Source organism: Orcinus orca, chromosome 1, assembly GCF_937001465.1.
Source record: "Orcinus orca chromosome 1, mOrcOrc1.1, whole genome shotgun sequence".
Taxonomy (NCBI): Eukaryota; Metazoa; Chordata; class Mammalia; order Artiodactyla; family Delphinidae; genus Orcinus; species Orcinus orca.
This window is the reverse complement of record NC_064559.1, coordinates 194,289,207-194,356,844: the sequence shown is the minus strand read 5'-3', so window position 1 is coordinate 194,356,844 and position 67,638 is coordinate 194,289,207. Positions and strand designations below refer to the sequence as shown.

The 67,638-nt window shown below is 48.9% G+C and overlaps 5 protein-coding genes across 20 annotated transcripts; 3 read left to right on the top strand and 2 right to left on the bottom strand.

Annotated features, from left to right (window-relative positions):
* The first annotated feature begins 255 nt into the window (after positions 1–255).
* Positions 256–13,576, top strand: ELOA (elongin A). 3 transcript variants are annotated; one of them, XM_004285652.3, is made up of 11 exons: positions 256–448; positions 5,262–5,318; positions 6,099–6,205; positions 6,738–7,923; positions 8,296–8,410; positions 9,453–9,608; positions 9,713–9,810; positions 10,863–11,043; positions 11,296–11,407; positions 12,004–12,179; positions 13,162–13,576. In XM_004285652.3, the coding sequence occupies exons 1-11, from the start codon at positions 374–376 to the stop codon at positions 13,221–13,223; spliced, it is 2,325 nt and encodes a 774-aa protein (XP_004285700.1). In that variant the 5' UTR covers positions 256–373; the 3' UTR covers positions 13,224–13,576. The 3 variants fall into 3 exon arrangements, with proteins under 3 accessions (XP_004285700.1, XP_012394457.1, XP_033272235.1); XM_012539003.3 differs by having other exon boundaries at positions 293–448; positions 6,738–7,929; XM_033416344.2 differs by having other exon boundaries at positions 293–448; positions 6,738–7,929; positions 12,004–12,183.
* Positions 13,577–24,554: 10,978 nt separating this feature from the next.
* PITHD1 (PITH domain containing 1) lies at positions 24,555–31,056 on the top strand. Its single transcript, XM_004285653.3, has 6 exons — positions 24,555–24,858; positions 25,494–25,537; positions 25,904–25,981; positions 28,694–28,798; positions 29,467–29,575; positions 30,114–31,056. The coding sequence occupies exons 1-6, from the start codon at positions 24,661–24,663 to the stop codon at positions 30,213–30,215; spliced, it is 636 nt and encodes a 211-aa protein (XP_004285701.1). The 5' UTR covers positions 24,555–24,660; the 3' UTR covers positions 30,216–31,056.
* Positions 31,057–33,130: 2,074 nt separating this feature from the next.
* Positions 33,131–37,636, top strand: LYPLA2 (lysophospholipase 2). Of its 6 annotated transcripts, none has more exons than XM_004285655.3 (10): positions 33,131–33,283; positions 34,739–34,842; positions 35,109–35,140; positions 35,268–35,333; positions 35,808–35,855; positions 35,947–36,017; positions 36,158–36,231; positions 36,309–36,410; positions 36,512–36,685; positions 36,778–37,636. In XM_004285655.3, the coding sequence occupies exons 2-10, from the start codon at positions 34,765–34,767 to the stop codon at positions 36,826–36,828; spliced, it is 696 nt and encodes a 231-aa protein (XP_004285703.1). In that variant the 5' UTR covers positions 33,131–33,283; positions 34,739–34,764; the 3' UTR covers positions 36,829–37,636. The 6 variants fall into 6 exon arrangements, with proteins under 6 accessions (XP_004285703.1, XP_049571080.1, XP_049571086.1 ...); XM_049715122.1 differs by lacking the exon at positions 33,131–33,283 and adding an exon at positions 33,326–33,347; XM_049715123.1 differs by lacking the exon at positions 35,109–35,140 and having other exon boundaries at positions 33,145–33,283.
* Positions 37,637–37,695: 59 nt separating this feature from the next.
* On the bottom strand, positions 37,696–42,345 carry GALE (UDP-galactose-4-epimerase). Of its 3 annotated transcripts, XM_004285656.4 has the most exons (10): positions 40,386–40,519; positions 40,124–40,239; positions 39,922–40,035; positions 39,512–39,688; positions 39,125–39,238; positions 38,963–39,029; positions 38,773–38,858; positions 38,586–38,663; positions 38,253–38,367; positions 37,696–38,080 (listed from the first exon to the last, which is right to left on the bottom strand). In XM_004285656.4, the coding sequence occupies exons 1-10, from the start codon at positions 40,504–40,506 to the stop codon at positions 38,022–38,024; spliced, it is 1,047 nt and encodes a 348-aa protein (XP_004285704.1). In that variant the 5' UTR covers positions 40,507–40,519; the 3' UTR covers positions 37,696–38,021. The 3 variants fall into 3 exon arrangements, with proteins under 3 accessions (XP_004285704.1, XP_049571077.1, XP_049571075.1); XM_049715120.1 differs by lacking the exons at positions 38,253–38,367; positions 39,512–39,688 and adding an exon at positions 42,207–42,345 and having other exon boundaries at positions 40,386–40,606; XM_049715118.1 differs by lacking the exon at positions 38,253–38,367.
* A 1,264-nt stretch (positions 42,346–43,609) lies between these two features.
* HMGCL (3-hydroxy-3-methylglutaryl-CoA lyase) lies at positions 43,610–60,352 on the bottom strand. Of its 7 annotated transcripts, none has more exons than XM_004285657.3 (9): positions 60,209–60,352; positions 55,799–55,882; positions 53,874–53,981; positions 53,064–53,159; positions 51,201–51,349; positions 48,597–48,660; positions 46,952–47,140; positions 45,490–45,615; positions 43,610–44,286 (listed from the first exon to the last, which is right to left on the bottom strand). In XM_004285657.3, exons 1-9 carry the CDS (start codon positions 60,266–60,268, stop codon positions 44,185–44,187), a joined length of 978 nt encoding a protein of 325 aa, XP_004285705.1. In that variant the 5' UTR covers positions 60,269–60,352; the 3' UTR covers positions 43,610–44,184. The 7 variants fall into 7 exon arrangements, with proteins under 7 accessions (XP_004285705.1, XP_012394453.1, XP_033272211.1 ...); XM_012538999.2 differs by having other exon boundaries at positions 60,233–60,283; XM_033416320.2 differs by lacking the exon at positions 60,209–60,352 and adding an exon at positions 59,455–60,197.
* Between the last annotated feature and the right edge of the window lie 7,286 nt (positions 60,353–67,638).

Below are 67,638 nucleotides of genomic sequence, written 5' to 3'. Positions count from 1 at the left end.
TCTCATCCTGCCTTGGCTGGACACCGGAGTGGTTTTCCAGGCCGTGGCTCCGCACTACGAGGACCAGAAGCGAGGCTGCCCAGCGGCGACCAGTGCGAAGCCGACGCGCTCGGGCCAAGCTGCTCCAGCTCCCGGCGCACGCGGCTCCGGGAGGGCGCAGAGGACCGGACCCCAACAACCACAGGCCGTGGGGGCGGGGCCTGCAGCCGGCCGGCCCCCCCCACCCCCCGCGGCCCCTACACCCCACTTCGCCGAGGCCCGGAAGGGACCAGTCGCGCTTCCGTCCCCGGGGGGGAGGCACGGAGGGCGGAGCAGCAGCCAGAGGACGCTACGCGAGCCCAGTTCCGGCGAGGAGGCCGCGCCAGTGACAGCGATGGCGGCGGAGTCGGCGCTCCAAGTTGTGGAGAAGCTGCAGGCGCGCCTGGCCGCGAACCCGGACCCGAAGAAGGTGAGCGAGTGGGCAGCGCGGAGCGGGCCGGGTGTTGGGCGCGGCGCGGCCCCGTAACGGTCGCGGGCCCCGGTGCGGCTCCTTCCCGAGCGGCCGGGGCCGTGGGGGCTCGGACCCGGAGCGCGGCCCCGCCGGTCTGCGGCCTGCGATCGGGAAGTTAGTGGTCCTTGGCCGCTGCCCACGCGGTGGGACCCCGCACGGCGGGCGGCGCGCCTCGGCGGGCCCGGCCTCCCTGCCTCCCGGGCCGGGCGCCCGCGGGCTCCGGGCGGACACCGCGTGTCGGCGGGGCTCCCGGAGCCCTCCCCCGGCGTCCCGGGCCAGCTGTTTCCTGTCGGGAGAGCTCGCCCGGAGTTAACTCCTGCCCGCTCCATTCCTCACCCTGCGAAATGTTTCTGATTTCTTAGTGTCTTTTGATGTTTGTTGGGAGGAGGTGGTTCTGCCTGTGCTTGATGGAGTCTAGGCTCGGTGTGTGGTCCTGCGTCTTTAAGACGTTTTTATTGCTTTGGCTTGATTATTAGAGCGTGGACCTTTTCGCTTTCTCAGTAAATCTCTTTCGAAACAAAATAAACCTCACGTCACCCTAACTAAAAACTTAGGTTGTAAATGGAAAGAAAAAAAAAACAAGACTTAGAAGTTGCAGCTAGATTTCCTTCTGGCCTTGATAGAAAGGTAAGAGCTACCTTTTCTGGCTGCTACGAGTGATGGGCAACCATTTTTAATTGCACTCAGCTAGTTTTTTTCCCCCTTAACTATTCTCTTAAGTTAAATGCGTTCTTCTCTCTCTGCGACTTTTCTTCCATCCAGCTTCTTGGTGTCTGGGAGAGTGTCCCGTGGATGTTAGAATTTTTTTTTTTAATTGAAATACATTGATGAAAACACTCAAGGTGTTTGACATTCTCTGTCAGCATTATAGCTGGAGTGTACAGTGTTGTAAGAGTTGGATCTCTGAACCCCAGAGTGGCTTTTGAAGAGGAAATAATCCAGGAAGGCAGTCGAAATAAAGTGGTGAGGAGATTTGAGTTCTAATTTATTTGCCAGCCATGGACATTAGGGATGTTCCTTGCTAAGCCAGTTTCCTCACCTGCTTCTTCCCAGGACAGAACCAAAAGGCAGAAGTGCTCAGTAGATGTTAATCTCCACTCTTTACAATTTTTCTTGAAGGGCCCCTTTCTCTTCACCTCTTCTTGGCCTGTCATAGGTGAGGTTTTTTTCCCTCCGTTTCTAAAGGCTGCTCAACGCATCTCACTATCAGACCACTGTTTAACTCTTCTCATGCATACCTAGCTCAAAGATCCACTTCTTCAGGACGACATTTTAGCTTTAAGTCTGTGAAAACCGAAATGCTTTCACTTGTTTTGTGTTATATTTTCTATAATGGCTTCAGTACCTAGTGAACAGACACATTTACAAGTTTCTTTTTACAGTAACCCTTTGTGGGCATCTAATAAATGGTCATTATTTCCAAGTACTAGCTTGTTTTCCCAAACACTGTAGGTTTGTGACTGATTTTTTTTAAAACCCTAGAGCAATATGATGTAAATCGCCCCCACCTCCCCAATTTGGTCTTCCATCGGGTTAAAAACAATGCACTGTGTAGTGTCTACAGTCATTTTCCCACTAGAATTTAAATTTTGAAGTAGCTTTTCCAGTAGTTGATGTGCATGAAATTTCAAATTAAGAAAAGGTTTGTTTGACTTCACATCCTATTTGAACTATTAGTGATTGTGAGAATCTGGGCTTTCTCTTCCCAGATAGAAACTCACCCTGAGCTTCTGACTTTGCATTATGAAGATCATTTTTGCAAAGGGCACAATAGTTGGCATTCACAAATGAGCTAATGCAGAGGGAAAACTGCAAGCTGGCACACTGGCCTTCTCAACCTTCTGTTAACCCAACAAGCTCCCACAGGTTGTTCTTGAAATTGCAAGATGATTATATGGCAGTACTGAACTTACAACTAAATCTTGATTTCAAACCATTATTAGCCAAACGGTTGATTCCACACCTGTGTTCATAGATTTCCTCGTATTAAACATAGGTGTTTAACTGTAACTCTCTTTTCACTTTAAGCACATCTATGATCTAGGCTTACTTGGGGAAAAAGGTATCAGGCAAACCAGGGTCACTTGGTTCCTATTATTTAAGTAGAAACAATTTTCATGGCTGGTAAAGTTACCTGTCCTGGGTTACAGTTTGAACGTGGAAACTACGAAGAACACAGTTTGAAGCCAAGCGGAGAAGGAGGGCGACATTATGAACATCTTTAGCTCTTTGTGATGAAGTAGTGTGCAGAGGATAACTGAGATTCTTAAGCGTGGACTGTGCAAATGTTTGACATTTCTCAATGACTTGTTATCAGTTCTTGCAAACTACAACTGGTCCCTAGGTTTGATAACAGCAAGTTTCCACCTAACTGAGGATACCCAAAGTGCTTTATCATTTTAACGCTTTGTTCTTCTTTGAACCTCATTGAAAATAGAGGGGCTCTGAAGCCCTTTTTCTCTTACGTTGGGCTAAATTGGTTTGAATATCTCTAGGGATTTAGTTTCATCTGCTTTTAAGCCATCCCTCCTAACCCAAAACGAAGCAGAAAGGCAGCGCTTATACTTCCAATTAGTGCTGGGCTTTGAGATGAACACACCTTCAGTGACTTCTGGCCCCATTCTTTTTTTTTTTTTTTTTTTTTGCGGTACGCGGGCCTCTCACTGTTGTGGCCTCTCCCGTTGCGGAGCACAGGCTCCGGACGCGCAGGCTCAGCGGCCGTGGCTCACGGGCCCAGCCACTCCGCGGCATGTGGGATCTTCCCGGACCGGGGCACGAACCCGTGTCCCCTGCATCGGCAGGCGGACTCTCAACCGCTGCGCCACCAGGGAAGCCGTGGCCCCATTCTTATATGTGGCCTTTGTAGAGGTCCTGGGACTCTGTCCTGGTGGTGACCTTCTTTCCTCTGTGGACTCTAAACTGCCTGACAACGTGACACTAAGGAGGGGTTCTTCTGCTTTGTGTCGAGTGTGCTAAGAGGCACATGAACTACTGCTCCATTTCCTTTTCCGGTCTTCTAAGGACAGTGTCTTTACGTTGGTTATTTCTCCTGACTTTGTAGTACATGCTGTGGTAAACACACTTGACCTACTCGCTTGTTAGGCAAGTTACCTAACCTCACTGGGCTCAGTTTTAATATTTGTAAAATGGGGAACATAATATCCATTTTATAGAGTTGGTTAATGAGGATGAAATGAGGTAACACATGTAAGGACGTAGCATAGTAGCCAGTGCACAGTAAATAGTATATAAATGCCTTCCAGGGAATGGCATTACAGGAGACAACCTGTCTTTAACCTTTTCAATGATTCTAAATTTTCCTTTAAGAAAAGGGATTGGCATTCATCTTTGCACCCATAGCTTTGATGACAAGAAATACACATATACTTTGTCCTGAGTTGGATGGTGGTGGTGATCGAATTCGAAGTGGAGGATAATTTTCACTCAACTATGAAGGTGAAACTCCTTAGATACACCACTTGGCTTCTCATATGTTCCCAGTCAAAACAAGATTATCACATGTGATCCAGTTGCTCTGCCTAGCAACCAGGTTCAGTAATTATTGAAGTAGAATGACCAGAAAAACATACTTGCTACTCCACCTAGTAGCAATATAGCATACTAATTGTAGCCTGGGCTACACATAGGAAAAGAACAGGTCTTGTTATCAGATATTTAAATATAAAGGTAGTCACAGTTAATCTATTTTGAACTACTTGTACTTTTCAGCACTCCTCGAAAGGTAGGTATACTTATATATACATAAATATTTCCTAGAGAATGGCATAGCAGTCATGACTTTGGGTAGAAGTGGAGCAAGTAGGAATTGGCTGGGGAATATCTGGTAGAGGATCAAGGGTAGCCGTTTAAAGAATGGTCAGTTGATGAATGAAATGATTAATAAGAAGCATTTATTGAGCTTGTATAGCATTCCAGGCACTATGGCTAAAGACTGCACATGGTTTGTCTCTCTGAATCCTCACAGCTTGTGAAGTACAGACAGGATCCAGTTCCTGTTTTGCAGATGAAGTAACTGAGGTTCAGAGAGGTTAGTGACTTGCACAAGATCACCCCACAAGGAAGTGGCAGCGCCAAACTGAAGCCTGTCTCTGACTCTGGAACTCTGTCTTAACAGCTCTGCTATCTGATTTTGAGCTAGCTCAAGAGAATACAGAAAAGAATGTGACCAAACCCAGATTGCTTCTCTAATCTACCCAGACATTTTGTGTTCACCATTTGCAACGGCAAAGCTCTGATTCTAGCAACTTGAAATTGGTGTTGGCTTCCCACTTATATCGAAAAAACCCAGTTCTGTTAAACACACTTTTTCTGGAAACATGATACCCTTTTTCTGTAGAGACCTCTTCTCCTTTTTACTTTCCTCTATGCCGGGTGCATGAGTAATTTCCTAAAATTGGCTCCTTTCTCAGAAAGTGTCTCTCAAAACTGGGCAGAAAGATAGTTGTTGATTACTTTTCTTAGAGCTGATAGGTTTGATTCTCTTCTCTAAGTTTGATTTCCCCTTGGTGTAGCATAGTGGCTGAAAGCACGCAATCTAAAGCCGCAGACCTAAGTGAATCCTGCCCTACTTGCATCCTGGGGCAAGTACCTTAACTTTTTCGAGTCTGTTTTCACACTTGTAAAATAAGGATAACAGCCATACTCTATACTACAGAGCAGTGTAAGTACTTAACCACTGGATATTATTCTTATTTGTTCCAGTGAATGATTATGATTTTATAGAAATTAATGTTTATTTTATTCTCTGCAGCTATTGAAATATCTGAAGAAACTCTCCACCTTGCCTATTACAGTAGACATTCTTGCGGTAAGAACTGTGTAATTTTAGATGTTATATAGCTATATCCCCTCCCCTTCCCAACCAGAGGGATTGTACAGTAAGAGCATGGGCTTTAGAAGTGAGAGAATCCAGACATAAGGCCACATGTTGTATGGTTTTATTTATATGAAATGTCCAGAATAGGCAAATCCATAGATAGAATGTTAGCTCAGTGATTGCCAGGGGTGGGGGGAATTGGGAGGAACAGCGTTTCTTTTTAGGGTGATGAAAATCTTCTGGAATTAGTGGTGATGGTTGTGTAGTATTGTGAGTATTCTGGAAACCACTGAACTGTACACTTTAAAATGGTTAAAATAGTGAATTTTATCTCAGTTTTTTTTCTAAAAAATAACATTGGCATCTAGTCCTGGATTCAAATCCAAGTTTGTGACTTTAGGCTGTTCCTTCTTTGTAAAATGGGGCAGGTCCTAACCTCACAGAGTTATCATATGATAAGTTTTAATTCAGACACTGTATGCAGTGCTCTTAGCTCAGTGCCTAACACCTGCCATGATCACTCTTGTTATTATTGCTAAAGTTCTAGAAGTGTTTTAATTTAGTGTTTTCCTCTTCTGAATCTGGTGCACTTTGCTACTGTGTATCATTAGAGGTTTGGGGCACAGACACAAAGTAAGTTTGTACTGAGACTTGCAAGGTATGTTTTTGGAAGGAAGTATTGGTTTGTTGAAAAGTAGGAGGTCTTATTTCTTTAGAAAATTGTGAGCCTAGTTCTACAACCCTCTAACAATTCCTTTGTCAATTTTGTAGGAGACCGGGGTTGGGAAAACGGTAAATAGCTTGCGAAAACACGAGCATGTCGGAAGCTTTGCCAAGGACCTAGTGGCCCAGTGGAAGAAGCTGGTTCCTGTGGAACGGTAAGAAACGTTCCTCAATTCTGCCTCAATTATAAGAAATAATCCATGATCATTATAGAATACTAGAAAGCATTTAAAAGTAGAAATAAGAATAAAAATTTCTTAATTCAACCATCCAAAGATAAGCATTATCGACGTTTTGGAATGTTTCTTTCTAACCTGTTCTTAAAAGGCATTTTTATATAGTTGTGAATAAACTGATGTAAATGACAGCTCTTTTTTAATGTAACAAGTTAAATATTTCCCTGTGTTGAAAAGCTTTTTAAGTATTTTCACTTCCCAAGATGTTTGATCTTCTTTGTGTCCTGTAGTTAAACTCGTCATTTTCCACTTATTGAATATTTGGGCTTTCCCAGTTTTAAACCTTAGCTGAGTATCTTTGAGCAGAACCCATTTACCTTCTCCCCAAGACCTTGTTTCTAACTCCAAACTCTTCATCTCTTTCGTGAGTTCAGGTCCTGTGATGTTGTCCTCTGAACAAGGATTACCCTGAGATTTATGTCTGCTTCATCTGCTTTTTCTTTTATTTTAGAAACACTGAGCCTGATGAACAGGACTTTGAGAAGAGCAATTCTCGAAAGCGCCCCAGGGATGCCCTTAAGGAGGGGGAGGGGGAGGGGGACTACCCAGGCAGCTGGAGAGCCTCCGGCAGCCAGTCGTGCAGTCCTGATAACAGGCAGAAGAAACACAGAAAACTCCCGGAGCTTGACCGGCCTCACAAAGTATCTCACAGTCATGAGAGGAGAGACGAGAGAAAGAGGTACCACAGAGCTTCTCCAGTTTACTCTTCAGACCACGAATCTTCGGACTACGGCCATGTTCAGTCCCCACTGTCATCCGCCAGCCCTCATCAGATGTCTGTGGACCATTACAGATCCCTGGAGGAGGACCACGAGCCCTTTGTTTCACACCAGAAGCCTGGCAAAGGCCACAGTAATGCCTTTCAGGACAGACTGGGGGTCAGTCAAGAACGACACCTGGGTGAAGCCCAGGGGAAAGAGGTCGTGAGTCAGAGCAAGGAGCACAGATCTTCCCATAAAGAAAAACGTCCGGTGAATTCCAAAGGAGATGAGAAGTCGTCTTTGAGCAGAGAAAAATCACACAAGGCCATCTCCAAAGAGGAAAACCGGCGGAGGCCACCCTCAGGGGACAGTACAAAGGAGAAAGCGCCCTCTAGTGGTGTCAAGAAAGAGAAGGAAAAAGAGGGCAGCACCAAGAAGCTTTTACCCCCCTTGGAGGTGGCATCAGACAACCACCTTAAAAAGCCAAAATACAGAGACCCAGAGAAAACCAAATCAGACAAAAACAAGCAGAGTCTAGAAAGCTTAGACACAGGCAAGGGGGCAGGAGACCTGTTGCCCAAGGCAAAAGAGAAGGTTTCTAACAACCTAAAGGCTCAAGAAGGAAAAGTAAAACCTTCTCATTTAGATAGAAAGTCCGTGGGCTCCTTCCTTAAAGCTGAGGAGGCAGACGTGGATGATGAATTCGAGCAGCCCACCATGTCTTTTGAGTCATACCTCAGCTATGACCAGCCCCGGAAGAAAAAGAAAAAGATCGTGAAAACTTCAACCACGACTCCTGGAGAAAAAGGATTAAAAAAAAATGATTCAAAAAGCACTAGTAAAAACTTGGACTCAGTTCAGAAACTACCTAAGGTGAACGAAAACAAGTCAGAGAAGCTTCAGCCAGCTGGATCCCATTCAGCCAAGCTGAAAAAGGTAAAGGTAAGCCCTGTGGCCCCTCCCAGCCAGAGCGCCTGGGCTGGCAGAGCTCCCGGGACGACCCCACCGCTGTCTGGGCTGGCTTTCCTGTGGCCTGTTGAATTTCAGTGTGAAGTAATTTCCTCCCGGCCTGTCTGGCCACCAGGGTCAGTAGAACCCAAGAAAAGTATTTTCTGAGGCATCCCATTGTGCTGGGCCCATCTCTCCGTATCTCCTGACTTAGGTGGTGTCAGGCACAGCTGCCGCCCCTCCTGCAGGCTGGATGTGCCTGTGAAGTTATCTGCCACGTCAACACTGCTGGGCGTCGACTGTGGGAAAGAGCTGTGCTTGTAGAAAGAGGCTCTCCAGTCACTGGTCTCTTCTCTGCAGGTCCCCAGCGATGTGCTGCCAGTGTTACCAGACCTTCCATTACCTGTGATACAGGCCAATTACCGCCCACTTCCTTCCCTTGAATTGATATCTGCCTTCCAACCAAAGCGAAAAGGTAATTTTCTTTGTCTTTTTTTCTTTTTTTAATGGAGAAAATGGTTTTAAAAATTCATTCATGCTCTGTCATCAGATTTTGGTGCATTTCCTAAGAGCACAGGTTCTGGAGTTGGATGGCTTGGGTTTGAATCCCAGCTCTGGCTTTTACTACAAGTTACATGAACTTGGGTACAACTTAATTTCCTTGGACTTCAGTTTCATATTCTGTGAATGGGAGTAATAATGGTATCTGCCTATGAGGTGGATTGAAAGTGATAATGCTGGTAAAGCTCTGAGCTCTGGGTTTTTACACATAGTGTTTGCTAAATCTTAGCTGCTGCTATTACCAGCAGCCTTTTACTCTGTACATTCCATAGGGGCTTAAAAAAAAGGCTAGGGACTTCCCTGGTGGTGCAGTGGTTAAGAATCCGCCTGCCAATGCAGGGGTCACAGGTTCGATCCCTGGTCCGGGAAGATCCCACATGCCGCGGAGCAACTAAGCCCGTGTGCCACAACTACTGAAACCCCTGTGCCTAGAGCCCATGCTCTGCAACACGAGAAGCCACTGAAATGAGAAGCCTGTGCACCACAACAAAGAGTAGCCCCCACTTGCTGCAACTAGAGAAAGCCCCCGCGCAGCAACAGAGGCCCAAACGCAGCCAAAAAATAAATAAATAAATAAAGGCTAGTTTTAATAGCAAAAGAATTAGATGCTACATAGGTGTCCCTTAGCAAGAGACTAACAGATGGATCATGGTTCATCCACACAGTGGCATCCTATGCAGCCGTTGAAAAAAAGAAGTAGAAAATCTATGTACTGATGTGATTTCTAAAATGTAAATGACAGAATGGTTATAGTATGTTATTGATTGGTTAAAAAGGAATAAAATAAATATTAGTTTATTTTTGCATAGACTCTCTGGAAGGACACAAGAAACTGGTAGCATTGGTTGTCTTTGAGAAAGGAAACTGGGAGGCTGGGGAATGGGGTGGAAGGAGAGTTTTCACTGTATTGCTCAGTGCCTTTTATAACTTACACTCCTGTTTTTCTTGCCCTACAGCACTCTCCTCATCCCAGGAAGAGGAAGAAGCTGGATTCACCGGACGAAGAATGAATTCCAAGATGCAGGTCTATTCTGGTTCCAAGTGTGCCTATCTCCCCAAAATGATGACCTTGCACGAGCAGTGCATCCGGGTGCTTAAAAACAACATTGACTGTAAGTCACATGCTTCTCTCTTGCTCTTCAGCACGCTGTTGTGGCACTGGGACACCGGGTGACTTGGCCGCTACTCAGTGCTTTTCCCCTTTGATTCTCTGCAGCAATCTTTGAAGTGGGAGGCGTCCCATATTCTCTCCTTGAACCTGTTTTGGAGAGGTGTACACCTGATCAGTTATATCGCATAGAGGAGTACAATCACGTGAGTATCCTGTTTGGATGGGAAGAGGGCAGTGTGCTGGCTTGCATCTCCAGAAGTAGCTTTGTCTCTGAATCTGCCACGATGATGGGCAGGTGGTGGTCGGATCACTTTTCTGGGTTTGTCTATGGGCCTTTAAACAGGCAGGTTTTTAGCACCTGCTTGTGGCATCTTAAGTAGGCCTCTTGGGCTAGAATCAAGATGGGATTGAAAGGTGGGAGAGGGGGACCATTTCCCACACCTCCCTTGAGCTTGCCTAGTTACAGAGGTCAAAGGAGAATTCTAGCAGCACAACCCTTGGGATCCAGGGCAGGGACAGAGCTATGTGTTGACACTCAGGTGTCTGGTGAATATAAGATTGGCTGGGTGTCTCCTAGAGACAAACAGATCTATCCCCAAATCCTCCTAATGCTGGAGATGCTCATCTGATTGCATTAGCTGTCTCTAATTCAAAGGATCTATGACATATCCTTCTTAAGTGGCCCCTGGCCATTGCAGTTCAGTGTAGTGATGGGGAAATGCCTGGATTTGACTTCATCCCAGTTCCTACCCTGTACTGATTTTCTAAAGGAAAAGACTGATCTTAAACTAATTTTTGTGTTGCCTTCTCTCCTAGCCCCACAACCCCCAAAAGCAGCTAGTATAGTGCCTCACACTTAACATTTTTTTTTTTTTTTTTTGCGGTACGCGGGCCTCTCACTGTTGTGGCCTCTCCTGTTGCGGAGCACAGGCTCCGGACACGCAGGCTCAGCGGCCATGGCTCACAGGCCCAGCCGCTCCGCGGCATGTGGGATCTTCCCAGACCGGAGCACGAACCCGTGTCCCCTGCATCGGCAGGCGGGCTCCCAACCACTGCGCCACCAGGGAAGCCCACAATTAACATTTTTTAATTCAGTGATTAGGGTTTCTTTCCTAGAACTGTGGTATTTTAATATATTACCACTACTAAGAGGACCAAAATATCATTAGGAAGCTGGTCCCCCTGGGTGATTAAGGATGGAAAAGAGATGTGTAAGAGTACTTGCATGTAAATGATGTCCTGGTTCTGATTTTAGGTATTAATTGAAGAAACGGATCAATTATGGAAAGTTCATTGTCACCGAGACTTTAAGGATGAAAGGCCAGAGGAGTATGAGTCGTGGCGGGAGATGTACCTGCGGCTTCAGGATGCGCGAGAGCAGCGGCTGCGACTCCTCACAAAGAATATCCGATCTGCGCACGCCAATAAGCCCAAAGGTCAGGGGGCAGCATGGGTCTGGCAGAATAATGAGCCCTGTGCTCTGGTCAACAGCAGGGCCGTGGTGGGCTCAGCTACGGTATCACCTCTGGCCCCCAAATCTCTCCTGCATTTGCAGAAGAGGGCAAAGGGTGAGGTGTTTCTTCTGCCACTATGCATGCTACCCTACAGAGGGGTTTCCAGGGTTGATAATCCCCTACCTTTAACATCTCAGCTCAAGAAGGCAGGTATTAATCTCCATTTGTCCGCAGGCCGACAAGCAAAAATGGCCTTTGTCAACTCTGTGGCCAAGCCACCTCGTGATGTTCGGAGGAGGCAGGAGAAGTTTGGAACAGGAGGTGCAGCTGTGCCTGAGAAAATCAGGTAAGATCTCTGTCCCCTGTGGTTTCTGCCTGCTCAGAGCGAGAGCCCAAGAGCTTATCTTTCAGCCCTGAGAGGCAGCCCAGGGGCAAGAGCGACTCATTTTGGGGGTGAAAGCGTGGCAGTGCAGAGTGGGTTCTGCAGGCTAACCTTGACCATCTGGGCACTTGACCTCCCTGAACCTCAGTGTCCTTGACTGCACTGTGGGCGGGATAATGATTCCTGCCCTTAGGTGGGGTCGGAGGTGGGGTGGTGGTCAATACTAAATGGAGAACAGGGCCTGGCTTCTGGGACACATCCCCTAAGGCTTTCCCTTGCCCCACTTAAACAAAAAACATATTACTGTGATGACTAAATTATCTAAGTACGTTAGCATTGTCAAAATACAGATTTACACCTAAACAGTGAAAAGTTAGTTGAGATTATCATTCATTCTGAAGGCCTACCACAGTCACTTCCGAGCCATCACCAGAATCTAGGGTTCTAGGTCCACTGGTCAAAGCCGCAGAACTGAGTCCTCAGAGCAGCCAGCTTCAGGCTGTTGGTGCCGGGGGCAGATCTCTCCTGCTCTTGACTAGCGGCTTTGCTCTGTGTCGCAGGATCAAGCCGGCGCCGTACCTCTCAGGAAGCAGCCGCTTGGGCAGTGGCGGCAGCAACAGCTTTAACGCCAGCCCCGAGGAGCCGGCCTACGACGGCCCGAGTACCAGCAGTGCGCACTCGGCACCCGTGGTCAGCAGCACTGTTTCCTGTGATCCTAGGAAACCGACTGTGAAGAGTAGGTAACTTGGAGCTCCTGCTCAGCTATTTCAAAACTAGTATTTGAACCCCTCTAATGTTATTACTGCTGCATCACACTTTGTGTGTTAGATGTAGCGTATGTGATGCCTTGCACACAGCTGGTCTAAATGTCAGGGCCTCCTTCCCCTGCTTTGTTCGTAGCGCATATTTCACGTGTCATTTAAATTATGATCGTAGTGAATATTCATTTTGGTACTCTGCTTTCTTTTTCTTTTATTTTTTTCAACCTAAATGTAAACCTGTTTCTCCAGGCAATAACATGGAGTTTCCAACTGTTATTATTAACAGCTAAATAATTTTATTGAAGTTTTATAACCTTATAACCCTACCTTCCAAGTATTCTTTTTATATCTAGTTGGGTCTCTTTCGTATTTTACTAACTTTACTACTGTAGACTATCCCCAATATTCTACAGCGGTGTCCTAACTTAAGAAAAGCATTATTCTGTATTTACTTCAGGGCCCACAGGAGGGTGGGAGTCCTGACCTGCACTTTGGCTCGGTTCAGGTTAACCAGGCTAGAGGGCAGGCTAGTCGTTCTTAGGTGGTGTGTGCATTTAGCTCATCTCAGACCTGTTGCTACACTGGACAGACAGGTGCGGGAGGGGGTGCTTCTGGCTGGTTTGGATATTGGTGAGGCAGAGTTAAATTATGGCTCAGAACGGCCTTCAGAGTCTGGCAAGGCTGGAACTCCAGTTCTGCCACTTACCGTACAGGGTCCAGCCTGAGTCTTGGTGAAGTTGTGAGAATTAGAGGGGGTGATGGTCAGGGGCCTGGCAGGTGCTGGCGAAGTGTTACCTTTGGGCTGCTGCTTTTCTACGGGGTTGGCAGATAACTGCTACTTGTATCCATTTGTCTGGCTGTGTAGAGCCAAGAGTAACAAGGCTTTGTTTGATTGTAAACCGCTGGTGTCCACACTGCCGTGGATCTGAAACAACTGCCTTATTTCTCTTTTCACAGAAATTGCCCCAATGATGGCCAAGACGATTAAAGCGTTCAAGAACAGATTCTCCCGACGATAAACTGAGGACTTAGCTTGGAAATGACTTAGCTTGGAAATGAAATTTGCGGGGAGGAATACGAGGACAGGGTGGGGGGGTTGGGGAATGGAACTTCCAGAGAAGACCAGGATCTTTCGCTTCGTGGAGGCTTTTGGTCTCCAAGTCCTGCACAGTCAGCAGGCGTCGTGCCTGTGCCTGTGTCCGCAGCTGCCGCCTCCCTGCCTGGCGAGCACTTCCGAGTTCTGAAGATGTGAAGCCTCACGCTCACTGAGGATTTTAAGGTCAATTGTACCTTTGTTGCTAATTACCTTCTTTGTAAACTATAAGACATAGTTTTAATTAATAAATATTGCCCCCAGATTGTATTTATATTACCCCCAGGTTTTTTTTTGTTTTTTGGGGTTTTTTTTTGTTTTTTTCCAGTCCTATACCACACACTTAGCCTTTTATTTTTAGGGTTCTTTGTTAGACAAAAGCCTATTGAAAGCCTTTCCCCTGTCCCAGTTCATCTCTCCTGAGCAGACTTTGGCCCATAGAGAGGACTGGGTGTCCCCAGAACCTGTGTGGCACGTGCTGCACGTAGAGCGAGGAATGGGTCCTGGGCTGCCTGTCCTGGAGGGGGAGCCCCGGCGTGGTGACAGGAAGCGTTCAGGTCGGACACCCCCCACCTCTGAGACCCTCAATTGCTTTGAGGTCCTGTGCAGGTGCATCTCTTTCCTCCTCATTCAGGGAATTATTTATTAAGGGAAGTTCTAGAGTCTTTCCCCCCATCCTTTTTGCCAGGTCCCACTGTTTTTGAGGCTCACGAGAGGGCACAGAACTCCAGTATTTTTACAATTTCCAGTTTCTAATTCAAAACTTTAGGGTTTTTTTCCTCCCCTGTTTTTCCTCCTCCCCACTGGCATGGGGCAAGACCCAACCACATGGCAGGGCTTTCTGTAGGCCCCTGAATACAACTTTAGAGTTTTAAAATCCAGCACTGTAATCTCCTAGTCCCTGTGAATTGCTACTAGAAGTGAATGGTTTTAAAAGGTAATGCTGTGTTGGAAATTGGTTTTGTTTTTGCCTTTCTTTAAAAGGTAAGATCATGTGATTGAAAGAGCACAACAATTTGCTATGTTTTGTAGAGAACTTAGCAGCTTGAAACTCTCTACTTTTTGAATCTTTAAACCAGAACTTGGAGGTAAGGGCCAGTTTAAGGAAAGGGTCTGAGCTGTAGCATCAGGATGGGGGAGCCACAAGGGCATCCACCAGTCTTGGGAAGGGAGTATCTCACTTTCGAGTTGACATAGGGGGAGAAATCAGAACTAGGAGGACAGTGTCAGTGTCCTTCTTGGCCGTTGAAGGACACTCATCTAGTAGGAACCCACTTGGTTGTGACCCAGGTAGAAGTAGATAGTATAAATTTGAGAAGCCCATCCCTAAGAAACCTGAGAAGCAGATTGAGGGCGTGGTTAGTGTGATAGCCCATGGAGCTTGGCAGTTACCAGTCCCTTTGACAAGCTCACTCAAAGCCCAGAATAGGGAGCCCACTGTTTTTAACCATCCTGGAGACCTCAGTCAGGCTAACTCTGAAGACTGCAGAGCGATGCAGCAAGAAGTCTGTGCAGCGGAAGCATTGTTCAGTGTGCGTTGCTGTGCAGGGTACCTGAGGGACACAAGTATTGCTGTGTTTTAATTTGCTGTATTTTTGAATTGGGTAAAGCATTCTTTCTCTTGATTGTTTGTATTACCATTCCACCAGTCCCCCAGCCTGCTCCCCAAATGTGATATTAGAAAGCCTCTTATCTAAAACCAAATGAGCGTCTGGGTCAGGTGCCAGACACCTGTTGCCTAGAATAGCTTCCTCTAGGTGTCCACGCCTTGAATTTGTCTCTTACCTGTGTGTTCAAGTCTTTACCATTGAAACCAGTTTTTCATATTTGATACAGTTGTGTATGATTTAATTTCCTTTCTTAGGAGTCTTTGGGCAGGGAGGGAAGAAAAGACACATCCCAACATCACTGTCCATCTTTGGATCACCCCTGTTTGCATAGAGCCAGATCTTTCCCTCTCCCCCTCCAAGACTGTCTGCATCAGGGATGTGACTTGGTGAGAAGAGGGAAGAGGAAAAACTGAGTTTCTAAGCTACCGCCTCTCCTGGGTTATTGAAATGCCTGCAGAGCAGACACAGGATGATGTTGAACCTTTGGTCTCATTTGTGAAAACTTGTGCAATTTTTTTTTTTCTGTGCTACACTACATACAAATCACCGAATTGCAAATGAACTTAACCTTTGTGATCCTTGGTGTAATGAGCAGTTTCTTTGGGGCTTTTCCTTTCTTTCCGGGAAGTGGGAGGGAAAGGAGCAAGGTATTATCTTGCTCTTCATTTGTATTTTGGTCCCAAAATGTAAATACAATTTTCTATGTTACTTTTTTGTGGTAACTACCAAGATGAATATTTTAATTAGATAAGTTATATGAAAAGGAAGGAAAATTCCATGTCTAAATTAAAAAAAAAAAAAAACACCATATACTGTTGTCTTTCTTCCTTTCTCCCTTATTGTGTCAGAGAATGGAAGTCGGTCACAATGTCTGGTTTCTGGGCTGTGAGGCAGAGATCTTAATCCCTGGGCTGGGCCATAAAGGATGCTGGATTTCTGTCTGTACTGTAGCACCGCAGGTCTGGGAAAAGGGGACTCAAAGGGAGAGAACCCTATGAGCAAAGCAAGGAAACTCAGATGAAAATGAGCACTTGGTGGGGACCATGCACTGTCCCTTACTGCACTTGGAACCCTGGGACTGACCTGTTACCCCGTTTTACAGTTAGAAGCTGAGGCTCTGAGGGGTAAAATGACAGCCAAAGCCATATAGCTAGTAAGTGGCAAAGGAAAGGATTTCAAACCCAGATTCTCTGACTGCAAAGTGTGTGCCACTCTACTTTTCAGTCACTTCCAGCGGGTGTGGAGGACCCAGATAGGTCTCCTCAGTCTTACATTGGCTTCCTAATGAGGGCACAGTGAGCACACAGGCAGAAAGGTCGTGGCAGCGAGGGCTTAATAAGAACCTGCTGTGTTGGCCCTGGCTGAGCTGCCAGAGTTGCAGCATTCGTGGGTGGAGCCAAGGGCTTGGTTTCAGCCCCTACATCCATCAAGAGCCTTGGTTCTCACATCAAACCTCAACATCGCATGGCAACACGGTTTTATGATGATCCTTTCTCTCCTAAAGAGGGTATTCTTGGTGTATGGTCTGGACTTACTTTTCCCAATTCTTTACTGGATCTAATTCTCACTGTTCCAAATTACTATGCATTGAAGTTAATGATGGAATGCGGTATCCGATGGATGATTTTACCCGGTGTCTGTAGGTTAGCCCTTTGTCCCTTATTCATTAATTCAACATTTGCTGAGCCAGGACCTGTATTAGACCCTGGGATATAGAGTAACATGCCGTCAAGTCTGGCGCTCATGGTCAGGTAAGAGTAACTGAGCTCACTGGTTATATACCTACCATGTTCCAGGAACCATGGTCTCATATACATACATTATCTCGATTATCACAACGGTACTACTATAAGGTAGGTTGTCACGGCCCCCATTTAAAAACTAAACTGAGAAAGCTGAAGCACAGGGAAATTAAGAACTTGCCCAAGGTCACACAGTGGTGACCAATGGTGCTGTGTGCTTTCGGTCTGACTCCCAAGCACATGTTCTCAGTCACATTTCCCATCTCACACGCAAACACATACCCAATGTTAGGCTTCTGGAACAAAGCCAACCTCCAATGCAGAAAGATGCCCAGGCCAAGACCCTAATCATTTCTAGGAATGACTTCTCTGTGCTTCGTGTAACTGATGTCCAGAAGAATCCTCTACCTGGCTCATCACCTTAACAGATGCCCCTCTCACAGGGTTTCTCCACTAAGGTTCCACATCCACTTGAGTGTCTCCCTGGTGATTTGGCTAACCTGATTATTTGGTGACATAGGCAGTTTGTCCTCACAGGTCCGCATACTTCTGTGATGCCTACTGTCTCAACTCTTTTCAGAAACGTCTGAGGAAAGTTGAAGCCATCAAAGTTTTATATACCTATACCCATGTTTCGCAAGCAGAGAATCTCGGCTTGGGGCCCCAGAATGTGCATTAAAAAAAAAAAAAGAATCCAAGCAATTCTTCTTATAACGCACATTAAAGTTTGAGAGCTGCTCCAGAGAATTCTCCACAAGTAGTGTAAAAGCTTTTCACAGCTGGCCTGTGTGTCAGGGCCGGGAAGCTTGCATATTCAGTCACACAGCAAATACTGTGCTGTCCCCACTCTGTGTCACTGCATGAGACAGACATGGCCCTGCCTTCATGGAGCTTTCGTCTAGTAGGGGAGACAGTAATCAAGTAACTACACAAATCATTGTTTTCTTTTGGTTTTTTTGGCCACACCACGTGGCTTGTGGGATCCCAGTTCCCCAACTAGGAATCGAACCTGGCCCCTCAGCAGTGAAAGCGTGGAGTTCCAACCACTGGACTGCCAGGGAATTCCCAGAATCATTGTTTACAGATTTCTGGCCCCACTGCAGAAATCTGAATTGGTCAGAGGTAGGATGTGGAAGTAGGCACTTATTTTATAGGCCTCCCCCAGTGAGTTTGATGAGCAGCCTGGTTTGGGAATGCCTCGTGCACTGGGAAAACAGCGCATGAGCTTTGGGATAAGACAGATTCAGGTTCAAATCCTGGCTCCACCACTCTTCAGCTTTGTGACACCTCTCTGAGCCTTAGTTTCCTCATCTATGAAATGGGAATAATGACACCTCACAGGAATTCTTGTAAGGATTCAATGAGAGAAGTGGAGCTCAATAAATTTTACTGTCCTTCCTTCATTCCCTCTAAATGCAGAATGAAAGGCAAAGTTTTGTTTTCTCTTGACAGGAATTAAAGCTTTAGGATCACAAGATAAGGACCATTCTGAGGTCACTGAGTCCTTCCTAATAATTGAAATCTTAGCCCCTGCTGCCCCAGATAGGATTAGTTCAGCTTTTCTGTTTTTGGACTCCTATTTCAGGTCCCCTAAACCATAGCCCCTAACAACCACCAAAAAGGCAGACACTACCTAATTTCTTGTTATCTCAGGGGTCGCAAATACCAGGAGTTTGGTGTAGGACAGTGGGAAGTGGTGGGAACAGAAGGAAAAAGGGCTATTTACACAGCTCCACCTGATTGCTTCCAGGCAGAAGGCAGGGCCCAGTGTGGCCACATCATGGAGTTTTAAAGAAAAGACAGAAATCTAGACGTCTATATAAAATTTCCCAGTATTTAAAACCCAGAAAATCTATATAAAGTGGATAATTTTCCAGAAAAATACAACTTACCAAAATTGACCCATATAGAAATGACAAATTTAAACAGACTAATTACCATAGAAAAAAATAGAGAAAGTAGTTGTAGAGTTTGCCCTATAAAATAGCTCCAGGCCTAAGATTTCATAGGAGAATTCTTTCAACCTTAAAGATTAGATAATACCAATGCCACGTGAACTATTCCAAAGCAAAGAAAGAGAAGAGGTTAAGGAACCCTGGACTTGGTTATGGTGTAGCAACAATTCCCAAATCTCAGTGGCTCAACACAACCAAGATTTGTTTCTCACTCACACTACATGTCCAATGAGGGTCTGTTGGAGCTCTGCTTTACGTCATCCTCACGCAGGGACCCAGGCTGAGGGAGGCCTTCTAAGATTTTCAAGGCAAGTTAAGAATACTGCACTGGGGCTTCCCTGGTGGCACAGTGATTGAGAGTCCGCCTGCCGATGCAGGGGACGCGGGTTCGTGCCCCGGTCCGGGAAGATCCCACATGCCGCGGAGCGGCTGGGCCCGTGAGCCATGGCCGCTGAGCCTGCGCGTCCGGAGCCTGTGCTCCGCGACGGGAGAGGCCACAGCAGTGAGAGGCCTGCGTACCGCAAAAAGAAAAAGAAAAAAAAAAAAGAATACTGCACTGGACCCTAAGCTACGTCCAGAGGTGACATCCATCATATTTCATTGGCTGCACCTAAATTCAAGGGGACAGGGAAGTACAATCCATCCATGCACCTTGATGCAGAGAACTGGAAATATTTGCTAACTCCAAAGGCAATCACAGTAGGCTGGACTCTCAGGTACTCCACAAGGCCACCCAGCTTTGAATTCCACACTTCCAGGCTTCAGCAGGTCACTTAACCTCTCTGTGTCTCAGTGTTTTCCTCCCCAAATGAGGAAAATACACCAACCTTGTGGAGCTATCATATGATGATTTAATGAGTTAAACATGTAAAGTGCTTAAAATCGTGCCTGGAACATAAGAAGAGCTCAAGACATGTCAGCCAGGACGTCAGTGATGAATTAGGTGAAGTACCCAACATGGAATGGGCATTTAGTAAAGGGTTTTTTTAAATTTCATTTATTTATTTATTTAATTTTGGCTGTGCTGGGTCTTCTTTTCTGTGCGTGGGCTTTCTCTAGTTGTGGTGAGCGGGGGCCACTCTTCATCGCGGTGCGCGGGCCTCTCACTGTCGCAGCCTCTCCCATTGCGGAGCACAACTCCAGATGTGCAGGCTCAGTAGTTGTAGCTCACGGGCCCAGCTGCTCCGCGGCATGCGGGATCCTCCCAGACCAGGGCTCGAACCCGTGTCCCTTGCATAGGCAGGCAGACCCCCAACGACTGCGCCACCAGGGAAGCCCAGTAAAGGGTTTTTGTTATAACTGAAGCTCTGAGGAAAATGATTTGTCCAATGTAACCTACCTGGTACATGCAGCATAACATGGTGGTTAACAGCCTGAGCTCTGGGGTCTCAGCTTTGCACCAGAGTAAGTACTTAATAAATGTTAATTAATATTTGGAGGTGGTTCAATGTGGTTAGCCTCAGCACAGCCTCTGGAGGCCCACTGCCTGGCTTCAAATCCTGGTTCCACTACTAACCAGCTGTGTGTCCATGGGCAAGTTACTTAGCTTCTCTGTGCCCCAGTTTTCTCACCTATAAAATGAAAATAATAGGACACCTATAATTACGAAGATTAGAAAACAATATAAGTAAAGCTCTTGGGACAGTGTGTGGCACATTATTAGTGCCATATGGTTATTAGCTATTATTAGTACAATACTCTCAGTTTGCCACAAGGAAACATTCGAAAGTGACAGAAAAATAGTTAATTTCTCCCAGCTTAACTGAGACAGGAGAGGAGGGAAGGTGGATACAAATTCAGCAGTCCTTTTGCTACAGAAATGTTTGCAGATGAACCTGGGAGTAGGAGAAAGAAAAAATCGGAAGCTTTTCCTACCTGCCCCAGGGTAATCTTAGAAGTCGGTGAGAATTCCCATTTGTCCTCAGACATCCCTGCAACATAGGAGTGCAAGGGAAGAGACAGAGTAAGGAGAGGCAAAAGGCATTATCCGCAAATCAGAGCCAGGCTACCTTGCAAGAGCTGGTTTCTTCCAAATCCAACCCCCTTAGCAATTGCAATTTCCCACTGAACCAGACGGGGATGCTGAGCTGACACTAAGTAATGGACACTATCTACCGTTTTCCAACCCACCAGATGTTGTTCCAAACCTTTCTCATACATTATTCATATCGCCCTCATAATAAAACCCTACAGAGTAGGTACTCTTAGTATTCCCATTTTATATATGACAAGTCTGAGGCTTAGAGAGGCTAAGCAACTTGCCCAGCAGGCCATACTCCGTATTTGCGGGATTGAGGCAAGAGTACAAATGGTGGTGTACTTAAAAAGTTATAAATGGAGCTAACGAACAGTTAAATAAAATACAGCCTAGGCAATTCCCTGGTTGCCCAGTGGTTAGGACTCTGTGCTTTCACTGCTATGGGCCCGGGTTTGATCCCTGGTGGGGGAACTAAGATCCTGTAAGCTGCACAGCCTGGCCAAAAACAAACAAACAAGAAATACAGCTAGAATATTCTGCTACCTGGACAAAAGAACCTTTGCAGTGACCTGGAGGCCACCTTCAGATTTCTGAGCCTTTGGAGCTCTGCACTAGAAGGTGGTGGAATGGGAGAGAACAGGGCCCGAGCCCCACCCCTCTTCTCTTACCCCTAAAATGTGTCCCTGCAAGGGGCCTTGTGCACAGGCGTGCAGGTGTCTTAACCTGTATGCTCCCGTTCTGTTCTAGGGTCTCTAAATTGAAAAGGTCCGTCAGGTATCCAGCACAATGAATGACAAAAGAGCCACAGCACTGCATTTCAGAACACTAGGGACCAAAAGAAGATCTTAAAAGCTTCCAGAAATGGAATGAGGGAAACCCACACAAAGAATCAGGAGTCAGAATGGCATTGTATTTCTCAAAGCTAGAAGACAACAGAGCAATAGCTTCAGAATTCTGAGAGATTCTATCCTCATCCAAATTACCAATTAAATACAAGAGAAATTTAAAGACATTTTCAGTGGTCACTTAATATGTATGGCAGTGTGGTAGCCACCTCCAAGGGGGCCTCTAATGAGTTCTACCTCTTGGTATTCACACCCTTATGTTGTTCCCTCTCACACTGAATATGGCTGACCTATGGAACCGTGCAATATTTTAGAATCAACAGTATGTGATTTCTACGGCTAGGCCATAAAAGACATTGTGGTTTCTACTTTGCTCTGTTTGATCACTTGCTCTGGCGAAAGCCAGCCACCATGTCACTAGGACACTCAAGCAGTCCTACGGAGCGGTCTATATGGTGAGGCCTCGTGCCAACAGCCTGCACCAACTTGCCAGCCATACGAGAGCACCATCTTGGAAGTGGATTGTCCAGCTCCATCAAGCTTTCAGAAGACTTGAGGTTCATGAGAGAGCGAAGACAGAACCCTCCAGCCCTCCAGCAAAGCCCCTCCTAAATTCTTGACTTGCGGAAATTGTGAGATGAATGCTGACTGTTGTTTTAAGCGGATAAATTTGGGAGTAATTTGTTACACAACAAAAGGTAACCAGTATGGGTCTACTGCGGGGGGAAGAGCAGGGAGCCACAGTATTTTGTAGTTCTTCCAATTGAAAGGTGAAGTCTGTCTCTCCACCCTTGAATTTGGATTTGGCCAATGAAACTCGTTTTGGCTGACGGGACATTCACAAAAATGATAGAGGTTGATGGTTAACAGGTGCTTGTGCAATTGGGTCTTCCCTCCTGTGCTCCTGGAACTCAGCAACTGCAACAATGTGTCTGAGTTCTGGTAGTCTGCAGGAGACTTGTCGCCATCACCTCAGCTGACAGTCCATATCAACAAGACTTGTGAGTGAGGCTATTCCAAACTAATCAGCCTACCCAACTTGCCCAGAAAAGAACTGACCAGGTGATCTACAGAAGCATGAGAAATACTAAATGCTGTTGTTTAAAGATTTTAAGTTTTGGAGTGATTTGTTACATGGTATAAGCTAATCGATACAACATATTTACTTCATGTATACCTTTTTGTTTCAGGAAAACAAACTAGGCTCAAAACCTAGTAATTTCCCAAACTTATCTGATCTTGGGCAAGTTAATTTACCTCTTTCAGCCTCAATTTTCCTCACCTTCAAATTGGGGATAATATCGGGTAACACTCCCTATCTCTCAAAGATCATGTGACAAATAACTGAGATGAACTACACGAACTACGTAATGTGCTTAGCACCATGTCTGGCACACACTGCTCGATAAACCACTAAAGGATGACAATGATGCGAATGATAGGAAAGAAGCCAAAAGTGAGTAGAAGGCCTGGGTTAGTCCTGCAGTGGGATACAGTCTTCCCAAAGAAAGGCTACTGAGTGTATCATTCTATCAAACAAATATTCGCTAAGCGTTTAGCACTTGCCAGTCCCCTTCCCTGAAACTGTAACATGAAGGCAGGAATAAGTCATAACATTGAGCTAGCTGAACCAGAACCAAGCTTGCCTGCTTCACAAAGAATTGAACTAGGACATCAAAATATTTCTGAATGGAACTTGAGCAGATGTTTATTTTCGTTTGCAGCCCCCAGTCTGGTCTGGATACTTCAGAGCCAGAGTGAAGGGTAGGGGCTATCCAAAGTATCTCTTAACTCTCTCAACTTCCTATCTCTCCCCGTCTCCACCAAGAAGTAAGAACGCATTCTACCCCGAAACCAGAATCATTTCAACTCTAAATAGTGGCTTTCCACTCTTGATCGCAACCCAAAAGATGAAAAACATTTTAAATTGCACCTGAGTATACAAGAAGCTGAAACAAAAGTTCCGTAAGTGGAGACTAAAATGTGTAATACATTCTGAATTTTCTATTTTATTCTATTTAATTTTTTAATGCCGGTCACAATCCTCTAAATGGATTTTAAGACATATCAATGGGTCACAACCAGCTGTTTGAAAGAACTGCTCTGAAACATCACATGGGGAGGGGACTTAAAGGTCATCTAGTCCAATCCTTTTATTTTACAGAGGGTAAACTGAGACTCAGAGAGGTTAAATCACTTGCCCAAGGCCACAAAGCTAGTAAGTGGCAGTGCTTGGATTTCAACCAAGATCTGACTCAACTATTGAATTCTTACCATGTGTCAGCCACTACGCCGAGTTCTTGAAGAGCATTATTTCATTTAATACCCACTGTGATCCTATGAAACAGATATTACCATTCCCACTTTACAGACGAGGAACAAAAAGTCTCAGGATGGGGAACATGACTTATTCAGGGTGTCACACAGTCAATAACAGACCCAGGACTTGTCTCCAGATTCAGCTGTCCATAAATCCTGTGGTCTCGACCACTAAGCCCACTCAGAAGAAAGTGGTTATGAAAGTGGGTTTGTGAGCTCTAAGCGCCTAAGCGTGCACATGGGCGGCAGTGATAACGTTGTGCTCCCTACTCTTCAGGGCCTTATCACTGCGCCACCAGCTCCCAAAGAACGTTGGTGGTGGGCTTCCCTGGTGGCGCACTGGTTGAGAGTCCGCCTGCCGATGCAGGGGACACGGGTTCGTGCCCCGGTCCGGGAGGATCCCACATGCCGCGGAGTGGCTGGGCCCGTGAGCCATGGCCGCTGAGTCTGCGCGTCCGGAGCCTGTGCTCCGCAACGGGAGAGGCCACAACAGTGAGAGGCCCGCGTACCTCAAAAAAAAAAAAAAAAAAGTCGGTGGTAAACGAAAAGAGAACAGACTTTAGCCTAAGGAGGAGGAGGATTCGAAACGCAGCCCGGAACACCAGTTTAATCTCTGTTTAAACTCGGAACACCAGTTTAATCTCTGCTTTTCAGTTTCCCCATCTGTGAAGCTGGGACTACAATAGCATCCGTCTCCAGGACTGAAAGAGCCAATCTTAATTTCCCGGCCCCCGGAAGCGCCTTAGCAAACGTCGACCCTTTCCGAGCCCCGCCCTCTTCTCCCCACGCGCTTGCGCCGCACAGGGGCGCCTTTTACGACGCGGCGGTCGCGGCGCGCTTGGCGGCCGGAGCGAAACGAGCGAGCCGCGGGTGGCGGCGGCGGGGCACGGGGACGCGCGGGCGGTGGCGTCGCCATGTCGCATGGCCACAGTCACGGCGGGGGCGGCTGTCGCTGCGCCGCCGAACGTGAGGAGCCTCCCGAGCAGCGCGGCCTGGCCTACGGCCTGTACCTGCGCATCGACCTGGAGCGGCTGCAGTGTCTCAACGAGAGCCGCGAGGGCAGCGGCCGCGGCGTCTTCAAGCCGTGGGAGGAGCGGACCGACCGCTCCAAGGTGGGCCTTCCGGGGCCTGGGTGGGCGGGCGGGGACCCGCGCGGGGCCTCAGGCCGCCCGTCTGCTCTGTCAGTCTCATTTCTGAAGTTAAAAATAACCACGGCCCGATTGCCTAGCGCTTTCCCGTGCCCGTCTCCTGACACCCTTTTGAGAGGCGAACAGGGTCGAATCTCCCCATTTTGTAGGTAGAGGAGCCGAGGCCCAGAGACGGGAAAGGGCGCTTTGCTTTACACGGCCAACGTTCAGTTCCAGGGCTGCGGGGGGTAGTGAGGGAGGATGACCCATCAGGGCGTTTTCCCTACCGTTTGACCACTGGTCCTAGTGGTTGCCTGATTACTTATCACCTGATGAAGACCGAAGACCAGCCTAGGGAGATGAAGCACGTTATTCTATCTAGAGTATTTACCATTGTGGGGCGTAGAGCCATTTGAAAGCTGTGGACCGCATAGGCACAGATCTCTGCACACAATTTCAGGAGGCTAGTTGGTGCAGGAAGTTAATAAGTGCTGGAAGACTGAGAGCGGTTGACTATCTGCATTGCACTCCAGCTGTAAAGCAGGGTGGAAGATGCCTAAAATCGTAGGCGCTCAGCAAATATTTGTTGCTTTCTCCTCTCTCCTCCTTCTCCCCTCCAGTTTGTTGAAAGTGATGCAGATGAAGAGCTTCTGTTTAATATTCCGTAAGTATTTCTTTGGTGCTTGCCTCAGGCTAAAGAGGCTGTACCCATTTGCCTTACCAGGATTCATTCCATGGTTGTGTCAAGAGCACACCTCTGTTTCTGGAAATGGGGTAAATTACTGAGGTGGGTGTGAGTAGCTTTCTTGGTGCAAAAAAGATGTATTTGTTAAAAGATAACTGAGAAGTCAAGGTAAATTTTTTAGAACCAAAGAATACCAGAGGCAGACATGATCTTAGAAATTACCTAGCACAAGTCTGACACATGAGTAAACTGAAGCCCAGTAAGGGGAAGGGCCTTGCCCAGGGTCACACAGCTCAGCAGAGATTGAACCCCAGGTTGACAACCCTCTTTTTTGCATTCTGGCAGATTTACAGGCAATGTCAAGCTCAAAGGTATCATTATAATGGGAGAAGATGATGACTCACACCCCTCTGAGATGAGACTGTAAGTGGCAAGGGTCTAGGCCCTCAAGAAGCTCCTATCCCTTTTTCTGTTTTCTCTGGTAGCACTTTATTCCAGAATAGTCTAATTTTTTCTATTTACTGGGTTAAATATCTCCTCCCCCTCTTAAAAAAAAGTCTTATGTTTGTTCTGCATTGAAATACACTTATCTGTCTCTTCCTGAATTAACGACATTTTTAGATTAAGTATCTTTAGCGCCAACAGCTTGTCTCTCTTCAAAGTATTTGCTGTGGCACCATTGGCGTCCTATAAATGCCAACTGTTGATGACTTTGCAGTTTTCTTAATAACCCAGCTGCAGATCTCAAATGATCTTTAAGGAGTCTACTTTGGGGTTAGCTTCAACATCTTCCCTTGCTGTTTCAGACAATTACAATCTTTCTGTGTGTTTTGTTGAGATGGAAGCAGTCCATCTGAGTTTACATGGCCTTTAGTTAGCAAAGTTCTATATACTCCTTGTAACATGGAATCTGTTCATACTAGAGCTAGTACTCTCTTTCTGACAAGTTGCCTTATTCCAGCGTAGCCTTTCTAGAGGAGGGGACACTGCTTTCTGAGGGCTGCAGAAGCAAATATCAGAAGAACTTTACATAAAAAGTTCTTCTGAAAAATTGATCAATTTAAATGAGAGATTTAAGAAATGGACACTATTTTTGAATGTTAGAAACATGAATTTGAAAGCAAATCCACATATTTAATCATTGTAAGGAAACAAAGTACGTTTGAGGTGATGCTTTCTGGGACTCGTTTACTTGTGAGATGGATTGACTGGACAAGACTAGACATCCATGTTGTGTTGTAGTTAAGAGGGGGCTCTGGGGTAAATAGTCGGGTTCAAATTCTGGCTGTACCGCTTGCTAGCTGCATGACTTGGGCGATACTTCTCTGTATCCCAATGTTTCCATATGTAAAATGGCAGTAATAGTCTGAACCTCTTAAGATTGTGGAGAGAAATGAGCTATAACATGTAAAGAGCTTAGAATAAATCTGGAATGTAGTATGTGCCCCGTTTTGTTTTGTTCGTTGGTTGGTTTTGGGTGGGGGGGTTGGCTGCGCTGCACAGCTTGTGGGATCTTAGTTCCCCGAACAGGGATTGAACCTGGGCCCTCAACAGTGAAAGAGCAGAGTCCTAACCATTGGACCGCCAGGGAATTCCATAGTATGTGCCTGGTTTTGGAAAGGCAGGTGCAAATGCTTATAGAGCCCTCAGTTCTAAGCACTTTGCACTTTATCAAATCTAAGATGTCATTGATTATAAAATGCACCATTATTTTATGTACCGTTGATAAAGAAAAAAGCAGTATCTGTTCAACTATGACATGTCACTGATACATTCAGAAAAGTTAACTTGAGACCTTAAATCAGTGAAATTTGAACACAAACTAGGTGTTAGATGATATTAAAGAATTATTGCTAATTGTTAAGTTGTTCATTGTAAAATGGTATCATATTTTTTTTACGAAGTCCTTACTTTGTAGAGATATATACGGACATATTTATGAATGAAATGATACGTTTGAGATTGCTTCAGAATATCAAGCGCAAACAAAATGGGGGTGATAGGCAAAATTGGCATCTTGAATATTGAAGCTCAGTAATAAGTATGTGGAGATTCATTATATTTTTCTCTTTACTCTTATGTATGTTTGAAATTTTCCATAGTAAAATTTTTTAACAAGTGTGTCTCTTAGAATTGATTCAGTTTAATATCCACATCAACCGTATGGGATATGTACTATCACTATCCCCATTTTACAGATGATGAACTAAGAGACAGATTAAATCACTTGCCCAAAATTACACAGCTGGTCAGTGACAGAACCAGACTTTAAACCTAGGAAGTCTGGCTCCAGAGACACTGCTTTTAACCACAGTGCTACACTGCCTCTCATAATGCTGCTTATAAATGTTCACTATTATTATTCTGTGCATCATTCTTAGAAACACTTTGAAGCAAACATTTGCTTTCCAAATGTTACCTGCATTTTGCTGCAGCTAATATCTAGGCCCCTCCCACGTGGGTGTGTTAATAAGACACTAGAGATTGGGGGTATGTGTGGCCCAGTCCTTTAGCATTTGTGAGTTACAGAGGAGACTGCTGTTTCTTAGATATGTCTTTGAAAATTTGTTTCTTCACTAGCAGTTTTACTTAACTTTCCAAAGCCCATTGTGAGTTGGCGGCCTTTTGTGCTTTCTTCAAAATGGAAATCCCCAAGTTGTATTTTTTTAAGACTTGTAAGATGACTCTGTATATAGGGTAATTTTGAACACAGAAAAATGCTTGAGTGTTGGGTTACCTGATCTTATCTCTTAACTGTGTTTAAGATGTTTCTGCCAAAGTATTTTTTCCCCATGAGTAAGCTGTTTTATTTAACATCCTCAGCTTGGTCTGAATGTGCTGAGTTGCTTATTTTCTCCATGCATTTGCTGCATGTGACCCAGTTTGAGCTATCGCTTTGTGTATTGCTTCTCATGCGCTCTTAACCCACTCAAAGATGCCACTGGCTTATGTTGCAGTTCTCAGCTCTTGTTGGATTAAAGATATTTGTGTATAAATGCCAGTAAAATGCCATTTCCAAAATTTGATCTCCTGTTGATAGAACCGAGGGCAGTTGAGGAGTCAGTAGGAAGTTCTGAGAACCTGAAAAATGTGATGATGCACATTTCTTGATTTTTCTCCCCTTTCCTTTCTCAGGTACAAGAACATTGCACAGATGAGCTTTGATGATACAGACAGGGAGCCAGATCAGACCTTTAGTCTGAACCGGGATCTTACAGGAGAACTAGAGTATGCTACAAAGTAAGCACTGGGCCTCTCTTCCACTCTTTGGCTTCTGAGAATGGCAGGCGCTCCCTCACTTGCAGTGAGCATCTGTGCATTAGCATTTAGTGGGCTTGCAATTGTTTTTGGCCCATCTCCTGCTTCCTTAGCATCAGAAACAAGTTAAAACAGTGGAGAGCCCTGATCCTAGGCTTGGTCAGATTTTGGCAGAGGTTCAGTGCAAGCCACAGACTTGTTAACCTGGAAGCAATTGACAGATTTGAATGAGCTCCTAGTATGGTCTTAGGAAAGATGTTTTCAGAATTCCTCTTTGCATAGTGGGCTTACAGCAGCCAAGTTACATGTGACCACCTTACCGCTCTCATTTTCCTACTGAACTTGCTTTCAGATCCCTGCGTGGTCGCACAGCATTTCTCATTCCTGTTCCTTGCGGGCAGGGGCAGTGTTGATTCATTTTTCTGTCCCTATTGCCTTGGACAAGATCTGGCAGATGTTCAGTAAATGTTCACTGTATTCATTGCTTGCCCAAAGGAGAAGAATGAGACGTAAGACCCCAAGATTGTTCTCTGACATTTGCCTGGGTTTTACCACAAGATGGAGCTGGAATTGACTTTTTTGACATGGGTAGTGAGCTTCTCACTGAACTCTTAATTGTTGTCTTCTCTCTCCGCTCTTTCATCCTCTAGAATTTCTCGTTTTTCAAATGTCTATCATCTCTCAATTCATATTTCAAAAAACTTTGGAGCCGATACCACAAAGGTCTTTTATATTGGCCTGAGAGGAGAATGGACTGAGGTAAGATGGGGTTGGAAGTATTATTGCCCCTCTAATATGTGTACATATGTTTGTATATCTGCATGCTGTGGTGGTAGGAGCTTGAAGGAAAGGAAAAAGAGCAAGTGAGACATTGATTGCTCCCAGTCTAGTTTTTCTCGGTTTCATCACTGTAAACTGTCTGTCTCATTTGACAGGCTATAGGAATTTTAAGGGGGTTGAAATAATACAGTTGATATCAATGCAGTTTTTCACCTTAAAATTCTTTCCTTCATTTAACATTGTTGGTAACCTTTCTTGTTCTGGGCACCAGAGATAGGGTGATAAACAAGATAGACAAGGTCTTCTTCTCATGGTGCCTCCATTATAGTAGAGGAATGGATCTTCTAAGTGATGGGGTGAATCATTGATTCGATCTTACCCAGGCTTCTCAGGATAAAAAGTATCAGAACGGGGAATAGATTAGATGATGACTTCTAGAAATGAGCCTGAATAAGGACCACTCCGTTGAGTGGTCTAGGCAATGGCCAGCTGACCCAGCCTCTCAATTTTCTTGCAGCTTCGCCGACATGAGGTGACCATCTGCAATTATGAAGCATCGGCCAACCCAGCTGACCACAGGGTCCATCAGGTTACCCCACAGACACACTTTATTTCCTAAGGGCTGGCCAAGGCTCCCACAGAGGCGTTGTGTCAGTGAAGATGTACGACATGCTGTTGGGAAAGACAGAGAGAGATGGGGCTCCAGAGAGAGTTGGCTGCCACAGCCTCTGCCAAGCTTTGTCTTTGGGGCTTGCTGCAGAAACCTGACCTACGGAAGACACCACACCCCCGGGAAGGGTCGTGTGGGTGCCGAGGGACAATCGTGGTTCTCTGGGGCCCTGCGGAAGTTGGGTCTTGGGGTGGTCAGCACCTGGCAGTCATGGATAATGCCTGCCTTCCCAGTTAATGTGGCCACAGGATCCCAAGTGTCTTGATGCTTTGTGGCAGGATTTTTGTGTGACTTGTTTTTTTTAAATGGAGACTCCTCCTGGGCTGCAGTAAACTTTGTGAAGCCTCAGCATTGTGTTCGTATTAACCACCAGGAGGGTGTCGAGCTAGAAGTCCTCGTCCCTGCGTGCTCCTTCTCCCTGTCAGCTTTCACCATTCTTGTCAAGCTGCCCAGCTTGGAGTTGTCTGTTGTGCGCTAGTGTCCCATGGTTATAGTTAGAAGAGCAAGAATCTCCTGATAATGCGTAATAGCTTGAGAAGAAGTTCTTTTTTCCTGCTAACCAGGTAAGCAGTCTGAGGAGAGCATGGGCATCGTTTCTGTGTTTGTTGGGATCCTGGTCAGGGTAAGATTGGGACTTAGATAAGATTCCTCTTGGGACATCCTTAATATTTATTAGCTTCTAACTAGTGTTGTAAGCCCAGTTGCCAATTTGGAGATCGCAGTTCTTCTCTTCATGGATTTTTATTCACTGTGACTAATAAGCTTCCTAATAAATCCTTGCCAGACTTAATGTTTGTATATTCTTTTGAGTTCTTGGTAGTACTCATGAAACCTTTACTGAGAACTGTATGAAACTTTGAAATCTGTTGTTGTTTGGGACCAGGTAGATGATAAGTGCCACAATTAAATCGACACTAGATCAGTATCTCCAGGAAAGGTCAGGTTTAATTCTGTACAGTAGGCTAAAAATGCTCCTACACCCACCCCCCCACATTTTGTAAAGAAGAAGGTGAGGTTAAAAACCTTCTATTCCATTTCTTAGGTAAGGAAGTAAGTTGTGATGTTTACAAAAACAAGGGAGAACAGATTCTGGAGCTCATCAGAAGAAATGATGGTGAGGAAAGTGAAGTGAGCAGCCCCTAAGGTCTGAAGGTAGACCCGAGAAGTTGGACTTAAGATTTGAAAGTCAGTACGGCAATTGGACAGAATTTAAGTATCCTAAAAGAGGGGATTTAAAGTGGTCAGTATTCTCTCCTTTGCAGAAAATAGAAACACTTGATAATGGAAATTAGTGTTGAATTTAATCCTATTGAGAGAATGCCTCTGAGGGATTGGCCCACACCGTTGCTAGCCTGTTTCTCCAGCTTATCCTGGGGAAAGCCTGCCACCACCAAGCCTTGCCCGAGCCTCAATTTCTAAAAATGCAGCCTGAAATCAACCAGAATGCAAATACAATTCTCGACGCACCAAGGGTCCTACTCACTCCTCCGCCACAGCCTATTTATTTCAGTTGGGTCATTTGGAGATAAAGAAGGGCTATGTTTTAATTTGGAGTAGGGGGAAAATAAAGTTAGAAGTGTTAGAGCAGACTAACCATTAATCCCACTAGCACTAATAACCGGTAGCCTCTGAGACAAGGCCTCTGAATTTGAGCTTCACTCTGAAGAATTTGCTCGAAGTGCCACAGTGTCTTAGGTGATTGGGGTGCAGGAGGAATTGTTTATTCTTCCACAAGCAGACCCAGCAGGGATTCTGGGAGTGGGAGCAACTGTGTTGTCCTCATCCATTCACCCCTTTTCCAACCCTGGATCCTTGGCCTGCTCTGGTCCTCTGGACCCAAAGTTTTCCTGCTCTGTGACGGGCTGAGCACTTAAGACCAAACTGCCTCTTAACCTGGGAAAAAGTGCTTTGTTGAGCTTCCAGATATACTGTTTTCTTTCAGTTCAAAAAAACCTAGTGTACACTAAGCTGGGCAGATGAGTCCTAAGCTGCTGAGGGATGACTCATTTCCTGTGTGCAGATGCCCACAGGCCCTGTCAGGGACATGGTCCTGCAAACCCAGTTTGCCTCCCCTTCCAGCCTTTATGTGGACCCTGAGCCCCATTCCACTTTTTCCGATGCTGCAAGGAGCAAAGGGTGACTCGGTGACCAAATGAAACCCTCTTTGTTAACAACTGGAGCTCGCTGATGGTGGTATTTTGTGCACTGTCTGTGTGGTATTGCTTGCTGAGGGCAGAGCTAAGACAACACCTCCGATTCCTGACCAGTTGTCTCGGACACTGCTGATGCCAGTGTTATTTTCTCCCAGGTCCTTTTTAGAGTCATTATGTCCTCAACGCTGTGATTTTACACTGTATAGAGCATTTCCACACGGCCTCATTTGAGCCTAACAGCAAAGCTGTGAAGTAAGCTGGGTGGTTATTGTCACCGTTTTACAGCTCAGGAAGCAGGTGCAGGGGCAGCATCACAGTGTAATCCTGAGGTTGCTGTTTACTTCCCTCCCCTGAGCCTCAGTTTCCTCATCTTTAAAGTAAGGTTGGAAGACTAGATGGTCTCAAAGTGTCTTTTCAGCTGAGTGTATGACTTTATCCATGACCCTGGAACAGGACGTGAGGGCCAGTGGTGGAAACCCAAGACCATAAATGGATGGGAAGGTGGGAAGCTCTGCTAGTGTGAGGAATGCCTCTCCTTCAGGACAGGTTTCCTCCAGGAGATGCACGGGTGGTGGGAGCAAGTGGGAGCCACGGAGGCACTGTCTAGATTCGGCCGGAGACTCCGTGGCTTGGTTATGGGGAGTGGCCCCACCGTACCCAACATGGCAGCTCCTATCTGAAGAAACCCCGACGCCCACTTCCGGGTTCCGTACCGCTGGCCAGGCTACTTCCGGCAGCGCGATGGCTGGGTTCCCGGGACTCGAACGGAAGTTCCGGCGGGGGCGGCAGAGGGGGAAGAGTGTGTGTCTGTGCGGGAGAGAGAGGAGAATCGCCCGAGAGGTCTCGAAACCCCCAGGAGTGGAGGTACCGTGGTCCGGGGCCAGCAGGCCCGGGGAGGGCACTGGCGGGGCATCGGCCCACCGCGAGGGTACTGGCGAGTGGGGAGGGGCAACCGCAGTTGTGAGGGATGGGGGTGGGGAGTGAGGTGCGAAGAGGCGCTGGCCGGTCTGGGGGACTTTGGGGGCAGAGAGGGGGAGGAAGATGGGGTCCCGGTGTGATGAGAGGGACTTCGGGGTCGGAAGTGGAGGATCCCATTGTGGGGCGGGTGCTCTCCAGGGTCAAAGGTAGAACGCCCCTTTGTGGCCAGAGGCGGGTCCGGGGTCAGGATAGAAATTGTCACTGTGGGGAGGGCGACTCTCGGTCAGAACAGAAGTTCCCATTGTGGGGAGTGGGAGACCATAGGGCAGGGTGGAAGTTTCTACTGTGGCGAGGAAGACCCCAGGTCAGGGGGGAAGGCACCACTCTGAGAGGAGGGGCCTGGGGTGAGGGTAGAAGGATCTCTGTGGGGAAGAAAGGGAATCTCAGCTTAGGACAAAAGGTGCATTCCTGTGTGGGAAGAGGAACCCCAGGGTCAGAGGTGAGGGATCCTACTGTGCGGAGGGGCGCTCGGGGGAGAGGGGAGGGGGAAGCCAGTTGGTGGGGTGGGAGGGGTGGGCGCTGCTAGGAAGGGTCGGCACTTAGGGGCAGGTAGCAGAAGCTGCCGGGGAGTTTGGAGGATGCTAAGGACGGGAGGAGCCAGCCAGCTTGGCATTCTTTTGTGCGTTTGGGAGTCCCAGAGCATGGTCGAGCTGGGGGACCTATTTGGAGTCAGTGGGCAGCAGCAGGTGGCCTCATACAGGGGGGTGGGGGGCACTGTTTAGGAGGTGGGTGGTGGATCGGAGTTTGTGTGCCTTCTGGGGACATGGGCAGCTCCCAGGGGCTCTGAGAAGGGCTGAGCCAGAAGGCTGATGGGGGCTGGATGGGAGGGAAGTTGGAGAAAATGTGTGTGGGGTTGAGGGTAGGGGTTGGAAACATATTTCCCGGCAGTTTTCCTTCCCTTCATTTCCCAGTAGGGCCGGGAGTTGGGAAGGAGGGGACGCAAGGGCTCTAGAGAAGGGGGATGATTGGAGAGCAGGGAGAGGAGGCAGTTACCTGCCAACAGAGTGTTAGGTGGGGAGAAGGCAGCAGGGGATGCCCTGGCTCCCCTGCCCCACGGCCCCAAAGCCCTGCCTCTGCCCACCTCCAGCAACCTCAGGCTGTGTGGGGGGCCAGAAGCAGGGCCACTAGGGTGGCTGTCCCTGCTTTTCAGCCCTGGAGTGAAGGCAAACTTCCTGCCCGCTTGCTCGGACCCAGAACTTCTTGCCTGGCTTTTCTTTGTGCCCAGGATAGAACCTGAGGGCTGATGGCCCGGGTAGGCCCTGGGTTTGAGGCTCTGCTTCTGTGTCAGGAGTCTCTCCCCTTCCTGGTCTTGCTCTTGACCACTGTCCCGAATGTGCACAGGCCCCAGCCGTGGAGCCCTGCAGTGTATGTGTGGTAACACCATGTCTGTGCCCCTGCTCACCGATGCTGCCACTGTGTCTGGAGCTGAGCGGGAAACAGCTGCGGTAAGGGTCATCTGCTACCCACGCAGCCCCCAAGGGGCCAGCTGGGGAACTGGCTGGAGGGGGCGTGGGGAAAATAGAGGTGGCAGTGAGGAGAGGGCGAGCAGCCTGCAGCCGGGAGGCAGGGGCTTAATCACCTGTCTGGCTGCCACCTCAGTTCCCCTCCAGGTCCTTGGGGGTGAGGGAGGGGTGGCCAGAAGTTGGAGGACAGAGTGAGAGTGATAGCAGGACGGTGACTGTCCTATTCCCCATCTCTGATCCTTTTCCAGGTTATTTTTTTACATGGCCTTGGAGACACAGGGTGAGTGAGCTGGGGAGGGGGTGTTTCTGGGGAAGTGGGGGAGGGCCCAGGGGGCGGGACTGGAGCGGCCTGCGCCCTCCCTTCCTCCCTCTACACATCGGTGTCTTTTCTCTCTTCCCTCCTACAGGCACAGCTGGGCTGACGCCCTCTCTACTATCCGGCTCCCTCACGTCAAGTACATCTGTCCCCACGCGTGAGTGTCACCCCAGCAAGGGGAGGGGCTGAGGATGGGGGGTGGTCCTGTGGTCCCAGGCCTGTTCTCCTGCCGGCTGCATCCTGGGGCCTGGGGCCCAGAGCAGTCATAAGTGCCATTTTCAGCCTTCATCATTCCTGTGGAACCCTCAGGAATAGGGTCCAGCCCCAGACCCAAGGCCTCCTAGACCTGAGACTCCTAGAACTAGCACCCCCTGTACCCCTTCCCCAAGTACTCACCGACAGAGCTGGAACCCCGCACACCGAGTGCTGGGCTGTGCTTCTCCATTGCTACTGCCGATGCCCCCAGCCACAGCCTCCAGCCCCACGTGGCAGGTTGCCTGGCAACACCTTAAACACAGGCCCTGCCTGCTGGGAGGGTTCCCCAGGGGTTGCCCTGCCCCCACCTGGGCTTTCTGCTGTGGCTTCCTCATCCCTCCTGAGCATGACGGCCCCTCTTGCTGTCCCTCCCCAGGCCTCGGATCCCTGTGACACTCAACATGAAGATGGTGATGCCCTCCTGGTGAGTTTGGAGAGGGGGAATAGGAGCTTGAGGGAGCTGCCTGGGGCCAGCCCAGGTCTCCTAGGAGCTGCCAACGCCTCTGCTCCTCCAGGTTTGACCTGATGGGGCTGAGTCCAGATGCCCCAGAGGACGAGGCTGGCATTAAGAAGGCAGCAGAGAACAGTAAGGCCCCAGCCCCTCCTCGGCATCCTCCCTCTCCCCCTCTGCCCGCCGAGGAAAGTGCCTGGCAATACCTGTTTGGCTCCCTTCCTTGGGTCCCTGTGGCAGCTTTCCCTCCACCCAGTCATGCCCCCTCCCCCCAGTCAAGGCCTTGATCGAGCATGAGATGAAGAATGGGATCCCTGCCAATCGGATCGTCCTGGGAGGCTTTTCACAGGTGAGGGGAGAGAGAGGGGGGTGGGGGGTGGGAGTTGAGCTGTGCCCTCATGAGCCCTCATTCTCTCCTTCCTCCAGGGTGGAGCCCTGTCCCTCTACACAGCCCTCACCTGCCCCCACCCTCTGGCTGGCATTGTGGCATTGAGCTGTTGGCTGCCTCTGCACCGGGCCTTCCCCCAGGTGAGTGTCTCCACTACCCCGCTCCTGCCCTCTGTCTCCTTGAGGCTGGGGGATTGCGCCCAAGCACTGGCTTTGCTCTCTGAGTCCCGTCTGGCCCACAGGCAGCCAACGGCAGTGCCAAGGACCTGACCATCCTTCAGTGTCACGGGGAGCTGGACCCCATGGTTCCCGTACGGTTTGGGGCCCTGACAGCCGAGAAGCTTCGGTCCGTTGTCACACCCGCCAGGGTCCAGTTCAAGACTTACCCCGGGGTCACGCACAGCTCCTGTCCTCAGGTCAGTGCCGAGGGGCTGCTTCCCACTCCCGCCCTTCTCCTTCCTCCCTCCAGCCAGGAGCCTCTCACAATACCCCCACCCCCCACCCCCAGGAGATGGCAGCTGTGAAGGAGTTTCTTGAGAAGCTGCTGCCTCCTGTCTAACTACAGTTGCTGGCCCCCAGCGCGGTCCCCCAGCTCATGGGGGACTTGGCACACGCGGCACCATCTTGGATCTGAGCCGGTCGAGCCCCTCTCACCCTCCTGGACCCTTCCTTTTCCCACAGGCCTCTGGGGTAGGCAGGCCAAGGCCTGGCCGGGCCTCCCTTCCTGACTTCAGCCACCTGGCTGTCTGCCGCAGCGGGTGGGCTGCTTTCTTATCCCATTTCCCTGGAGGGGGGGGCCCCCCTGGCAGCAGTATTGGAGGGGCTGTAGGCAGCGGGAGAAAGGGGCCCAGCCGCTGACCCACTCACTCAGGACCTCACTCACTAGCCCCACTTTGGGCCCCTCCTGTGACCTCAGGGTTTGGCCCCTGGGGCCCTACCAGGCCCCACCTCCCACCCTCTCCCGCCAGCTGATTCTGCCCAGATAATCGTGTCTCTCCTGCCTCCACTCCAGCTGCTTCTCAATCATGAATGTGTCTGTGGCCCGGGCCCCCTTGCTGCTGTGGGCTCCCTGCCCCTGCGCAGGAGTGTGGGTGACGGGGCGGAGTCCTTCGAGGGGGCCTCCCCTCAGCCATTCTGACTTGGGGGCTGGGCCCTGCCTCCCCATTACCCTCCGCCCCCGCGGGCCTGGAGCCTGCAGGGCTGGACTGAGGCTCAAGGTCTCCCCCAGCTGCCTCACCCCACATTGTCCCCACTCTAGGGCCAGGGGGAGGTGGGGAGGAGTCATGTCTTGTCTTCTGTCTCCATGTAGTTTTGGGTGTTTTTCTTGTTGTGTCTGGATTCCGATAAAATTAAAGAAATTGCTTCAACTCTTAGGCCTGGATGATTCTATCCAAGGGGTAGAGTGTGATCACGTGCAAGAATCTGCTCCAGTGTAAGAAAACTTTATTTTAAATACTTTGGGAAGCTCCTTCGTAGCAGTATAAATTAGTGCCCGGGAGGAGGGCGTTCTGTGTGTCTCAGGGCCCTGCTTCGCCCCACTTGCTCTTGGTGGTCCTCCTGGGTTCCTGGACCCTGTGGAATAGAGACCCCTGATACCTGGTCAGTGGTGCGCTTGGCCTCATGCCTGGTGGGCTGAGTGGGCACCGTTGGGGTCTGAGGTAGGGGAGGCTCTGAGGCCCCTGGGTTCCTCCCAGAGGCTGGAGAGCAGGCAGTTGTTTCTCTTCCTTTTCTGGTCCCTGGTAGGTGAGGGTCTCAGGCCTGCGCGCCAAAGCCTGAAGGATTCTGCTTCTGCCAGCGCCATAGATCTTCACCTGTGATGGGGCGAGGTCTGTGCTCAGGGTCCACGCTGGAGTGCAGGGCCCGCACCACCTTGGACAGCCCGGAGTGGGCAGGGCCAGACCCCCGGCGGCCCTTTTCCTAGCCCCTGACTCTCTCCCAGGGGCCAGGCCAGCACCCAGGGTCAGGGGTTGGGCTAGCACTCACACATCCTATCCAGCCCTAAGGCTGCTGACCAGCCCAGCTCCTTGAGGGCCAGGCTGGGGTTGGCATAACAGGCAGCCACATCGCCTTCCCGCCGGGCCACCACCTTGTACGGGATCTGCAAGAGAGGGGGCGGTTGTAGCTTAGCTGAGCTGGCCCTAGCCTTATCTGCCAACTTGCTAACCAGGCCCTCAAGAAATGGAGGTCCAGAGCAGGGTCTCGCTCTCAGGCGTCAAGTCCTAAGGCAGGCTTGGGGAGACAGGGCGGTGCTGGGATGCCCGTCATGTAGGTTAGTGGGAGGGGCTGGGGGTGGGTCAGGGTGGGCTGCCAGCCTACCTTCTTCCCCGAGGCCTTCTCCATGGCCACGACCATCTGTAACACCGAATAGCCCGTGCCCGTGCCCAGGTTGTAGATCTGCCCAGAGAGGAGAACAGGGACCGTGCCAGGGGCTGGACTTACTACCCCTCTGGGCCCCATTGGTCCAGGCCTCCGTCTCCTTCCCCTCCCTCCCTTCTCTTCCTACCCGGCAGCCACACTGCTCCTTCAGCTTCCTCAAGGCCGCGATGTGGCCCTTGGCCAGATCCACGACATGGATGTAATCCCGGACGCCTGCAGAGGAGGAGGTGGTGGGGCGCTGGGTGCAGTACAGTCTCTGTCCCACCGCAGTCTCCCTCCCGGCTCCCACTCCTGGCTCCTCCTGGTTCTGAGCTCACCTGTGCCATCCTCTGTGTCATAGTCGTTGCCAAAGACATTTAGTGCCTCCCGTCGTCCAATCGCCACCTGGGGTGGAGGTCAGGTTAGCTTTTCCCAGGACCTTGGCACCAGCTGTAGCCCTCAAGTCTAGGGCCACCCCCTTCCTTTCCCTTCTCCCTTACCTGGGAGACATAGGGCATGAGGTTATTGGGGATGCCCTGGGGATCCTCGCCGATGCAGCCCGAGGCGTGGGCGCCTATGGGGTTGAAATATCGCAGCAGCACTGCATTCCAGGCCTGTGGGACACAGGTCAGACGATGGGGGTTGGGGTGCAGGCTGCGCGTCCCAGCTGAATCCAGAGCCCACCCTGCTGGTTGTCTATCCCTAGAAAGGAGCAGGGTATCGGGCCCTCCCTGCAAGTGCTGTGACCTCGTGCAAGTCACTGCTGCTTCCTGAACCCCAGCCTCCTCCTTGGTGGAGGCTGATCAGGATCCCGTCCTCAGGCTCGCGGGGGTGGGCTGTGAGGGGTCCGTGAGCGGAACCACGGCTGAATCAAAGGGGGCCCTCACCTTGTCTGCCTGGCACAGGTCCCGGATCATTTCCTCGATGAAGAACTTGGACTTGCCATAGGGGTTGGTACAGCCACCTGTGGGGTGAGCCTCATCCAGGGGCAGGTACTGGGGGTTCCCATACACGGTGGCCGAGCTGCTAAACACCAGGTTCTTCACCCCGTGGGCCCTCATGATCTGCCCGTGGAGGGGAGGCGTCAGTGGCCTCTGCCTCGCACGCTATTCCTGCCCCCTTACACCTCCCAGGTGGGTGGGGCTGAGCTATGGGCTCCCATTTACAGAAGGGGAGACTGAGGCTGAGAGGCAAAGACCTAGCAAAGATGACACAGCTTGGGCTCTGCCACCGTGTTTGGCACTGCGTACCCGGCCAGGGGCCCTCACAGTGTCTGTGTCCTTGCCTCAGGCCTCACCTCCAGAAGCTGGATGGTTCCTGTCAGGTTAACTCGGTAGTAATCCAGAGGCTTCTGCACCGACTCGCCCACAGCCTTGAGCCCAGCAAAGTGGATGACTGCCGTGAAGCTGTGCTGCAGGGTTGCAAAGCTGGGGTCAGAGGTTGCTTACAGGCCTGGCCCTTGGCTATGCCCCTTTCCTGTCTGCCTGCCAAGCACCCACCTTCTTAAAAAGACGCTGTAGGGCTGCCTGGTCCAAGATGTCCATCTCCTCAAACTCCACAGAGTGGCCTGTCAGCTCCTGAACCCGGCGCAAGCTCTCAGGCATGGAGCCCCCTCCTGGTTGGGCACATAGAGGCCATCAAAGTCAGAGAAGATGGGGTGCTGGGTTCCCAAGGGACTGGCCAGACACCCATCTCTTGGAGGCAGAACGCAGGGTTTCCCTTCCATCCCCCTGGGAGCCCCAGCCCCCTCCGCCTGCTCACCACGAATGGCGTTATGGAAGTTGTCGACGACCACCGGCGAATAGCCCGCCTCCAGCAGCTCCAGCACCGTGTGGCTGCCGATGTAGCCAGCCCCACCTGTTACCAGCACCTTCTCCGCCATCGCGCCTGGCCCAGGACGGAGACTCAGAGGTGGCTGAGGCTGCCTGCTCGGGGCCTCCTTCGATCTGGACTCTGGCGTCAGAGGGAGGCAGTGGTGCGTCCTAGTTAATAGGGTGGGTCTGGAGTCAGCCCTGGCCCAAGACTGGATACCATCACTTTCTGGCCTAAGGCCTTGGAGACCACTTCTCTCTTGGCCTTAGTTTCCATCTCTATAACATGGAGTTTATAACTGTCCAACTATCACGTGGTAGTGTGAGGGTCAGATGAGGTGATTTTAAAGGACTGCCACATGGTACAGGTGGGGAGACTGATGGCACAAGTGCCATAACTGACCGGGGGTTGGGAAGATGGAACCCTAGGCTCCACACTGCCTTCCCCGAGGTGTCTGGGGACTGGACAGTTCTGGACAGAAGGAAACAAGGCAGCAGCATTGGGACTCCAAGAGCCCAGGAAGGGGTTCTGTCTGCTCAGACTCGGACCTTCCCAGTCCCTCTGCCATCACTAGGTATAAACTGGCTCCTTGGTTCAGTGACTAATACCTCCTGGGGTAAGCAGCCCCCTGACTCCCTCCCACAAAGGTCAACTGGGAGGAGGCAGGAAATATAGCAGACGGCCTCAGGGTGGGGTCTTTTGCCAGGCAGGCTGAGCCCAGCTCTGGGGTTACAGCACTGCACTCCTGGAGTGGGCCCCACCCCAGGTCAGCCAGGCTGGTTCCGCCTGTGCGGATGCCACTCCCGGCTTGGAGCTAAAGATCCCGCCTAATTCTAGGTGGCACTGAACAGGGTAGTGTAGACGTGGCCTTGGCCCCAGGCTCCACTGTCAGGTGTGCACCACCACCCTGAACAAACTCTACGGGCAGAGACGGTGGAGCGGAGGAGGGGGGCGGGGGAGGAAACTCAGACACTGAGGTCTTTCATTCCGGGCGGCCTGGCCCGCAGCCGCCTTCCTCCGAGCTGCGTCAATCCTCTTCTGGGCTCATCCAGCTCGACTGAACGCCCGCTGCGTGCCAGGCTCTGTATTGGGCACTTTTGCATTATTTTCCTGAATTCCCCCAATATCCTGATGAGGCAGGTGTTATTACTGGCACTTTACAAAAAAGGATACTAAGGTCAGAGAGGTGAAGTAATTGCCTTAAGTCACAAAGCTAGTGCTGGCCGGGCTAGAATCTGGATCTCCAGGATCAAAGCCCCGCCCCTCTCCCCAAGCAGTTCGCCCCCCGCCCCCACTGTTTCCCGCTGGACTCTGCTCCTGACGCTGAAGCCGCCCCCGCCCCCGTCCCACCGAGCTCCATGCACTGTGCGGGCCCCCGGAAAGTGGTGGCGGAGGAGCTATGGGAGGCAGGAAGGCTGGTGAGGCCGGCCTCCCTCCGACTCGCAGAGTGGCCTCGGTCAGCTGTCGCCTCCTCAGTTTTCCCAGTCCGTAAAATGGAGAGGAGGGGGCGCAGGGCCGTGAGCTATCAAGTGCACTTGAGCCTCAGGCTGGGATTCGGGCGGTGGCTCGGAGGGGGCCGAACTAGGAGTGCCTCGGCCGGGAATGAATGAACCCTGGCCACCCCAGCCAAGGCAGCGGGAGCTGCGAGCAGCGAGGGTGGGTCCGCTCTGGCGGGACTCTGCCCAGAACGCAGCCCAGATCCCCGAGACTCTCCTTCGCGCCCGGCGGACCACCCGGCCCCTCGCAAACCCGCCCAGACCCCCCATTCACCTCCCGAACCTGCTCCGCACCACGCACCCCGCGCTGCCTCGAACGGCGCCGCCTTCCGAGCTCCGCGCCCAGTCCCTTTAAGAACCGACGGCCCGCCCTGGCCCCGCCTCCTCCACGCCCCCAGGAGACGTGTCAGCGGGGAGACCGCAGTACGGGGCGCCGGGAGGACCAAGGAAGCTACGTCTTCAGGACGCCTGCGCGGCACGTCCCGCAGAGGGCGGTACCGACCCGTGCCTGGGCGGTGGGCGGAGGAAGGCACGGCACGGCCCGGAGCCGCGCCCGCGAGCCCAGGCGCCAGCGCTTGTCCCGACCACGGGAGACAGGCGCCGCGCCCCAGGAGATGGGGCTTCTCAGGGGCGCCCGGCAGCCGTCCGGCGGCGGGAGCCACAGCTAAGCGCGGGGCCGAAGACCGCGGCTCCACGCTCGCCCGCAGGTTTTCCACTGTTTTCGCAGCTGCCAAACTCTTTCTTTTTAGTAACCCTGGCATGAAGCAGATGGCTGCCTGGAACAGAGGCGAGAGGGACGGCGCCGAAGGACGGGAACGGGTAGGGGTCGCCCAGAAGCTGCCGTTCTGGAAAGTCTAGTTTAAAAACCCGCCAAAGGGAACTTCCCTGTCGGTCCTGTAAGACTCCGTGCTCCCAATGCAGGGGGCCCGCGATTCGATCGGGGAACTAGATCCCGCATGCATGCTGCAACTAAGAAGTCCATATGCCGCACCTAAAGATCCCGAACGCAGCAACGAAGACCAGGCATAGATTAGATTAGATAGATAGACCTGGCGTAGATGGATTAGATTAGATAGATAAGATGGTTAGATTAGATAGATTTTTTTTTTTAAAAATACCGCTAAGGGAGCCCTAAAACTAAAACTGGAATTATAGCGCCAATTGCGATCAGCCTGGAACGGTTTGCACGCTGCCTACCATAATAGTACGTTAGAAAATGGTGTTCTGTTTTTGTTTAAAATAAAGGGAGGGCTAAGGAATGATGTGTATAAAGGCATGACATACTGAATGATGAAACCCGAGCAAAGGAAGAAATGCACACGTGTGTCCCACAGCCTGAGTGCCGTGGGCCTGCCCGAGTCCAGCAAGGACGCTGACAGGCAGGAGAGGCTGAGGTCCCGAGAGCTGAGTGTGCCCAGAGCTGCACCTGCCCAGGCCCAGAGGACCTTGTGCAACAGCCCAGGTCACAGAGCCACGAGCCTCAGAAACAACCTCCCCAGGGTGCTCTGGTCAGCGCTGTCATTACCATCGACCTCCCCAGTTCTCAAGAAGGGAAAGAGGGAGAAAATTCAGAGATTAATAAACTGAAGTCTGTGTTTTCCTCTTAGAGGAAATGTTGAAAAGATGCTTTATTCCCTCTTCCCTATGTACACACATCTGTACAACAGAACACTGGAATGGTTATGTCATTAAACCTTTAATTACATAAGCTGCTTTCAACAATCATGTTCAAAGTGGAGATTTTCCAGAGGTGCTGGAGTCGGCAGGTGGCCACCACAGCTCAGCCCTCACCCCTTCACCAAATGCCCTCTGCCAGTTGAGGGAAAAATTCCTCCCTGCCCCTTTGCCCTACAAAGTCAGCGAGCGATGGCCCCGAGGATATGGCAGCATCAGGCTGTGCAGAGTGGCCAACTGGCAGGATTCACCCAGAGATGAGACTTGAGGATCAACCCAAGTCAGAGAATTGGGTTCCCAAGTGCCTTTAGGCATCCAACTCCTGGGCCTTTGGGTCCATGGTGAAGGGAGACCTCCAGCTGCCCAAGTCTCTTACTCATACTCAGGTCAGGCAGGGAGGGCCTGAGGCCAGGCAACTCCAGTCCACCTCCTTTCCGCCAGGAGAGATCTAGGTGCAGAGCTGGCAGTGAGGTGCCTCCTCCTGTTGATTTCATTCCCATTTCCACATGCCCATCTGTGAGTCATCCACACATGTCCCTATTCCCACACAGTCCCCAGGGCTTTGGGGGGCAAGGGGCTCACAGTTTACAGGTAGCCTGAGCCACTTTGGAGCTGGTTCTTCTGTTCAGGGCTTGACAGATAAAGGCCCCAGCTTCCAGGAGCTTGTGGAGGTTCACACCCTTTGAGAAACAAGTTAGAGGATGCAGTAAAGTCACGACACGCCCTCAACACCCAGGGAAACATCAGACTGGACAGAAAACCGTGTCAGGGTGAAGACAACCAGGCCCTTGTTCCTCTGACGACGGAATACCAGTTGCCTGTGAGGTGGTGTCCTCGTGGCATGTGGGGCTCTCCAGCTCCAGAGTCTAGCACAGGCCTGGCCCACCGTGGTCAAACACTGAATACTGAAGTAAGGACCGTGAGGCAGAGAGAAACAGGAGTAAAAACACCAATTAAGGGCTTCCCTGGTGGCATAGTGGATAAAAATCTGCCTGCCAGTGCAGGGGACACAGGTTCGATCCCTGGTCTGGGAAGATCCCACATGCCACGGAGTAACTAAGCCTGTGTGCCACAGCTACTGAGGCGGCGCTCTAGAGCCCGTGCTCCGCTACAAGAGAGGCCACCACAATGAGAAGCCCACGCACTGCAACGAAGAGTAGCCTCCGCTCTCCACAACTAGAGAAACCCTGCAACGTAACCCAACGCAGCCAAAAATAAATAAGTGAAAAATTAAAAAAAAAAAAAAACACCAACTAAAAGGGCCACACTGAAAACCTCTTGATAACAATAGCTATTTACTGATGTGTACTATCTGCTTAGCTCTGGGCCAAGCATTCCACATTTTCTTATCCTCATAATGACTCTGTGAGATAGGTGCTGTTATTATTCCCATTTCCTAGGCCCAGAGCTGTGAAGTAATCTGTCAGGTCACACAGCCTGTGAGTGACAGGACTAGGTTTTAAACCCAGTTCTGTCTAATCCAAAAGCACAGATGCTACACTGCTTCCAACCCACACTGAGGGCCCTTACTGACTCCGGCAGAGCCCTGGGGGGCTAATTCTGCCGCCCTCATTTTTCAGAGAACAAAACAAAGGTCCAGAGGAAACTGACTCGCTTCAGGTCATGGCTTTACCCTTTCAGGGCTCTTTCCCTACACCCCCGTGCCCCCTCACACTGAGGGCCTGCCTCCTCGTGGCCTCCATCTGCCACGCTGTTATCCCAAAACATATGACAGAACGGCCCTAATCCCTTGGCACCCTTCTCTTAACTGCACCAGCACCACCACAAAAACCCTGAACAAACCCAGCAGCTTCTGTCTTCCGGCTTTAGGCAGAGCTCTGGACAGTTCAGGGCTGCCGCCACCGGGAGGCAGGTGACATTACCGTGTGAACGCCCAAGCCGGCCAGCATGTAGACCAGGTCCTCGGTGGCCAAGTTTCCTGATGCTCCGTGTGCATAGGGACAGCCTCCCAGTCCCGCCACAGAAGAGTCCACGACACTCACTCCCATCTGCAAACAAGGATGGTGAAACATGGCTGTCACTGTGGGGACCAGAGCCTACAAAGCCGGTTCTTGTAAACCTACCATCTGCTGCCTGAAATTCTTTGGCTTATGATTCTGTCGACGTGAAAATCCCACTGAAAGAAACTGTTCCTCTTTTTAGTTCCTAAAACAGTGTGAGTCTTTTATGCTACACTGTTTCCTCTGCCAGGAATATCCACCCTCCTTCCTTTCATGGTCAACTCCTCACCTTCTCCTTCTCAGCCTAAAAGCCACCTCCTCAGAGGGGCCCTTCCCGATCACCGACCTAAACTAACCCTCTCCCACTGTTGAGGTTTCAGACCCCTGTGCTTACTGTGTTCACTCACCCCCGCTCCCACTCCCTCACCCCACATCAAGCCTCTAACCCCACAGGGGCCTATCCCATTTCTCTAGGTCAGTCGCCCCACTTTCCTAATATGACTGTTTCACTTTCTCCTCTCTCCTTAAACCTCAACTCTGAGAAAACAGACCCAGAAGGTAATAGAATCATCTGGCTTAAAGACATGAGCCTCAAGGAGGTAACATGAGAACTAGAAAGAGGGGAAAAAATAAGGTGGCCCCGGATTGCTCTAGCTAACCTAAAGACAACCGGCTGGACTCGGACTATCACTACAGCAAGGCAGCCTGTGGTCAGACACTCGGAAATTTCCGTCTAAGGGGCTGCTGGGCCACGGGGCCCTCATTCTGGGCCAGCCCGCAAGAAGCAAGCCTCAAAAGAAACCCAATCTGAGGTCTTAGTCCAATCTTTGGGGAACAGCATTAAAGGTTCTCCCTCTGAGTGACCTCTGCCTCCCTCCCTACTTCCTGCCCGCTCTCGCTACACACAGGCACAGGCACGCGCACTCACAGCCCTGTGTGCTAGGGCGGGGCCGGGGCACCTGAGTCCTCCCTGACCCCACCTTAGTCTTACAATGCAGTGCTGCCTGGTCACCTTTCCGCTTCCCTTTTTCAACTGCTTAACTTTCGTGTCCTTCAGGCCTCCCCTGGCGAATCCTCCCTGGCCTCCCCAGCTGGGACTGGGGCCTTGCCGAGCCCCAGGCTTCCTCCCTGCGTGGCATCTGTCACAGTGCATTAGGACTGTCACCTGATTCTCGACTGTCTCTCCTAACAGACAGATGCAGGCACTTTTAGGGCAGGGTCACGTGTTTGTGTCCGCCATGGCCAGCCCGCGGCCTGGCACACAGGTGTGGGCCTTCAGCACAGTGAACGCTTGCTGAAAGAATAAACGAAACATAGCTGTCCTGCCACCATACCCTTCGGGAGAATGGACATGTGCCTCTACTCTGGGACATGCCCTGATTACCTGCAGGGCCATCAAGGTGTTGGCCAGGGCCTGGCCATAGGTGTCATGGCAGTGGACAGCCAGGGCAGCCACTGGCACCTCATGCATGACAGCGGACAGCATATCCTTCATGGTCCCAGGGGTGCCCACGCCAATGGTGTCTCCCAGAGAGATCTCATAGCAGCCCACCGAGTACATCTTCTTGGCAACCTGGGGAAACAAGCAGGCGCTTGGAGGACCCCAGATTCCTCAAGCCAGGGGTCCTTAGCCTACGCAGAACACCTCCACGTGTGAGACGCTAAATTCCTACCAGACCACAGACTCCTTACAACTTTATGAGTGGGAATGACGATCCTCCTTCTACTCGTCAGGAGACTGGGACGTAAGGAGCAAAGCTGGCCACTGGGCGCGGGCCCTGGGGCCCCAACCCCTGTGCTTTCCTCCTGTGCGTGCTTCAAACTCCATCCAGTCCTCCACTTAACCACCTTCACACACTGTGTCAGACCCAGGGACCAGAATCAGTAGAATTGATTCCTTTCGCGTAGCTCTATCCTTGGTAGGAAGATGTGTGAAATCATGGGTCTGGGGTGCTAGTTATATATTTTTAAGAGAAGTACATAACTATTAAAATTTTTAGAAGCGCATTTGTCAACCCCTAAAATCACTGCAAAACCAGAGCAGTATATGCCCCACCTGAGGAGACGCTGCTCCACACTGCTGTGCTGGAGAAGGGGGAGGAAGGCGGAGGTGGGGTCAGGGACGTGGTGATACTCAACGGTGGTCTGATGGATAAAGAAATCGGTGAGCCCCCTCCGCGACTGCCCATGTGGGCAGAATGACAAGGAGCCATGGCAGCCAGTGGGCGGCAGAGGGTGCAGCAGAAGCGGCAGGCTCGGGAGTGACGTGATGCTGAAGTGAAACCCCAGTTCCGCTGCTCACTAGCTATGGGACCTTGGCAATGGACCTAACTTTCCTGAGCTTCAATTTCTGCTTCTGAAAAACAGTGACGAGCCTTTGCAGGGATACAGGGAAGACTGGCGGCAACAGAAGGCTGAGATTCTGGACGACAGCAGCCACTCTCAATAAGCAGTTGCTACTGTTAGCAATGCTCATTTCCGGGTGCTACCTGGTGTGTGGGAAGAGCAAGAGGGCTTTAGAGGTACGCAGATGGGAGTTGAGACCTGGTTTCACCATTTGCAACCTGCATGGCAAGTTAGTCTGTTTCCTCAACTGTAAAACGGAATAACAATAACACCAAATTTGCTGGGTGCTTTTGAGGACAAAATGACATAAGTTCTTGGGCTGTTCAAGTTCATTTCCCGCTCTGTGTTATTCTCAGAGGATGTCAATGGCCTCTCCAACCACTACAAGGAACCCCTCTGCAGAGGATTCTCACCTCACATCACCTGTCCACTGACCAGACTGGAAACTGAGTCAGGGGCTTTCACCCTGGGGTAGAGGGCAGGGGCTTCGGAGACTTCATGCCAGGCTAGGAGGTGGCCCTCCAGGGGTGAGCACAGGGCTGTGCTCTCAGAGGGGCTTAATGAAGGAGCTGGGCAAAGAAATGAAATCCGTGACCCACCATGAAAGTGTGGCGAGAGCAACCTATGCACTCAGGGGCAGGCACGGGAGCCAACGTTCACGAAATCCACCCCCACACACACACCTCAGCTACTTTAGCCGGGGAGATCTTCCCTTCGTAGGGGCATCCGAGCACACAGGAGACGTACCTGTGGGAAAACAGGGAGGATTGGTGTCAATGCCCCCGGGCTCTTTGGCCAGCAGAGCTGGGGCAGGGTGGCTGCTTGACACACATCCCTGGTTAGCCTGCACCCAAACCTGAAGCCAGGCGGGAGGCCACGGGCCTGGCTGAGAGGCTAACTCAATGCCAGCGAGTGGGCGAAGGCAGTGCTGCTCAGTGCCAGGAGCGGGCAGTGCAGCGCCACAGCAGGGAGGGCAAGAAACTAACACGCCTGTAGTTCAGGAAGCAGGCGACACACAGAGAGGCAGCCAGGCAACCAAGGGGGAGGAGAAGCTAAAGAGGGCACTATGGGCAGCCAGCGGAGCCGCATGGAGTGGGGCCATGCTCGGGAGAGGACTAAGGACGGGTGAAAGCAAAGCGGGAACGAAAAAGCTGGGCCAGCCGAGGGCCAAGGGACCGGCTGCTCCGGCTGAGTGGCCAGAGGGTTCAAACACTCATTTATTCAACTGATATATACCGAGCTGCCCACAGTGTGCCAGGCACTGGGGAAGCGCAGTGAGCAAGACTGAAAAGATCCCCACCGCCACGGAGCTTAAGGTTTCAGGTAGGGAGACAGAGATAAAAGAGTGATCTAGGGCTTCCCTGGTGGTGCAGTGGTTGGGAGTCCGCCTGCCGATGCAGGGGACACGGGTTCGTGCCCCGGTCCGGGAAGATCCCACATCCTGCAGAGCGGCTGGGCCCGTGAGCCATGGCCGCTGAGCCTGCGCGTCCGGAGCCTGTGCTCCGCAACGGGAGAGGCCACAGGGGTGAGAGGCCCGTGTACAGCAAACAAACAAACAAACAAACAGTTTAATAAGGGAAGGACATAATCTCAAAAAGTGACGTGCTATGAAGGAAAGACAAGGGAAGTGTGACAGGAGCAACCAGAGGAGGCCAACAACAGTAGGATGGCCCAGGAAGACCTCTGTGAGGACGCGAAGCTGGAGCTGAGATGGGGGGAGAGCCGTGTTCCGGGCAGAGAGAAGAACCAGTGTAGAGTCCCTGAGACCGAAGAGTAGGTGTGTTCAAGACACAGAACAAAGGACAAAACAGCTGAGGTATGGGCAGCAAGGGGCAAAGAAGTACAACATGAGGTTGGAGAGGAGGCCACCGGCCTGATCGTGGGGTCTTGCGAGTTACGGTGAGGAGTCTGGATCTTGGGTGTAGCCAGTTTCTATGTCCACCCACCCATTCAGGCTGAGGCTCCATTAAAACCTTTTAGAGTCTTACAAAGTACTCTGCATATTATGAGGCATAATAAATGTCTGCTGGATAAATACATTTCAGACTCAAACATCTCAGTGTATTTTTCCATCTTAATCCTTCTTCTTACTCTCCAATCACTGCTGAGCACAGAAAAGCTAAAGGAATACTGAGGAAAGAGCACAGGCTTGGGAGTCAGGAAGACCTGACATGCCCTTGCTTCCCCATCCATCTATCCGCCCGTCGGTTCCTGAGCACCTACTATGTGCTAGGCCCAGGGCTGGGAGAGGGAGTACAGCAGGGACTGAGGTGGGCTCTGCCCTCACGGAGAGCAGAGTCTAGTGGGGGATGGGAGGCAGAGGAGAATTTAACAAGCAGGTAAGTGCTTTGTTAGAGGATGTTCAGGGGACTCTGGGAGCCCAGAGGAGGGACACCAACTCCACCTAAGGGAAGAGAAAGCTTCGTGGAGAAACTGGCATCCATGAGAGGACCTGAGATGAGCAGGAGTTAGCCCTGACAAGTAGGATGTAGAAGGAAGAGTGTCCTGAGTCTACAGAAAGCACGTGCAAAGGCCCAGAGGCAGGAGAGAACTGGGCCATGTGACAAATGGAAAGAAATTCCAGCTGGCTGGAATGCAGTGTGCTGAGGAAGCAGGGCCAGAAGAGGGATGTGAGCTGCAGAGAGTGACGTGAGCTGCAGAGAGTGACAGGGGCTGAAAAACGCAGGGGCTTGTAAACCACGTTGAAAAGTCTGGAGTTGATGAGTCACTGACAGGTTTTTAACCGGGAGTGATGTGATCAGATGTGTACTTCTGAAACAGCATTCTGGCTGCAGTTTGTTGTGTGACCTTACAGCAGACTCTTCATCCTTCCTGAGCCTCAGTTTTGTCATCTGGAAGTGGGGACAGAGGCCTCCTTGCTGGGCGATTGTGAGGCTACAATTAGATAATACATGGACAACGCCTGTCACTACTGCTATTAAAGACGTGATGTCGGAGACGTCTTAGAGGCCGAGGGGATTCCTCAGGGATGTGTGAAGAGTTGGTGGTGGAGCCAGGATTAAACTGACCTCCACAAACCCTGTTTAGTGTCTGTCCTGCTAGATTCCTCTGGTGAACTGACCCAAAAATCAGGTTTGGAGAAAGCACTTGCCAGGATTTCTTCTGACCAAATTTACTTGGGAAAAGATGTCTGGGTGTGGAGCTTGGGCTGCCTGCACCCAGGATAAGGAGTCTGTGAGGCATGGTCACTGGAGTTAGAGCCTGGCCCTATTCCAGAATGGTACTGAGGAAATAAAGAGAGGCAGCACCAATGTGGTCAGACTCACCCCCGCACAGGGATACTGGCTGCCCGAGCTGCCTTCAAGATTTCGTCAAACCGCTGCACACTCTCATCTATGGAGCAGTTGATGTTCTTCTTGCTGAAGAGCTCGGAGGCAGCTCCAAAGACAGCCACTTCCTTGGCTCCGGCAGCAACCTGCCAACGGCCAGGTGAATTCCTTTCAGCATTTTTCTCTTCAAGGAATACCCACACAGAGTGGCAAAAACCTTTGTCTAATGGTGAATTTTATGATATATGAATATTATAAGTTGATTTGTGTCCTTCCCAAAGACATGTTGAAATGCTGACCCCCAGTACCTCAGAACGTGACCTTGTTTGGCAATAGGGTCACTGTAGATGTAATTAGCTAAGATGAAGTCATATTAGTCCCTCTTCCCTTATATGATTGCGCCCATGTGAAGACAGACACAGAGGAAAGGCCAGCGAGGGGGAAGCAGATACTGGAGTGACGCACCTAAAAGCGGAGGAACACTGAGGATTGCCAATCATCACCAGAAACTAGGAGAGAGGCGTGGAAAGATTCTCTCTGAGACCTCAGAGGAACCAACCTGGGCTTCCCTGGTGGCGCAGTGGTTAAGAATACACCTGCCAACGCAGGGGACACAGGTTCGAGCCCTGGTCCGGGAAGATCCCACATGCCACGGAGCAACTAAGACCGTGAGCCACAACTACTGAGCCTGCACTTTAGAGCCCCCAGGCCACAACTACTGAGCCCACACACCTAGAGCCCGTGAGCCAAAACTACTGAGCCCACATGCCTAGAGCCCATGGTCTGCAACAAGAGAAGCCACCATAATGAGAAGCCTGCACACCAGAACAGAGAGTAGTCCCTGCTCGCCGCAACTAGAGAAAGCCCACGCACAGCAACGAAGACCCAACGCAACCAAAAATAAATACATAAATAAATTAAAAAAAAAAAAGAAGGAACCAACCCTACTGACACCTTGATTTAGGACTTCTAGCCTCCAGAACTGTGAGAGAATACATTTCTATTGTTTTAAGCCACCTAGTTTTTCCATATTTTATAATGGCAGCCCTAGGAAGTTAATACAGTGAATTATATCTCAATAAAAAAGAAGCCTTGGCCTTCCCCAAGAACCAACACTGTTGCTGCAGTCACCATCCTGGAAGTCACTCTTTTTTTTTTTTTTTTGCGGTACGCGGGCCTCTCACTGTTGTGGCCCCTCCCGTTGCAGAGCACAGGCTCCGGACGCGTAGGCTCAGGGGCCATGGCTCACGGGCCCAGCCGCTCCGTGGCATATGGGATCCTCCCAGACCGGGGCACAAACCCGTGTTCCCTGCATTGGCAGGCGGACTCTCAACCACTGCGCCACCAGGGAAGCCCTGGAAGTCACTCTTAAAAGAAGCTTTTTGCCTAAATTCGGAATCAACATCTCCAATGACGTTCTCATGTAAAATTATAAGCAGGTTGACAGATACTAGCAACCACCTTTAACTCTTGTGGAGAGCTCAATCACCTTTCTTTAAAGAGGAGATGGGCAACAACAACAAGAGCTAACGTTTATTAAGCACTTATCTTCTACCAGGCTCTTACTAAGCAACTCATGTGCATCCTATCTTCTGAAATCCTCACAATGTTAGGTACCATCATTAACCTTATTTTATAGGCAGAACCTGAGGCTCAGAGAGGTTTAGCAGCTTGTCAAGATCAGAGAGCTGGGAGTGGCGGTGCCAGGACTGCCCCCAGGTCTGTCTGACGGTGCCCATTACTGCTGGAGACAAGTCATTCAGACAGAAATCCTGGGACAGGGACTGAGCCCAGGGACAAGACAGAGGCCAATGCCATCAATCTCATTTCAGGGGCCCCCACCAAAAACAGGTCTCTTACCGCTGCCTGGAAGCCTTTGAAATTTGGGGTCAGCACTGGGTAGCTGATGCCGGGAAATTTCTGGATGCCCTTCATGACTTCAGCGTGGTCAGCCATCTGAGAGCCAAAGGAGACACTGCCAAGTCACCACCAAGGGCAGGCAGAGTTTAGGTAGAGAAAAACGTTTTAGCACAAAATCTCTGTTCTCCAGGACCCTTGCAGAATGAGTCCTTTTGCAGAGCTGAGTCTCCCCAACGCTCTTACTGTTTGTTTGACTGCTGATGAGCGAGAAGGCTCCTTGGCCTGGGTGAGATTCCCCAGTCTCTCCATATGGCTAACACTGTCAACTCGACATAAGGAGCAACAGCAGCAATGGTACTTGTAGCCATTTGCTGAGAATGTGCTCCGAGCCCGGCACTGTGCTCAGTGCCATGTAACTCAGTTGGAACAGGATCTTTCTTCCCACTTGACTATCTCTGTGAAGCAGGAGTCGTCAGTCTTTCCCCTTCACAAACGCAGAAGCCACACCTCTAGACAGGCCTAGAGATTCTAGACTTCTTAGAGCCAGAAGAGACCTGAGAGGTCATCTTGAAGCTGGAGAGGGGAAGGCCTCACCAAGCTCACCATGCAAGTCGGGGCAGGGCCAAGACTGAATCCAAGCCACCTGCCTCCCGGGGCATGCTCTTTTGCTGCACATGCTACTGTGAAGCACAGAGAGCTCTCAAAGCCAGAGACCTGGAAACCTACGTTCCTGACTTCTACTGACTTGCAGGGCAAGTGCAAAACTTTACATCCCTCTCATCTGAGACATGCCTGAGGGCTGGGGCTCACCTGGGGAACCCATTTGGGAGACACAAAGCTGGTGGCTTCTATAACAGGGAGTCCTGCTTCGGAAAGCATGTCTATCAGTTTGATTTTCATTGGAGTAGGTATAATATTCTGTAATGCAGAGAAAAACCAGAAAAGACAGGTTGGCAAAGTCAGTAATAAAATGGTCTCAGAATGCAGCCTGTTAGTTCAAAGCTTTTACTACAGCAAGCACTTCACTATCTCAACTTTCAAACACTATCATGAATTCACATGTAACCCTGGCCAACAGGTGCAGAACAAGGCTTGTCTTTGAATTCTACAGATAGCATTTTGCAGTGGAAGCAGTTTCTCACTTGAAAATGAGTTAATACTGACATGGAGACAATATTTTCCTGTCATACAGGCTTTTAAACTAAATTTTTGTTGCTTTATGACCCCATCATAAACAAAGTGCCATGGCCTGAAAGGGCAGAGATGACTAACCTTCTGGGTCCTATGAGATGTGGCCTCCAAAGGGTCACACCATCCCCTTCTGTCTCTCAGCTGGCACAGGAGCTCATCCTCACATGATCAGCCTACTGCTTCTCTGTCCCTCACCATGTCTAGCTGCTCACCAGACTCTGTGGACTCCTATCTCCAAATCTACCATCATTATCCCATGTATGTTATGGCATGGTCACAGTCACTCTACCAATTCCTCCCACACAGGAATCCTTCTAAAATGCAGTCTCCATTATCTCACTCTCCTGCTCAAAAGCCTTCCATGGCTCCCTAGTACTTACAGGATTAGGTCAAAAATCCTAAAAACTCCAAGTCCTTCTCGCCAGGCCCTTCCACCCCCAATTTCTCTCCCACTGCTTTAATTTAATCTATTCCACAAGTAATTTTTGGTAGCCTTCTATGTTCCAAGGATTGTGCTAGGAGCTACAGATACAGCGGTGAGCAGAACAGACATGATCCTGTCCTCAGAGAGCTTACAGCTTATTGTTTCCAACCAACACTCACTATTAAAGGTAGGCTGATCATGCTTTAAAAAAAAATTTTTTTAAAGAGGTTTTCTTATTGAAAAAATAATTAATACATGATTATTTCAGAAAAACATCCCAAAAACAAAAGAAAACCACCCTTAAAACCTCCCAGAGATAACACTCTTAATACCCTGACAGGTAACTTTCTAGATCTGTGCAGTCTAGTACATTAGACATGAGCCATACGTGGCTATTTAAATTTTAATTAATTAAAATTACATTAAAAAATTCAATTCCCAGCCACACTAGTCACATTTCAAGTGCTCAACAGCTACAAGTGTCTAGTGGCTACTGTACGGGACAGCTCAAGCCTAGAACACTTCTGTCTTCACAGGAAGTTCTACTGGACAGCACTGTTCTATGATCCTTTTCTAGGCAGGTGCTCCCACACATATATAAACTTTTTTGTTTCTTACACAAAAGTATAAGATTAAATATATATATATATATAGACACTATCTTATAATCTGATTACATCTTAATATACTCCTATATTATTAACGGCTTCACAATATTCCATTTTATGAAGTCATTAATGTATTTGAGTTATCTTTCCTCCTACTGAACATTTAGGTTGTTTCCAACTGTTCTGCTGTTACAACAGAGTTTTAAGGAACATCCGCAAGGCTAAATCTTTGCATGTGACTTTCATGACTTCCTTTGGACAAATCCCCTTATGTGCAATTGCTGGATCAAAGGCACGCCCTCACCTTCCCTCTGCGCTCCCACAGCACTTACCGTCCCCCCCAACCCCCACAGGGCCTTAAGGTGGACCCGGGGTCACAACACTTGTGGCTGAACTGTCACAGGTGCCTGCCTGGCCTCCCCGACCCGGCCCTAAGTTGGGTATAGTTCTGCACCCCCCACATGGAACTCTCGAAGCCTGCAAAAACTTTTTTGGTTGATTTCCAGCCTTACCTTTTCATTTTGTAGTCCGTCTCGGGGACCAACTTCCACAATTTTCACTTGCTTTGGGAAAGTACCCACAGATGAGGTGCTAACCTTCGGTTTAAAAGAGGAAACAAAAAGTAACAGGAGGGAATTGTCACAATTCTCCAGGGGGGCAAATCTGAAAGAATGTATCCATCTTCACTACTACTGAGACAAGAAGCAATATTTCTCACCCTTTAATTCACATTTGCTCTGTTTTAGAATCAAGAACAACAAAAAAAATTCACTTAGAAACAGGAATAGAATAAGACAGCAGTCCCCAACCTTGTTGGCACAAGGGACTGGTTTCGTGGAAGACAATTTTTCCACGGACTGTGTGTGTGGGGGAGGGGATGGTTTCGGGACGATTCAAGCACATTACATTTATTGTGCACTTTATTTCTATTATTACATTGTAATATATACTGAAATAATTATGCAACTCATCGTAATGCAGAATCAGTGGGATCTCTGAGCTTGTTTTCCTGCAACTAGATGGTCCCATCTGGGGGCGATGGGAGACAGTGACACTTGAAGTGTGTGGCTTATGTCCAGTCTACTCCATAAGATGCAGTTTGTCACTTGCCACTCACTGATAGGGTTTTGATATGAGTCTGCAAGCAACTGATTTATTATGGTCTCTGTGCACTCAAACCTCTCTGCTAATGATAATCTGTATTTGCAGCTGCTCCCCAGTGCTAGCATCACCGCCTCAGCTCCACATCAGATCATCAGGCATTAGATTCTCACAAGGAGCGAGCAACCTAGATCCCTCGCATGTGCAGTTCACAGTAGGGCTCGCGCTCCTATAAGAATCTAATGCTGCCGCTGATCTGACAGGAGGCGGAGCTCAGGCGGTAATGGGAGTGATTCGGAGCGGCAGATGAAGCTTCGCTCACTTGCCCACCGCTCACCTCCTGCTGTGCGGCCTGGTTCCTAACAGGCCACAGACCGATGCTGGTCCATGGCCCGAGGGTTGGGGACCTCTGGAGTAAGTGATTCATGCTCCCAGTACAGGGCCATTTCCAACTCTCCTTTAGTCTAGACCCATTTCCAACCACCTGACAGTTGAGCATTTAGGTTTTTATTTTTTTTAATTATTTTTTAAAAATATTTATTTAGTTGGTTGCACTGGGTCTTAGTTGTGGCTCACCGGCTCCTTAGTTACGGCATATGGGCTCCTTAGTTGCGGCATGCATGTGGGATCTAGTTCCCTGACCAAGGATCGAACCCGGGCCACCCTGCATTGGGAGTGCGGAGTCTTAACCACTGCACCACCAGGGAAGTCCCTAGGTTTTTTTAAACAAACCCATTTGTGCTCTCAAACACAGATGTCCCTAAACAGAACTTTAATTACTCCTAAAGCCCAGTCCGACTTGAGTCTTCCTATCTCAGTAAGAAGCATCACATACACCCTGTTGCCTAAGCCAGAAACTTGACTCATTCCTTCCCCACTCACCATAGCCTATAAGATTCTTCTCATCTGACTCCTGCCAATCTCCGAGAACTCATTACTGGTTCCTACTGTTCTGCACTCACCCCTCAGATGGGTCACTATACTCCAGACCCACCAGCCTTTCTCCCATAGCAGGGCCTCAGGGCTTACAGTTCCTCTGCCCAGGATGCTCTTCACCTGGCCCTTCCCACATCTGGCTCCCTCTCATCTTTCAGTCATAGATAGGCCCCTCTGACTACCCTTTGTAAAGCTGCCAATCCCCTCACCCTCATTATTTTCTATTTCAGGACTATAATGACTCCCTTGAGAGCACTGCAAATAATGCCTGCTCAATGATTCCTCCAGTAGAATGTATGCTCTATGAGCGACTCTGTCGTAACCTCCACTTCCTCTCACGTTTGACACTGTGCTTGGCACAAAGGAGGCACTCATTAAATAGTTATTAAAACAACAGATAAATGCATGAAGGGCATACCTGCCCCAGAGGAGGGCAACTACTGAGTGTGGTGAGAAGCAGTCTTGGACTTTGTGGGGTTGTGGGGATGGACGGGGCTCTGTTCTCTTATAATCATAGGCTGGGTGATGACAAGGAGAGTGAGTCTGAGAGGAGATAAAACCTTCAGCAGTTGAAGACATTAAAAAAAGGCCCCGAGTCTCCTCTGTGTAAAGTCTGTCCTATATAAAGTCCTCTATGGGAAATCTCCCCCTCCCCACCACCACCGAGTAATACAAGGCTTTTTTCCCCCTCTTTCCTCTATTCTTCTTAGTACTACTTAATACTGTTTAAATTAATTACATTTTACCAGATTTGCTCTGGATAAACATATTGCAATGGGGCAAGGGGAGAGGGGTACTGGGAATCTGACAAGGATCCCAAATTCCTGAAACCCTTAAGGAAGGAAATATTCCCAGCTATGAATCAGCTGGAACTTAAACAACTCACCTGAATTGGCTTTGATTTTAGCCAGTAAAGCTTCCTAGAGACTAATGGATGTCAATAGGCTAGGTTGGAAGGTCCCTGCAAGTTGAATATCCCTCCAAAAGGTATGTTGAGCCTCTGCTGGTACATTACCCTAAAAGGATCGCACTGGAATGTAAGCTCCATGAGGCAGGGACTTTGTTTTATTCATTGTTATCTTTCCAAGGCCTTGCTACCTAATATGGGCTCAATAAATAACCAGTGAATGTTGTTGAAAGAATGTAAAACCTGTTTCCAAGTTCCTTTTATGAGAACAGAATAAACTCAATTCTACTTCCTTCCCCATAACAACACTTCATACTAACAACAAAACAAGCATTTACTATTATTGAAGCATTTACTATTTGCCAGGCACTTAAAAGAGCCTTTTACATATTAACCCATATTATCCTCTCAACAACCTTATTAGGTAGGAACTATTATAATCCCCATTTTACTGTGAGAAATCTGAAGTCCAAGGAGATTAAGTAATTTTCCCAAGGTCACATGGTTAGCTAGTCACTGAGCTCGTATCTGAACCCAGCAGTGTGGATCTAGAGCCTATGCTCTTAACCCCTAGGCCATGTTGCCTCTGCCACCCTTCGGTCTCCCCCAGTCTTCTCTCGCCTTGGTTAAACACCCAATTCATTCCCTCTGTAAAGTTCTGCATAGAAATAATCCCCTCTAACCACACAAATCCTGGGCCACAGCCTCCTGAGCTATGGTACCTTTATCAACAGCTAAAACTGACTAAAGCCCAGTGCTAACTTCCAGACATCAGCACCTCATTTAGTCCCTACATGACAGGAACTATCACTATTCCAATTCCATAGAGGAGGAAACAGCCTCAGAAAACCCCAAATCACATAGGTAGGAAGTGAGGAAGTTTGGATTTAACCGTCTGGTTCTGACATCAAGTCTGTGTAAGTTACCCCATGGAGGGAGGGCCTACTACCAGCATTTCATTACACCAGGAATTTTTTCAAATCACATTTACATCCACCATCTCATTTAATTTTCTTAACTTTTCAAGCTGGACTTACTGGATTTATTTGCAATGAGCAATCGGTGGGGGAAGGTGGTCTAGTAGACACTGAAGTGGTTTTCTGAGAGGGGCCCCTAGTGCCAAGGCAGTGTAATTTTTACCAGTTTAAACTCCTCCTAAACTCTAAGGCAACAACTGAGCAATCACTTACTAAGAGCTAGAGCAATGTTAAATGCTTTACTTACGTTTTCCTTAATCTCCAAACCAACCCTGAGGTAATCTTTTCTCATGTCATAGATCAAGAAAACCAGGGTTTAGAGACCTGTCACTCAACCGCAAAAGTGGCTTCAGTACCACTGGGACATCTCAGCTCGAGCTTTACCCAACACAATGTATTCAACCCTTTATACAATTAGGTCTCCTACACTTTCCTTCCACTCACTGAGCATGGGCGAGAGGTGGAAACACCACGATCAAACTGGCCCAAAGTACAATTCCAAGGGAATTACAACTGGCCACACGCGATCTAAGTCCTGCTCAGCACGCTGGGATAGCTCGCCAAGCGTCCCCAAATGCAACAAGAGCTGGAAATGGAGACGGACGGAGGGGGATGACCTGGGTTTCTCCACTCGAACTGGCAGGGTAATCATGATTTTCCTTAATGAGGGACTTGGGGAAGTCTGAAGCTCAGTTACAGGGAGACAGATGCCAGGGTCACCAGAAAGAGCCTTGGCCAGGGAATGAGGACGCCTGGGATGGCGACCCAGGTCTCCACGACCCGGGCGAGTCGCTCCCCATCTCTGGGCCTCAGTTTCCCCATGCCCCTCAAGGGATTTGGACGAGTCAGAGAGGGTCCAAGATTCCAAAGCCCTCCCAACCCTCCTGGCCTGATGAGCTGTCCGGCTTCGCCTCTCAGAGAGCAGCCGCTATGGGCCAAGCCCCCGACCCTGACCATCACGGTGCCTTCAGGACCGCCCCTGGGCGGGCCGGGACACTTACAGCCCGGAGGGACGCCAAGCCCACCAGTCTCCACAGGGGTGCCTTCTTCACTGTCGCCATCTTCACCCAGCTTCCCCGGCGGCAGCCCAGCGGAGCCCCACGTGACCACCGACAGCCAGGTGGGCGGGGCCCCGCCTGTGGGGCGGGGCCGCTGGAGCGCCGTGATGACGCCCTACGCTGGCTCCGTGCCCAGTCTGTCTACGTTTTTATTTCTTCTGGGCAGTGCTTCCCTAGCCGTTATTTATGCGCGCCCTTTGTGTACCAGACGAAGTGAGGCGCTAGGACTATAAAGATGAACAAAAATTAACCAAAGTCTCTGACTTAATGGGTTTGTAGTCTGGGAGATGTGGGAAGACAGATATTAACAGTCACACGAATAGTTGTAGAATTACCTTCCACATTAATAAGATGAAGCATTACTATTTGCCACGCACTGTTCTGAGTTATTTGCATGTATTAACTAATTCATCACGATCTTCAGGACTTAAATGCAGGCAGTCGACTCCAGAGAGAGAAGCATCCTTTGATTGAAGAATGAGTAAAATTTACCCAGGTAAAGAGGATACAAGAAAAACTTTCCCGACAGAGCATAGCATATGCAGAGGACCCGAAGCAAAGAAATTGAATGCCCAGAGCAGTGTTTTTCAAAATGTGTGTTGTACCTCATTGGTAATAATATCAATTTAGTGGGTACTTTTTCAAAGAAATAGAAAATATCAGAGTACATTGTATAAGTAGTAAAGCTAGGTACTGTACTGCTTTACAAAACTTTTGTTTGTTAATGCATAACAAACTAGGTTGCACTATAAAATAAAATTCTTTCTGTAGGCTGCAATTAGAAATGTTTGAAAACATTGTTTTAGAGAGATGAAAAGAAGGCCACAATGACTGGAGAGCCGGCAGGGAGTTAGAAGGAGTCTTCCTACTAAGATGGGAGAGATTGACAGGGACTGTACCACAGGGCTTTGGAGAACACGTTAATAACAGCTATCCTAATAGCAATGCTTTTGAAGGATTTTAAGCAGGAAGATACGATCAAATTTGCATTTTGTAAGTAGTTACTGTGGTTACTGGGTGGGTGGATATCCAACTAGTAAGTGCACTGACTGGCATTCTCAGGAGAGGCAGAGAAGGCACTGTCCCTGTTTTCAAGGGACTCAGATTTTTAGCTAGGGAGAGAACGAAGACATGATAAGTGTTTTGTTATGCTTCCACAGCACCAAAAATTTTCTCCATCATAACAGAGCACTACTGACAGAATCCTCAAGCCTGCAGCTAGAGGGCTGAACTTGACCCCAAAATACTAGTATGACATTTAAAATAAATATGACATTTGAGACTTGTACACTGAAAAATACAAACCATTGCTGAAACTAAAGAAGACATAAGTAAATGAAAAGATATCCATGTTCATGAATTGGAAGATTTAATGTTGTTAGGATGTTAATACTACCCAAAAGTGATCCACAGGTTCACTGCAATCCCTATTTAAATCCCAGTGATGGTTTTGGCAGAAGTAGAAAAAAAAAAAAATCCTACATTTCATAAGGAATCTCAAGGACCTTGAATAGCCAACATGTTCTTTAAAAAAAGAACCAAGTTGGGGTTTCCCTGGTGGCGCAGTGGTTGAGAGTCCACCTGCCGATGCAGGGGACACGGGTTTGTGCCCCGGTCCGGGAAGATCCCACATGCCGCGGAGCGGCTAAGCCCGTGAGCCATGGCCGCCGAGCCTGCGCGTTCGGAGCCTGTGCTCCGCAACGGGAGAGGCCACAACAGTGAGAGGCCCGCGTACCGAAAAAAAAAAAAAATCCAGAAATTAGCCCATGCATATATGATCAAATAATTTTCAATAAGAATGCCAAGACCATTCAATGGGGAAAGAACAGTCTTTTTAACAAATGGTGCTGGGAAAATTGGATATCCACATGCAAAAGAATGAAGTTGGATCCTTACCTGATGCCACATACAAAAATTAACTCAAAATGGATCAAAGACTTTAACTGGTTGTTCACTGTGGTGCCCACAATACCAGGTACATGGCTGGCACTAAGTAAATATTTACTGTAAGAGTAATACTAGCAAATGTATGAGAGTCGGCCTAGGGTCACCTGCAGTTGGACTCTTATTTTAATTCAAAATGTGAGAAAAAGAACAACTGGAAAACTCCAAGTAAGTAGAATGAAGGCCAAAATAAAAGGTAGAAAATTAAATGATATAGGGAAAAAAGTTACAATTGAGAGGGAATCATCCAATTAAAAAAAAAAGAAAACTGGCTTTTTGAGACTAATAAAATTGACAACATTGTATAAGCACATTGATCATACACAAAAAAGCCATGAATAAAACAAGAGGACAGAATTAAAGACACTGCACTGTTTAATATACAAATTTATGGACAATAAATCTGAAAACTTTGTTGAAATGAATTTCCTGGAATATTGTAACTTTAAAAAGTGGTTTGAAAATAAAAGGATCTCCCCACATCCACTAGGATGGCTATAGTCAAAAAGACAGAAAATAAGTGTTGGTGAGGGTGTGGAGAAATTGGAATCTTTATACATGACTATATAAATGGTGAATATAAATGGTGCAGCTGCTGTGGAAAACAGTTTGGTGATTCCTCAAAAAGCTAAACTTAAAATTACCATACGATCCAGCAATTCCACTCCTAGGTATATACCCAAGAAAGCGGAAAAGGAGGACCTCAAAGAAATAACTTATTCATCAGTGTTCATAGCAGCATTTCTCATATCCCAAAGGTGTAAACATTTCAGGTGTTCATCAGCTTGTGAATGGATAAACAGAATGTGATATATATGTACAATGGAATATTAGCATTCAAAAATCCATTTGACCCAGTAATCCCACTCTATATACTCAAGAGAAATAAAAACATATGTCCACAAAAAACTTGTACACAGATGTTCATAGCAGCCTATTCCTAATTAGCTGGAAAGTGTAAGCAACCCAAATGTCCATTCAGTGATGAATAAGTAAATAAAATGTGGTGGTGTGCCCATACAATGGAATATTATTCAGCCATAAAAAGAAATAAAGTACTGATATGGGTTATGACATGCATTGACCTTGAAAAAATTATACTAACTGAAAGAAGGCAGACACAAAAGACCACATATTGTATGCCTCCACTTGTGTAAGGTACCTAGAACGGGCAAATTCACAGAGATAGGAAGTAGATTCGTGGTTAGCTAGGGCTGGGAGGGTGTTGAGGGGAGATGAGAGTGACTGCTAAAAGGTACGGGGTTTCTTTTGGGGATGATAAAAATATTCTAAAATGGATTGTGTCAATGATTGACAACACTGTGAATATACTAAAAGCCACTGAATTGTACATTTTAAATGAGTGAATTGTATAATGTGAATTATATCTCAATAAAGCTGTTTTTTACATGGCAAAAACATAATTAATAAATAAATCGAGGGAAAGTCCCTGAGATGACTGATGGTAGAGTCCATTGGGCCTCAGAGGCCCAGTCCCACCTTTCCACCTGCTCGAGGTTGACCGGCTGGGTCTATGGTCCAAGAAAGTCCCCCCAAGTGCGGTGTCTTGGGCCTGGAAAAGGTCTCCTCGGCTGCACCACACGTCCCCTGGTGGTCACTGTGGCAGGATTGCCTACCTTCAGAAAATTCTCAGCCCATTAGCAGACTATGGGAGTCACTTTTATCAGTTTTCTAAGATAAGCACAGTGAAAAAATACTTTGATGGCAGATGGGAGGACGTGGCCTCCCAAAGTCCCCGGCTGAAAAGTCCAGACATGCCTTGGGCCAAAATTTTGTAAGGGGTTCAATCCACTCTTCACTGCAAACTATCCAGTCCTGGCCTGGTAATCCCAGCACTGAATTATTTGAGACATTTGAATTGAAGGCAAACCCAAGGAGTTCAACTTACTCCTCTCCACTGAGATAAATCCTCCATAGTAGACTTACTAAGGATATTTGATATAATCTAGAAAGTTTAAGAGTTGGGGACACACCTCGAGCTTCCATTTTGTAAGGGGGTCCATCCACGTGGTTGCACAGCAAACCATCCTGGCCTGTGACCCTCCACTGAGCTATTCCACTGAAAGAAACAACACATCTCAGATCTCGATTTTGTGAGAAGTCAGATCTACTCATCTCCATTGTGACCATTCTGGAATCTGGAATCCTGTCCTACAGTGTGGATTTACTCCAGACTTTAAGATGCAATCTAGAAGTCTTAGAGTTGGAGACATATTCTGGGACTTGAGTTTGTAAGGAGTTGGATCTCCCTGTCTCCAATGGAACTATCCTGGAATCAAGCCCAACAGCGCGGATTTACTCAACACATTGCATGCAGTCCTGAAGACAGAGTTGGGACCATTCTTTGGGATGAAATTTATAAGGATTTGGATCTACTCTTCTCATTAGAATCATCCTGGAATCAAGCCCCGAAGCATTCCAGACGTTCAGTATCTACTGGAAAATTTACGAGTTGAGGACACACCTGGCGCCGTGATTTTGCCAGGAGTTGGATCTATTTGAGGATCCACCCAACAGGATTTACTGGGAAACTTCCATACAATCAGGGAGACTGGGGTGCCAAAGCGTCCAAAAGGTCTGAGATGCTGCCTGGAGCCATCTTGTTGCCCCGCCATCTCCTTCCGGTGGGAAATGGCGGTTGGAAACTTAGAGAAGTTGGAACTTCGGCTGTTGAGTCTCTTGCACAACTTTTGCTAATTTTGTTTTAGGTATTCCATATCTTTTGTTAAAGTAAATGGAATTGTTTCATCGTTTTCTAGTTTCTGGACTGTAGGTATGCAATTGCTTTTTATTGATGGATCCAAAAACCTGCTAACGTATCTTATTAATTCTAATAACTTTTTTTTTGGGCTATGCCCTGAGGCTTGCCGGATCTCAGTTCCCCGACCAGGGATTGAGCCAGGCCCCGGCAGCGAAAGCCCCGAGTCCTAACAACTAGACCACCAGGGAATTCCCCTAATTCTAATACTTTATTTGTATATATTCTTTGAAGTTTTCTATGTGAATAATCCCATCGTCCAAGAACAATGACTGCGTGGTTTCATCCTTTCTGATGCTTACGCCCCTGATTTTTTTGCTTGTTTTACTGCCTTGATTAGGACCTCCCAAACAACATTGAATGGTAACAGTGAGGCTTGGCGCCCCATCTCGCTTCTGGTTGGAAGAGCTTTTTTCTAAACATCATGTCTTTAAGTATTATGTTTGCTGTAGATTGTTAGTGTTACCAAAAGCAAGTCGTGTGCCCGATGCACAGTGAGGCCAAACAATACCTAAACATCAGAGTTTGGAACAGAGAAAGGTTTATTGCAGGGCCATCCAAGGAGACGGCTGGCTCATGCCTTAAAAACCCTGAACTCCCGAGGAAAGCTTTCAGAAAAGCCCTTTTATGGGAAAGGTGAGGGAGGGGCGTGGTTAGCTGTTGCAAACTTCTGGGGTCAGATCCTTTGTTCTTGAGGTCAGGTCACGATGTTCCTATAAACCTCCACTAAAACAAACGTTAGCAAATACCAATCAGAGACTTGAACGGAGAGACCGAAGCTGGTGAAGCTGTCACTTTAATGGCAGTGTCCGTATACTTCGGTTGCTGAGGCCTCCATGGACTGCAACCCATGGAGCCTGCTGCCACCATTAGGTCAAGGGCTGGGCCCAGCCAGTGGGCCGCGTGGCAAGGGCTCTGGAGTTCTGCAGGACGCAGCCCTCAGCCAGCCCTCCGGGCCTCCCAGCTCACCCGCCAGCCTGAGGCCGGGAGGGAGAAGGCCGATCCTCCTCTCCCTGCGCTCTCTACCGTGATCAGTGCCAGGCTGACCGTTGGCGGAGCAGAATCTCCAACTGCTGCACAACAACGGTCTCGCGCTAATGGTCGTGCGCCAGTGGGCGCTTGCCAACAGTTACGCAGCCGTCCGCCCCCATTACAGTGGCAGATACACCTGCAGGTCAGGCTCTCGAGGCCGACTGGGCACAGGCCTGTGCTGCCTCCTCGCCTTCTCCCCGGCCGCCTGCTTCACCCTCCTGTTGTAGCCATCCCTGCGGGGAGCTGAGCAGGAGTCACGGATGGGCAGGCCAGGCTGGGGGCAGTGGCGGTGTGCGGGGCAGTGCATGACAGGGCGAGCTGGCTCCGTCGGATGTGGTGCACGAAGCTGTGGCTCCTGTCCAGCCCCCCGCCAGGCTCGCAGCAAAGCCCCGGCCCGGGACGCGGCACTGCTTCCTTCCGGAGCCACGGTGCCCGGAGCTGCCGCTGCCTCAACGGCCCCAATGGCCACCCTTCTGCCCCATATTCTTTTCCATTATGGTTTATTACAGGATACTGATATAGTTCCCTGTGCTATACAGCAGGACCTTGTTGTTTATCCATTCTATATATAATAGTTTGCATCTGCTAATCCCAAACTCCCAGCCCATCCCTCCCCACCCTCCCTCCCTCTTGGCAACCACAAGTCTGTTCTATATGTCTGTGAGTCTGTTTCTGTTTTGTAGATAAGTTCATTTGTGTCATATTTTAGATTCTACATATAAGTGATGTCATATGGTATTTGTCTTTCTCTGACTCACTTCACTTAGTATGATCATCTCTAGGTCCATCCATGTTGCCGCAAATGGCATTATTTCATTCTTTTTATGGCTGAGTAGTAGTCCATTGTGGATATAGATATAGATACATGTATCTATACATATATATATATATCTATATATATATATCTCACATCTTTTTTTATTTTTTGGCTCGAACAGGGATCGAACCCAGGCCCTTGGCAGTGACAGGGCAGAGTCCTAACCACTGGACCACCAGGGAATTCCCAACTATACACACCACATCTTCTTTATCCATTCATCTGTCGACGGACATTCAGGCTGTTTCTGTGTCTTGGCTATTGTAAATAGTGCTGCTATGAACACAGGGGTGCATGTATCTTTTTATAGTTTTTTTCCAGATACATGCCCAGGAGTAGGATTGCTGCATCATATGGCAGCTCTATTTTTAGTTTTTTGAGGAACCTCCATACTGTCTTCCATAGTGGCTGTGCCAGTTTACATTCCCACCAACACTGTAGGAGGGTTCCTTTTTCTCCACACCATCTCCAGCATTTGTTATTTGTAGACTTTAATGAGATGGCCATTCTGACCGGTGTGAGGTGGTACCTCATTGTAGTTTTGATTTGCATTTCTCTAATAATTAGCAATGATGAGCATCTTTTCATGTGCCTTTTGGTCATCTGTATGTCTTCTTTGGAGAAATGTCTATTTAGGTCTTCTGCCCATTTTTGATTGGGTTAGTACTGTAGTATTTATTTTAAAAATTTGCATATAAATGGACTTGCACAGTTCAAACCCATATTGTTCAAGAATCAGCTACATATATATACACTTCCATGTTTTAGCTATTGTGAATAATGCTGCTATGAACATGGGTC

Excerpts from the sequence above, each read along its gene's own strand:
- ELOA (XM_012539003.3), top strand. The coding sequence starts at position 374 with ATGGCGGCGGAGTCGGCGCTCCAAGTTGTGGAGAAGCTGCAGGCGCGC. Across the intron at positions 9,609-9,712 it reads GCTTAAAAACAACATTGACT|CAATCTTTGAAGTGGGAGGC; the intron begins GTAAGTCACATG and ends GATTCTCTGCAG. Across the intron at positions 11,408-12,003 it reads GCTGTGCCTGAGAAAATCAG|GATCAAGCCGGCGCCGTACC; the intron begins GTAAGATCTCTG and ends TCTGTGTCGCAG.
- PITHD1 (XM_004285653.3), top strand. The coding sequence starts at position 24,661 with ATGTCGCATGGCCACAGTCACGGCGGGGGCGGCTGTCGCTGCGCCGCC. Across the intron at positions 25,982-28,693 it reads CACCCCTCTGAGATGAGACT|GTACAAGAACATTGCACAGA; the intron begins GTAAGTGGCAAG and ends TTCCTTTCTCAG. Across the intron at positions 29,576-30,113 it reads TGAGAGGAGAATGGACTGAG|CTTCGCCGACATGAGGTGAC; the intron begins GTAAGATGGGGT and ends ATTTTCTTGCAG.
- LYPLA2 (XM_049715123.1), top strand. The coding sequence starts at position 33,161 with ATGGCTGGGTTCCCGGGACTCGAACGGAAGTTCCGGCGGGGGCGGCAG. Across the intron at positions 35,334-35,807 it reads AAGTACATCTGTCCCCACGC|GCCTCGGATCCCTGTGACAC; the intron begins GTGAGTGTCACC and ends GTCCCTCCCCAG. Across the intron at positions 36,686-36,777 it reads CGCACAGCTCCTGTCCTCAG|GAGATGGCAGCTGTGAAGGA; the intron begins GTCAGTGCCGAG and ends CCCCACCCCCAG.
- GALE (XM_049715118.1), bottom strand. The coding sequence starts at position 40,506 with ATGGCGGAGAAGGTGCTGGTAACAGGTGGGGCTGGCTACATCGGCAGC. Across the intron at positions 39,689-39,921 it reads GAACCATCCAGCTTCTGGAG|ATCATGAGGGCCCACGGGGT; the intron begins GTGAGGCCTGAG and ends CTCCACGGGCAG. Across the intron at positions 38,664-38,772 it reads AGGAGCAGTGTGGCTGCCGG|ATCTACAACCTGGGCACGGG; the intron begins GTAGGAAGAGAA and ends CTCTCTGGGCAG.
- HMGCL (XM_004285657.3), bottom strand. The coding sequence starts at position 60,268 with ATGGCGACAGTGAAGAAGGCACCCCTGTGGAGACTGGTGGGCTTGGCG. Across the intron at positions 53,160-53,873 it reads CTCCCAAATGGGTTCCCCAG|ATGGCTGACCACGCTGAAGT; the intron begins GTGAGCCCCAGC and ends TTTGGCTCTCAG. Across the intron at positions 44,287-45,489 it reads CCGGCTTGGGCGTTCACACG|GGTGTGAACCTCCACAAGCT; the intron begins GTAATGTCACCT and ends TGTTTCTCAAAG.